The sequence below is a fragment of the Hordeum vulgare genome, chromosome 1H (assembly GCF_904849725.1).
Source record: "Hordeum vulgare subsp. vulgare chromosome 1H, MorexV3_pseudomolecules_assembly, whole genome shotgun sequence".
In the NCBI taxonomy this organism is placed as follows: Eukaryota; Viridiplantae; Streptophyta; class Magnoliopsida; order Poales; family Poaceae; genus Hordeum; species Hordeum vulgare.
In genome coordinates, this window is record NC_058518.1 from 369857073 (window position 1) to 369929161 (window position 72089).

Below are 72089 nucleotides of genomic sequence, written 5' to 3' on the forward strand. Positions count from 1 at the left end.
ATACTAAGAGGTAGATCAAAGTAGAGGTTAGACTAATGTATTGATCTCTGGAAGACAAGCACTTTAACTTGTCTACATACGAGATCAAAGGAGAACAATCATCGTCGGAACCACAATTGCAAAGTACCAAACCACAGATACCGGATCTAATCATATAATGAATGATTATTGATACGAGAAGCTTCTATGATAGGATCACATCGTCTCCATGCGCATGAACACAAAGTTCAAGGTCGACTCCCACTTCATTAATGCATCACCTTCCATTTACTCCTTGCCTTTGATCAGGGTGTAGTTTTGAAAGAATATCCGGCAAAACACCACAAGAGGAAGACTCGTGAAAACTCTTGGGATCACACATATTTAGGAAGGCATAGGTTCAACCCATCGGGGAATCTTAGGAACATATACCACAAACTTCAAGAGTAATTAACACATGCTTGAAGAGAATGGCTGACAAAAGCATATGATACAACTTATTAGAGGGAGAAGACACAATTTACCAATGGCATCATGTATCAGGGGAAGAATACCACAATAATTTTTGAATGCGAAGGATGTCGTCGGATAATAACCCAACAACGGGTCTGATGGTTCACAAAGGACCTGATGTTAGTATCGGTACTCAATCAGAGGGAGATAGAATGCAACGTAACGGATTACAGAACATCTGAAAAATATCAATACTTAAATACCAAAGGAATTTATGATCTCCAGGATGGTGTATCATTTTCAGATGCTCCGATCAAATACAAGTAAGCTGAATGGACTTAGTTGGACAATCAGTCAAGGTTGATTTGTCGAGAACCAGCGCATGTTCGGAAATTCGTCTGATCTGAAAGATAATTTTATGAGAATCAACTGAAGATTGTGTGTATCCACACAAAGGTAGAATCAATAATATCACAGGAAAATCACAAAGGATTTTAATGAATGCGGCTAGACATACGGATTTAACCATAATGCAAGCAGGTGAGAAAGGTCAAGAGCAATAGGTTACCGGGGATTCCGAAAGATCGAATAGTAATTCGAAGAACTTTCGAAACCCATGACAACTGATGATGGATGAATCCCCAATAAGATAATTCGTTGCATCTCTTACGACAAGAGAAATTGGAAAAGAAAGTATGAACGACATTTGTATGCAGTCATCCATAAGGGTTGATGGAGGAAGTGAAATCACAGAAGCGATGAGCACCAGCTCTTGAGAGAACATCGGAGAGTATCTTCGGAGCCTTCTGAGGAATCAAACCATCGTCTCGAATTGCGGGGCTCTTCGGGAGGAAGTATTTACGGGAAGCTACAGTTAGAGTTAGCAAAATATTTAACCCGAAAGAGAAGAGAGATTAGATCCTAGAGTATAGGAAAGGAGTAAAATATACTAATACCACCCAACTGAGATGTGGCCCCGTAAGCCACAACATCAAAGTTACTAAGTTTTTCAACCGATAGACTCAACTACGGCCAAGGAGTTGGAAAGGGGGATACCTACAGGAAGTCGGCTATGATACCAACTTGTGACACCCTCAATTTGATCGTACACTAATCATACATGCAAATGCGTACGACCAAGCTCAAGGACTCGCATGAAGATATATAAGCTTCATATTACAAGCCAGGGGCCTCGAGGGCTAGAATACAGAAGCTCGAAAAACACACGAGTCAACGGAAGCAACAAATATCTGAGTACAGACATTAAACATGGGGTTCCTTAGAGAAGGCTAGCACAAAAGATACAACGATCGAACGAGGCGAGGCCTCCTACCTGGGAGCCTCCTAACTACTCCTGGTCTTCAGCGGCCTCCATGTAGTAGTAGGCACCGTCGGGGTAGCAGTCGTCGTTGTCGACGGGATACTCCATCTCCTGGGCTCCATCATCTGGTCACAGCAATGGATCAATGGGACAAAGGGGGGAGCAAAGCAATGGTGAGTACTCATCCAAAGTACTCGCAAGACTGACATCAGAACTACGCTAAGTATGGATCAGTATCAAAGGAAGGTGTTTAAAAGTGGACTGACTGCAGCAATGCGAGACAGAGAGGGAAGGCCTAGTCCTGTCGAAGACTAGCTTATTCAGGGGTCTTGCAGCAATAGACGAGAGTAGAACATGTAACAGAAATAATAGTCATATTATTGCAACAATAATTAAATGAGGTCACGCCGAGAGATTTTCCCTCGACTCCGTGCGAGGAAGCAATCACGGAGCAAACATTCCAGTTAAGTAACAGTTGTAGTTGTATATCGGGGCACAACTCCAAGTCGTCCTGTAACCATGGACACGGCTATCCGAATAGTTAATATTCATCCCTGCAGGGGTGCACCAAGTTTCCCGTCACGCTCAATAAACTCTGGCCGGACACACTTTCCTGGTTATGCCCGGCCTCGAAAGATCTACACGTTGCAGCCCCACCTAGACTCAATAGAGAGGCCAGCCCGCCGGTCTAAATCCTAAGCACGTAGGGGTCATGGGCCCATCACCCTTTGCACTCCTGCACGATGCGAGGGCGGCCGATGTTAGTCCTAGCACCCCTTATTACAATCGCGATGCATATCGGGACCACTCAGGCGCGCGCAGTTCCATTGCTAACGTCTGAAGATCTTCGGTTGATACCATGACACCGAGTACCCATAACTTCTCCCGCGTAGCCGGTTAGTGCGAAAAGGTCTCCGACCAACCCAGATCAAATGCCCAAATCCATTAACATTTTAATTACCTCATCGACACATCTACGCGGGAATCCACCCGCCTAACATTTATTCATCAATGTTCCCAGTAACATGGTCAAGTAACTGTGTGGTTGTAACATCAGGAGGATCCGAGGCATCACCCTCGTTGGATCCCGAATGATGTAACCGTCAAGGTGGACTTAGAGGAATCACTCTCGAGGGTCTCACACTTGAGGGGTTGCACGACAGAGTCATCATCGGGAGTGGTGAAGGAGGAATCACCCTCGATAACCACGACCGACTAGCTGTACTACAGAGGTATCATCCTGAGTACTTCGCAAGGTGTTACCCTCGGTACCCGATAGTAGCTCTGCAGCGTCGTACAACTAGGGGGGGGGGGTAAGTGCTTTGTCGGGTCTTGGGTCGTCAATCAGGGATCGAGACTCGACAATAAAGCAGGGCAACTGGACTAAGGGGTCAGAGGGGATGACTACTCCACCTATACTAAGAAGTTTAAAGGTGCGGTATTGAAAGTAGCAGTTCATCAAAAACAGGCTATGCATCAGATATAGTAGCTAACTACAACAGTAACAAAATTCTAATGCAAGCATGAGGGAGAAACAAATGGGCGATATCGGAATGATCAAGGGGGTTTGCTTGCCTTGTTGCTCTGCGGCAAAGGGCTCGTCGTCAGGAGGATAGTCGTACCCGGCAGCAGCGTCAATCTCAGGGTCTACCGACAAGAAGAGGGGGGAAGAAACAATAAATATAACACCGATGCAAACACTAAGCATGACATGTCAAAGCAGGGTTAGCCCTGACTTAACGCAGTGCTATCCGTCATAGAAGGATCAAGAAAAATATCATCTGATATTTTCTGGGTCTGTGGCTACTACCGGTGAGACGGAAAACGATGGAAAAGTTTCATGCTTGCTATGCCAGGGAAGCGTGGGATAGTGTATCCGGTTCGTTTCGTTTTGGTGATCAACTTTCATGTTTAAAATATTTTCATCTAACTGACGGTTCATTATATATTAATTTTAAAAGTTTTATTAATATTTAGGAATTAACATATTTAATTACATTAGGAAATAAAATATGACATCGCGGTGATGTCAGCATGACATCATCAGTCAACACAGGTTGACTGGTCAATATGACCAGTGGGTCCCATGTGTCATAGGCACAATTAGTATTAGGGTCAAATAATTATTTAATCAAGTTAATTAGTGGGGTGGGACCGAGCTGTCATACACTGCCCAGGATATTTTATTTACCTTAGTAAATAGATTTAGCAAATAGTTTAAGTAATTAATCTACCTAATCTTACACATTAGAATTAGCTAAATACTTATTTATCTATTATTATTTTTATTAGTAAATCCTAATTATCCAAAATTGTAATTACTGCATAACTAATTAATTAACGCAATTAATTAATTTACTAATATTAAATATTTATAAGACTATTTTTACTTTTTATTTTTACATGTTTTACGAGGGACCCCACATGTCATTTGGTGGGAGTTGTGGGGCCCATACGTCATTGGAACAGCGAGACCTACATACTCTATGCTACACGTACACACAAACCTTACACACACAGTTTTTCTCATACACACCTTTTTTTACATACATGTCTATATACATTTATACATTGCATACATCTACACAACATACTCATATACACATATTCACATGCATTTACACATACATATATATCGATACATGCATCTGAACCGGTTTTTATTTTGCCAACAAAACCCTGGGTATTCACTTAGCACGGAGGGGATACAAAAGTAGTCGGAGGGGCCAACGCGGCAATGGTCGGGGTGGCCAGAGTGCAACGGAGAGGGGGAGGGGAAGAGCCCCGAGGGCTCACTTGCGTTGTAGAGGTGCAGACGCTTAGGGAAGGTCGGGGACGACGGATCCAGTGCGGTGGAGCTGTTGGAGAGGAGGAGGCCGGCCGGTGGTGCTCGTGGAGGTGGCCGGCCGGTGAGGTTGGAGGTCAGCCGGGGGAGGATCTGGTGAAGCTAGTGAGGAGGGGGGGGGGCGAGGTGGTGGTGGCCGGCGGGGTCGGTGTGGATCCGGCGCCGGCCTGGCCGCGGGCTCGAGCGGAGGGGTCGGCCGGTGTTGCACAAGGGTCGGCCGGTGCAGGTGGCGCTGGGGCTGGGTCGAGGGAGGCGCTGAGGTGAGCGAGCCGGCGAGGGAGCACTGTGAGGACAGGCTCGAGGTGAGCGAGGCGGGGCGAGCTCGTGTTGGCGCTGGCCAGCGCGAGCGGCGAGGGAAACAGGCGAGGTGGAGCGGTGAGGTTGAGGGGAACCAGCGAGGGGCTGGTGAGGCTCGCGCGAGGGAGAGAAAGACTGGTGAGGGAACGAGGGGAGGGAGCCACCGAGGGGCTCGTTCCCCTCGTGGCTGGCGGGAGGGTGGGGAGTGGGAGTGGATGGGGTTGGGGTGTGAGGCTAGGGTTAGATGGGTTATATACCCCAAGGGATATAGGTGGGCTGGGTGGCCGGCTCGGGTGGGCTGGCCGGTTGGGGCCGCCCCAGTGCGGTGGGGAGGTTTTTTTGTTCCTTTTCTTTTTCTTTTCTTTTTTCTTTTCTTTTATTATTAAACAACTCGTGACTTAATTATTTATAGGCTCTAAATTACTTCCAAAAATGCCCGCTCTAATTTTATAAAATTTTAGGGAATATTTCCAACCCATCCAACATTTTTATTTTCAGTTTCGCAAAACTTTTAAATAATACTTTTTAGACAAATCAAATTTGCAACAGAATTGAGCGGGGTTTGAACCGATGCGAGTTTAATAAAAGTAACCATGGTGACATGTCATCATTAGCATAGGATTGCTGTAGCTTAATTACAGAGATCACTATAGCAAAAGCTGAGCATGTCACATCCGCCCGGCGCGATTTCAACGCGGCCCACAGCCTCACGCTGGCTGCCATCGGGTCTAGCCGACTGGGGGAAGTGCGGCGCAACGGTTGCGCCGTGAGCTTGGAGCTAGCTGGCGGCCACCCCATCTATGACACCTACGTCAAGAACATCATAGCCGCACGGGCCACCCTCACCGAGCTAGGAGAGCTCGAGGGTCCGGCCCGCGAGGTGCAGCAGGAACGCATCCGTGTCCTAGTGGAGGCTGGCAACGCGTAGCACAAGTAGCCAACCTAGTCGTTTCGCGACCCTGCTGGCTCTCACTCAAGGACCAACAACGACGTCAACGACCCTCGTCGGCCCATGACTGGCCAGTGAGACACGCACCAGGCATCTTCGCATGCCGACGTGAATCATCACCGCGGCAGCCGACACACGGGAAATTGCAGTCGGTGAGACAGCTACCCGTTGGTTGTGAACATCCGCACGAACGAGTCAGATGGCCAGGGTAATTTCCAGCCGGCATGAAGCAACCCTCACGAAGAGCGAGACAACAATCGGTGGCCGAGAAGCCGACGACTCATCTCTCGGTGGCCGAACCCGTCAGCCTGCGTGAGATGGAGGACCAGGACGCCCACTTCCGCTTGGAGTGGCTCATGGAGTCCGAGCTTGTTCAGGAGGAAAGCACTGCTGGCATGCCCTGTTTCGTGCCACACATCCTAAATGATCCATTCCCCAAGGGCTTCACCTTGGTACGCGACACCCCCAAGTACAACGGCTCAACCAAGCACGGGGTTTGGTTGATCGACTACACTACCGTCGTCGGCATCACCGGCGGCAACAAACGTGTGGCAGGACGCTATGCGCCACTTATGTTGCTCAGCTCGACCCGGACCTGGTTTAACAGCCTTCCGACCGGCAGCATCAACGGTTGGCTGGACTTCGAGGAGTCGTTTGTGTGCAACTTCACCGACACGTACAAGCGTCCTGGCCAGCCCCGCAAGCTCGCCCTATGCGTCCAGGGCCCGACCGAACTCCTGTGCAACTACCTCACGCGGTGGACTGGGCTCCGGAACTCCTGTAAGAGCGTGCATGAGGTACACATGATCCACTACTTCATCAACGGCTACCAAGACGACACCCTCCTCAAGCACAAGCTCATGCGCTGGGAACCGATGACCCTGGACAGCTGATGGCCGTCGTTGACGAGTACACCATGGTTGAATCTTCCACGAAGCTCATGGTGCTCATTGACGCAGCCGGCAAGCCAACCTTGGCCAAGCCGGCTGTGACCCTGGTAGCCGGACGATCCCAGCTGGATGAGGGCAAGCGCAAGACCAACCAGCCGGATGCCCGCTATGGCAGCTGTCAGGTCACCGCCCTTCGAGGACAGCAAGATGGTGAAGGTTCGAGCTCCATCCGGCGTCAGCGCACCAACGACGGCAAGCAGCCCTAGCACCCCAAGTACACCTTTGAGGTGATGCTCGATGGGCCCTGCAAGTTCCACAACGGGGCCAATCCGGTTACGCACATGGCTCGCCAGTGCAGCTGGTTCACCAAGATCGTGAGGGGCAACGCCCTGCCGCCCGCGTCGCCTCCGCTGCCACAACCACTGCCTGCTCTGGGGCCGACGGCACTCGGGATGACTATCCTCGGCACGACACGACCTACATCGTCTTCACCACTGACTATGATGACAAGCACAACCAGCGCAAGCGTGCGTTGGAGGTCAACACCATCATCCCTCCGGTCCCCTAGTAGATGCACTGGTTAGACAAACCCATCACTTGGGGATGCAAAGACCGCCCGGCCATGCACACCGGGCGGCTATGCACTGGTCCTCGACCCCACAATCGTCTCCAAGCAGAGCACCTCCCGCTTCACGTGGGTGCTTGTCGACAGCGGTAGCGGCATCAACATCCTCTGTACCGACACCATGGACAAGCTCGGCATTCTAGAGTTCAAGCTCTAGCCGACCCGGATGGTGTTCCATGGCATCGTTCCCGGTCACTCCTGCTCCCCAATCGGCAAGGTACGTCTAGACGTGTTGTTCGACTCGGCAAAGAATTTCCGCCGCAAGCCCATCTGGTTCGAGGTCGTGGACCTCTCCAGTCCCTAATAGGCCCTCCTGGGCCGGCCTGACTTGGCCAAGTTCATGGCGGTCCCCCACTATGCCTACCTAAAGATGAAGCTGTCGGGCCCGCACGACATCATCACCATCACCGGCGTATACAAGAAGTCGACCGAGTGCGGTGTGACCGTCTCTAAGCTGTCCGAAGCACTCGCCATCGTCGAGGAGTAGTGAAAGATCGACCGGCCAAGCCTGAAGCCAAACTTAAGCAGCCGGCCGAGAAGTCCCAATTCCAACCGGCCACCAGAAAGGACAACAAGAGGATCCCTCTGGACCCGGCCGACCTCACTGTAAGTATGCCATGGTGGGGGCAGCCTCAACGACAAATAGGAAAGCAATCTTGCCGACTTCCTCCTCGAGAATCGGGATATCTTCACCTGGACACCAAAGGACATGTACGGAGTCTCGAGGAAGTACGTCGAACACTTATTACACGTACGCCCGGATGCAGAGACGGTCAAGCAACCGCTACGCCGTTTCTCCGAGGAGAAGCAGAAAACCATTGGTGAAGAAATCACGCGGCTACTGGCAGCCGGCTTCATCATGGAAGCCCTACACCGGACTGGTTGGCGAACTGGTCCTGGTGTTGAAGAAAAACAAAACTTGGCGCACGTGTATTGACTACACGAGCATTAACAAGGCATGCCCCAATGACCCATTCGCTCTGCCCCGTATCGATCAAATGATCAACTCTACGGTCGGCTGCGAACTGTTGTCCTTCATGGAAGCCTACTCATGCTACCACCAGATTAAGCATAATCTGGCCGACCAAATCAAAACAGCTTACAACACCCCCTTCAGGGCGTTCTGTTACATCACCATGGTGTTCGGGATGAAAAACACCAGCGCTGCATGCAGCGATGCCTTGACAGGTGATACGTCTCCATTGTATCTACTTTGCCTAACACTTTTGTTCTTGTTTTGGACTCTAATTTGCATGCTTTGAATGAAACTAACCCGGACTGCGTTGTTTTCAGCAGAGTTAGCATGGTGTTGTTTTTGTGCAGAAATAAAAGTTCTCAAAATGGAACAAAACTTTTTTGAGATTCTTTTGGAATATATAAAAAATATTGGAACCAAGATCCACCGGAGGGGATGCCACAACAGCCCACTAGATATCACGACGCCCTAGGCCCCTGGTACGGCCTGGTGTCTAGTGAGGCCCACCTGGCTCCGCTGACCCTAATTCTAGCGCTATGAATTCCTATTTTTGGAGAAAAATCAGAGAGGAAGTTTCATTACATTTCACGATACGAATCCACCGACACCCCTTGTTCTTCACCAGGAGGCCTAGTCTAGAGTCCGTTTGGGGCTCCGGAGAGGGGAATCTTCAGTCTTCGTCATTACCAACCCTCCTCCATCACCAATTCCATGATGCTCTCCACCGGGAGTGAGTAATCCCTTCGTAGGCTTGCTGGTTGGTGAAGACCTGGATGAAATTCATCATGTAATCGAGTTGGTTTTGTTAGGGCTCGATTCGTAGTATCCACTATGTTCGAAGATAGATATTGCTATGACTTTCTATGCTTAATTCTTGTCACTAGGTCCCGAGTGCCATGATTTCACATCTAAACCGTTTATGTTTTCACCATTATATCTATGTTCCTGATACGACCTTGCAAGTTATATGCACCTACTACGTGTTAGGATCTGCATGCCCCAAAGTGAAAATAATTGGGATTCTTTCCGGTGATTACCATAGTTTGAGGAGTTCATGTACTCACTATGTGTTAATGCTTTGTTTCGGTTCTGTATTAAAAACAGGCCATAATATCCCTTAGTTTTCTTATGGACCCGCTGCCACGGGAGGGTAGGACAAAAGATGTCATGCAAGTTCTTTTCCATAAGCATGTATGACTATTTACGGAATACATGCCTACATTATATTGATGGACGGGAGCTAGTTCTGTGCCGCCCTATGTTGTGACTATTATATGATGAATATTATCCAGCAATATCGCCTATCCAGTGCCTACGAGTTTTCCACATATTGTGCTTGCTATGTTACTATTGTTTATATTGTTGTTACAACTGCTACAAAAGTGCTATCACTGTTATTACTGCTGCTACTGTTATCGTTAGTGTCACTACTGTTACCTCTGCTATCAAAACTATCATATTACTATGCTATTGATCACCGTGCTCCATATACTAAATCTCCAAGTGTGGTTGAATTGACAACTCAACTGCTACTTTGGGTTGAATACTCCACCCTCGAAAACTATCGCGATCCTATATACTTGTGGGTTATCAAGAACGTTTTCTGGCGCCATTGCCGAGGAGCATAGCTATATTTGCTGAGTCACCTCTGATATCTATTCATTATTACTATGAAGACTCTGAAAGATCCAAGAACCAACATTGTTCCCTCTAAGACGAGGGGAGGTAAGGAACTGCCATCTAGCTCTGCACTTGATTTAACATCTGTTTTGAGTAGACTTGCAACACCACCACCACATGTTATTAATCTTGATATGTTGCAAGTAATTTATGATGCTACCTCTGCTATGAATGATGCTTATGACGATACTAGTACCTTGCTTGATTATACTCTGCCACTAGGTGAATTTCTTGATGAACAACTTGCTAGAGCTAAAGAAGTTGAGCATGCTGAAATTGATGGCACTATTGAAACTGATGAAGTCTTTGCTACTGAAAATATTGAAATACCTTTCCGACACGACTATCCTAGAACTAAAATGCCTGAATACCTGAAGTTTATGTTATGGATAAAGAAATTGCTAGAGACTTTCTTGCTTGTAAGGATAGAGATGATCTTAAGAAACTACTATGCAAGTTGAAAGAAAAATCCTTGAATGCTAGGATGAAGTATGATCCTAAGTTTGCTACTTCACCTATCTTTGTTACCGATAAGGAATATGAATTCTCTGTCGACCGAGAGAAAATCACTCTGGTTAAATCTGATCCTTTTCATGGCTATGAAAATGAAACTGTTGTGGCACATCTCACTAAGCTAGATGATATAGCCACCCTATTTACTAATGATGAGAAAATATGCTACTAGTGTATCTTCAAATTATTTTTGTTCTCATTAAAGGGTGATGCTAATATTTGCTATAATACTCTTTCTCCTGGTTGTGTGCGTTGTCCCCGGGATATGATCTACTACTTGTTTGAAAAATATTGTCCTGCTCATAAGAAACAAGTTGCCTTACAAGAAATATTTAACTTTGTGCAAATTGAAGAAGAGAGTCTCCCACAAGCTTGGGGGAGGCTTCTCCAATTACTTAATGCTTTGCCTGATCATCCTCTTAAGAAAAATGAAATACTTGATATATTTTATAATGGACTAACCGATGCTTCTAGGGACCACCTAGATTGTTTTGTTGGTTGTGTTTTCACGGAACGAACTGTCAAAAAAGTTGAGGAATTATTGACTAATATACTGAAGAATTATGATGAACAGACACTTCCCGAACCACCACCTAAGCCTACTCCAAAGAAGAGACCTATCTTATTCCTTAGTCCTGAAACTATGCAAGAGGCAAAGAAATGTATGAAGGAAAAGGGCATTAAAGATGAAGATGTTAATAATTTACCACCTATAGAAGAAGTACATGGTCTCCAAACAGCACCACAGGTGGTGGAGGTAAATTCTCTCTTAAAGTTTGATGAAGGTGATATCCCTTACAATAAACATCCTAGTCAATGCTTATATGAGTTTGATAATTATGTTATGAAGCAAGATCATTTGAATTACTATGTCATGAAACAATTGAAAAAAAACTCTGATATGATTGCTCGCTTAAGTGACTCATTATTTAGAATCACCAATTATGTAAGAGGAGTAGGAAAAAATGCTTCTATGGTTCAAAACCAACTAGAACAAGTTGCTAAATCCCAAAGTGAGTTACTTCATGAAATGACTAATAATATGAATGATCATGTTGTTAGAGTAATGACTAGAGGAGGAAAAATGACTCAGGATCCACTATACCCAGAAGGTCATCCTCAAAGAACTAAAAAAGATTCAGAAAGAATTAATATTGATGCACCTAGTCCTTCTAGGAAGAAAAATAAAAATAAAAATGATAGGACCTTGCATACTTCTAGTGAACCTGAAATAGAAAAAGATTCTCCTAATGCTAACTGAAACTTAATATGGCAGTGAGCATTCATCTAGTGATAATGAAAATGATAATGATGATGCTCAACTTGACTATGATAAAGAACCAGATAATGATCTTGAGATAGAAGTTGCTATTGATCTTCATAACCCATAACCATGTTCCATAGAAAATAACTATGTGAAAACTACTTTACGTGATCTAGGAGCTGGTGTTAGTTTTATGCCTTTCTCTTTATACAAAAGACTAGACTTGAATAAACTCACTCCTACTGAAATCTCAATGAAAATGGCTGACAAATCAACAACCATACCTATCAGTATTTGTGAGGATGTACCCATTGTTGTTGGTAATGTTACTATCTTGACACACTTTGTTATACTTGATATGCCGGAGGAACACAATATGCCAATTCTCCTCGGTAGACCTTTCTTGAATACTGCAGGGGCTGTTATTGAATGCAACAAAAGCAAGGTCACTGTTCATGTCAATGGTAAAGAACATACAATGTATTTTTCGAGGAAACAATTTTAAGCGAATGGTGTTAATGTTGTTGAAAATTCTCCAACTATCATCAATGAAAGTTTTCAACTACCTCTACCTATAGCCAAAAATAAATATGAGATACTTATTATTGGGGATATGCACATCCCCATGGAGGTAACTTAGTTTTTTACAAAAATTCTTCACGATCATACTAATTGGAAGTGGTTTTTAATAAGACTTATTAATGCATCATTTTCAAGAAGCATAAGGTCGATGAATTCCGTAGACACAACTCTATGTATCCACTTTTCTTTCCCTATTATTTTTAGTTAATTAAAATAAAAGTCATGATTATCCTCTTTTGTAATTTTTCCGTGCAATAAAAAGGTGCCCAAAAATAAAAGTTCCCCAAATGATCTCGAACTTTTACATGAATTTTTTCTGAATACTTGAGAATTTCTCGCACTAAAAACACTACAGGGGGTGTCTCAGGTGGACGCTGGACACCATGGCACGCAAGCCCCCCTGGCGCGGCCAGGTGTCTAGTAGGCCCCTCGGGGGTCCCCTCACTTATTCCTTCATCCCACTTTATCACTCACCTGGAGAAAAATTACATGTAGCTCTCTTTCTCGTGTTCTTGCTCTCAAACCCATGAATTTTGATCTCATTGCTCGAAACTCCATTTGTGAAACTGTTTTGGGGGATTGCTCCTTGGTAAGTAACTCCCCCACTCCTCCAATTAGTTTTTGCTCAAGTGGTTTATCTTAGGAGTAATTATGTACTCTAGATGATGTTATAGATGAGCTTGCATGTTGAATTCTTGAATTTCCAAGTAGTTTGTATGCTTGTTTTAGGCTCTAGCCATCCCTATGAGTAGTTGCTACCATTGTTGTGAAGTTTTGCTAACTTTGATTTGTGACCCAAAAATATTCATAAATTATATGTAGGAATAATGATCTGGTTCAGAAAGTGTTCTTCGAGGAGGAAGTCTTTGGGGGCATCATCTAGCGAGACTCCGATACGACAGTCTTATGCTGAGCCAAGTGAAAGCTCGATGCGAGAAGCCCAAGCCCAATCGTGCCTTTGGCCAAGTTATGACTTCATGTTGGGTGCACGCACTAAGGAAGAATTTGAGCGACACATTCACAATATTGAGCTCGCACCCTTCATCGTAGATAAGTGCACACAACATTATCATCTTACTAAAACTTTCACGAAGGGATTTAAATTTTATCCTCGAGAATTTGGAGTCTCCTTTAATCTCTACGAAAATGCCTTCACTATGTCTCTAGATGATTTATCTCATGCATGTAAAATTCCAAGTGGGGCTTCATTAGATGAACCACCAAAATCTGAATATGAGACATTTTTAACCACTCTTTGCTTTGGCGAGGATAGGGGAGTAACTCAAGGTAGAATTAATAATATACATTTTCCTTATATTCTTACTTAGCACTCTTTAATGGAAAATCCATAGTGGGCAAGCAAGATTGTAGTACTTTATGTGCCCCAAACTTGAGTCTACTGGATACTGTGTTAACCGAAATTAATTTCTGTAATCTGGGAGCAATCGTAGCACGCATATTGCAACATAACTCTAACATTGGTTATTTTTATGGTGGGGTTTATGCCTCTCGTCTAGCTAAGAAGTGTGGCGTGTCACCGTGGTCTAGTGACCCTATTCTTCCTACTAAGTATTTAGACTTTGAGGCCATAAAGCGCCATAAATCATAAAGGCCACTGCTACTGAGTATAACTACAACCTAATCTTTAATAAGAAATCTATTGTGCCTCTTATTTTGCCTGCACCTCCCCTCTTTGATTATCAAGAAAAAGGAAGATATCATGTCTATGAGAGGGACGCGCACGAGTACAACGTGTCAGTGGAGGCTGCCCATCAGGCCGCAGAGGCTGCACCAATGGCTTCCATGAGTTACCACACCGACTATTACCCAGGCTGCCAAGGGTGGTGATTACCAAGCCAGGCCAAAATCCTAAGCTTGGGGGAGTATGTGTTTCCATCGAATTTACATTGATGCTTACACATTCTAGTTGTCGGTGTGCATACTCTCGCATTGTTCTATCCTTGTTAGATTTATTTTCTTGCTTTCTTCTTGTGTGTTTGAAAAACTTACAGAAAATCTAAAAATATTTCTCACTTCTTTTCGATTTTTCTTTCTAACATAATTTAGTTGTAGTATTAAAAGTAAACCCAAAAAGATTTCTCTTCTCTTCTTTTACTTGTTTGGAGCTTTCACATGTAAATAGTTTTTCTCATTTTAGTTTTTCCTTATTTAATTTGTTTCCCTCTTAAAAAAACTAAAAACTCCAAAAATATTTTAGTGTGTTTCTTTGAATTTCTTTTCCCTTCTTTGAGTTTTACCCAAGGGAAGACCATGATGAAAATATTGAGTGGCTCTCATATACATTGTTATTGATCTAATAAATAGTCCATATTACTTTGTTTTCTCCTCTTGAATAAAATGTTGCAGATTCCATCTTACTCCATGTCACTCTTCCATTAATATTATTTTCATATCGTTCGGTCGTGCAAGTAAAAGGCAATAATGACGATATTTGATGAAGTGATTGTGGCAAAGAGAAGCGGGTATGAACTCATCTTGTTTTTGTTTTTGTTAATATGCTTAGACTAGTATCCATGATTTTGCGTATTATGACCAAACATGTTTGCAATTATAATTAGAGATTATAGTTGTTCATGCCATGCTTAAGTAGGTAGGAGTGAATAATGATTTATCTTGGATGTCAACATGCATTACAATGGTTGTGATGTAGTATGATGATATGGTAACCTCCTCCGAATGTTCGAGTGGCTTGACTTTGCAAAAGTTCATGCATGTAGTTGAATAAAAAATCAACATAGCCTCCACGATATTTTTGTTCGTGGTGTTTATATCCTACTCATGCTAGTATGCAACGATGATTATTCATAAAGCATGTTCATGACCGTCTTCGCTCTTTAGCTGGTCGTTTCCCAACCTATTTGCTAGCCTTCTCCTATACTAAGCGGGAATACTGCTTGTGCATCAAAATTCTTGAAACAAAGTTATTCCAAATGAGTCCACTATGCCTACCTATATGCGGTATTTGTTGGGGAACGTTGCATGGGAAACAAAAAATTTCCTATGCACACGAAGACCTATCATGGTGATGTCCATCTATGAGAGGAGATTAGATCTACGTACCCTTGTAGATCGCTTAGCGGGAAGCGTTAAGAAACGCGGTTGATGTAGTGGAACGTCTTCATGATCTGTCCCTCGAACCATCCCACGATCCGTCCCACGAACCGTCTCGCGATCCGTCCCACGAACCGTTCCGATCTAGTGCCAAAGGGACAGCACCTCCGCGTTCAGCACACGTATAACTCAACGATGATCTCAGCCTTCTTGATCTAGCAAGCAAGACGGAGAAGTAGATGAGTTCTCCGGCAGCGTGATGGTGCTCCGGTGGTGTTGATGATCTACTCCTGCAGGGCTCCGCACGAGTTCCGTAGAAATCCGATCTAGAGGTAAAACTATGTGGAATAGGCTAGAGTTGCACGTGGCAAAGTTGTGTCTCAAAAAGCCCTAATCCACCACTATATATAGGAGTAGGGGAGGGGCTAGCCTTGAGGCACAAGGGCCTAAAGGTGCGCCGGCCGCCAGGAGGAGGAGGACACCTCCTCCAATTCGGTTTGGGAAGGAGGAGTCCTCCTCTTCCTTCCCACCTCCCTCTTTCCTTTTTTTCTTCTTTTCTTTTGGTATTTTCTTATGTGGCGTCATGGCCCTCTTGGGCTGACTCCACCAGCCAATAAGGACTTGGTGCGCCACCCTAGGGCCTTGGGATCACTCCCGGGTGGTTGGGCCCCTCCTGGTAAACACCCGGAACCCATTCGTCACTCCAGGTACACTGCCGGAATTTCCCGAAACTTTCCGGTGACCAAATGAAACCATCCTATATATCAATCTTCATTTACGGACCATTCCGGAAACGCTCGTGACATCCGTGATCTCATACGGGACTCCGAACAACATTAGGTAACCACACATATAACTCAACTATACTAAAACATCATCGCACCTTAAGTGTGCAGACCCCGCGGGTTCGAGAACTATGTAGACATGACCCGAGGCACTCCTCGGTCAATATCCAATAGCGGGACCTGGATGCCCATATTGGATCCTACATATTCTCCGAAGATCTTATCGGTTGAACCTTAGTGCCAAGGATTCATATAATCCCGTATGTCATTCCCTTTCACCTTCGGTATGTTACTTGCCCGAGATTCGATCGTCGGTATCTGCATACCTATTTCAATCTCGTTACCGACAAGTCTCTTTTCTCGTTCCATAATACAAGATCCCGTGATTTACACTTAGTCACATTGCTTGCAAGGCTTGTGTGTGATGTTGTATTACCGAGTGGGCCCCGAGATACCTCTCCATCACATGGAGTGACAAATCCCAGTCTTGATCCATACTAACTCAACGGACACCTTCGGAGATACCTGTAGAGCATCTTTATAGTCACCCAGTTATGTTGCAACGTTTGATACACAAGGTATTCCTCTGGTGCTAGTGAGTTATATGATCTCATGGTCATAGGAATAAATACTTGACACGCAGAAAAAAATTGCAACAAAATGACACGATCAATATGCTACGTTCATAGTTTGGGTCTAGTCCATCACATGATTCTCCTAATGACGTGATCCAGTTATCAAGTGAAAACACTTGCACATAGTCAGAAAACCTTGACTATCCTTGATCAACTGGTTAGCCAACTAGAGGCTTGGTACGGACATTGTTTTGTCTATGTATCCACATATGTATGTATGTTTTCATTCATTACAATTGTAGCATGGATAATAAACGATTATCTTGTAACAGGAAATATAATAATAACTATTTATCATTGCCTCTAGGGCATATTTCCAACAGTATCCCACTTGCACTAGAGTCAACAATCTAGTCCTCACATCGCCATGCCATTTACATTGTAATAAATCTAACACCCAAATAGTTCTGGTGTTGATCATGTTTTGCCCGTGGAAGAGGTTTAGTCAGCGGGTCTGCTACATTCAAATCCGTGTGCACTTCGCAAATATTCACGTCCTCTCCTTCGACGTAGTCGTGGATGAAGTTGAAGCGTCGTTTGATGTGCCTGGTCTTCTTGTGAAACCTTGGTTCCTTTGCTAAAGCAATGGCACCAGTGTTGTCATAGAACAGAGTTATTGGATTTAGTGCGCTCGGCACAACTCGAAGATCCGTCATGAACTGCTTCATCCAGACACCCTCCTTTGCTTCCTCCGAGGCAACCATGTACTCCGCTTCACAGGTAGAATCTGCTACGACGCTTTGCTTGGAACTGCACCAGCTTACCGCACCCCCATTGAGAATAAAAACGTATCCGGTTTGTGAGTTAGAGTCATCCAGATCGGTGTCAAAGCTAGAGTCGACGTAACCCTTTATGAAGAGCTCCTCATCACCTCCATAAACGAGAAACATTTCCTTAGTCCTTTTCAAGTACTTCAGAATATTCTTGACTGTCGTCCAGTGCCACTCCTGGATTACTCTGAAACCTGCCTGCCATACTTATGGCCAAGCTGACGTCTGGTCTAGTTTACAACATTGCATACATGATAGAACCTATGGGTGAAGCATAGGGGACGGAACTCATTTGTTCTCTATCTTCCGCAGTTGCTGGGCACTGAGTCTTACACAATTTTATACCTTGTAACACTGGCAAGAACCCTTTCTCGGACTGTTCCTTTTTGAACTTCTTCAAAACTTTATCAAGGTATGTGCTTTGTGAAAGTCCTATCAGGCGTCTCGATCTATACCTATAGATCTTAATGCCTAGAATGTGAGCAACTTCTCCTAGGTCCTTTATAGAGAAACTTTTATTCAAGCAATCCTTTACGCTCTCCAAAAACTCCACGTTGTTTCCAATCAGCAATATGTCATCCACATATAATTTTAGAAACGCCACAGAGCTCCCACTCACTTTCTTTTAAATACAAGATTCTCCAACCACTTGTATAAACCCAAATGCTTTGATCACCTCATCAAAGCGCTTATTCCAACTCTGAGATGCTTGCACCAGTCCATAAATGGATTGCTGGAGCTTGCATACTTTGTTAGCATTCTTTGGATCGAAAAAACCTTCGGGTTGCATCATATACAACTCTTCCTTAAGAAAACCGTTAAGGAACACTGTTTTGACATCCATCTGCCAGATTTCATAATTGAAAAATGCAGCTATAGCTAACATGATTCGGACGGACTTAAGCATCGCTACCGGTGAGAATGTCTCATCGTAGTCAACTCCTTGAACTTTTGAAAAACCCTTTGCCACAAGTCGAGCTTTATAAACGATCACATTACCGTATGCGTCCGTCTTCTTCTTAAAGATCCATTTGTTCTGAATAGCCTTGCGGCCTTCAGGTAATACTTCCAAAGCCCACGCTTTGTTTTCATACATAGATCCTATCCCGGACTTCATGGCCTCCAGCCATTTGTTGGAATCCGGGCCCACCATTGCTTCTTCATAATTCGCAGGTTCATTGTTGTCTAACAACATGATTGATAAGACAGGATTACCGTACCACTCAGGAGTAGTACGTGATCTTGTCGACCTGCATGGTCCTATAGGAGCTTGATCTGAAGTTTCATGATCATCATCATTAACTTCCTCCTCAACCGGCATCGCAATGACAGGGGTTTCCCCTTGCCGTGCGCCACCATCTAGAGGGGTTAGAGGTTCGACAACCTCATCAAGTTCTATCTTCCTCCCACTCAATTCTTTCGAGAGAAACTCCTTCTCAAGAAAAGCTCCATTTTTAGCAACAAACACTTTGCCCTCGGATTTGAGATAGAAGGTCTACCCAACTGTCTCTTTTGGGTAACATATGAAGACACACTTTTCCGCTTTGGGTTCCAGCTTTTCAAGTTGAAGCTTTTTCACATAAGAATCACATCCCCAAACTTTAAGAAACGACAACTTTGGTCTTTTGCCATACCACAGTTCGTATGATGTCGTCTCAATGAATTTTTATGGTGCCCTATTTAAAGCGAATGCAGTTGTCTCTAATGCATAACCCCAAAACGATAATGGCAAATCGGTAAGAGACATCATAGATCGCACCATTTCTAACAAAGTACGATTACGACGTTCGGACTCACCATTACGGTGTGGTGTTCCAAGCGGTGTCAACTATGAAACAATTCCACATTGTCTTAAGTGAGCACCAAACTCGAAACTCAGATATTCACCCCCAAGATCAGACTGTAAGAATTTGATCTTGTTGTTACGATGATTTGTGACTTCACACTGAAATTGCTTGAACTTCTCAAATGCTTCAGACTTGTGCTTCATTAAGTAGATATATCCATACCTACTCAAATTGTCAGTGAAGGTGAGAAAATAACGATATCCACCGCGCGCCTCCACACTCATCGGACCACACACATAGGTATTTATGATCTCCAACAAGTCACTTGCACGCTCCATTGTTCCAGAGAACGGAGTCTTAGTCATCTTGCCCATGAGGCATGGTTCGCACGTGTCAAGTGATTCAAAGTCAAGTGAATCCAAAAGTCCATCGGAATGGAGTTTCTTCATGCGCTTTACACCAATATGACCTAAGCGGCAGTGCCACAAAAACGTGGCGATATCATTGTTAACTCTACATCTCTTGGTCTCAATGTTATGTATATGTGTATCATCGCTATCAAGATTCAATATGAACAATCCTCTCACATTGGGTGCATGACCATAGAAGATATTACTCATAGAAATCAAACAACCATTATTCTGTGACTTAAACGAGTAGCTGTCTCGCAATAAACAAGATCCAGATATAATGTTCATGCTTAACGCAGGCACTAAATAACAATTATTTAAGTTCATAACTAATCCTGATGGTAACTGAAGTGAAACTGTGCCGACCGCGATTGCATCAACCTTGGAACCATTTCCCACGCGCATCGTCACTTCATCCTTTGCCAGCCTTCGTTTAATCCGCAGTTCCTGTTTCGAGTTGCAAATATGAGCAACGGAACCGGTATCGAATACCCAGGCACTACTACGAGAACTGGTTAAGTACACATCAATAACATGTATATCGAATATACCTAATTTTTTCCTTGGTCGCCTTCTTATTGGCCAAATACTTGGGGCAGTTGTGCTTCCAGTGACCCAGTCCCTTGCAATAATAACACTCTGTTTCAGGCTTAGGCCCAGCCTTGGGTTTCTTCGTCGGATTGTCAATAAGCTTGCCGCTCTTCTTGAAGTTACCCTTCTTGCCTTTGTCATTTCTTTTGAAACTAGTGGTCTTATTGACCATCAACACTTCATGCTCTTTCCGGAGTTCTGAGTCTGCGACTTTCAGCATCGCGAATAACTCGTTAGGTGAATTGTTCATCCCTTGCATGTTATAGTTCAACACAAAGCTCTTATAGCTAGGTGGCAGTGATTGACGAATTCTGTCAGTGATAGCTTCTTGCGGGAGTTCAATACCCAACTCAGCTAGACTGTTTGAGTACCCACACATTTTGAGAACATGTTCACTGACAGACGAATTCTCCTCCATCTTGCAAGCATAGTATTTATCGGAGGTCCCATACCTCTCGATCCGAGCGTTCTTCTGAAAGATAAACTTCACTCCTGGAACATCTCATATGCTCCATGACGTTCAAAGCAACGTTGGAGTCCCGGCTCTAAGCCATACAAGACTGCACATTGAACTACTGAGTAGTCCTCCTTATGTGTTAACTAGGTGTTCTTAACATCTTGGTCAACCGTAGCGGGTGGTTCATCTCCTAGCGCACCATTAAGGACATAATCCTTCTTCCTAGCTTGCAGGAGCAACTTAAGATTACGAGCCCAGTCTACAAAGTTGCTTCCATCATCTTTCAACTTAGCTTTTTGTAGGAACGTATTAAAATTCAGGGTGACTGTTGCGTGAGCCATTGATCTACAACACAAATTTTGCAAAGTGGACTTAGACTATGTTTAAGATAATTAGAGTTTAACTAATCAAATTATTGATAAACTCCCGCTCAAAAAGTACATCTCTCTAGTCATTTGAGTGGTACATGATCCAAATTCACTAACTCAAGTCCGATCATCATGTGAGTTGAGAATAGTTTCAGTGGTAAGCATCTCTATGCTAATCATATCAACTATACGATTCACGCTCGACCTTTCGGTCTCATGTGTTCCGAGGCCAGGTCTGCACATGCTAGGCTCGTCAAGTTTAACCCAAGTGTTCCGCGCGTGCAACTGTTTTGCACCCATTGTATGTGAACGTTGAGTCTATCACACCCGATCATCACGTGGTGTCTCGAAACGACGAACTGTCGCAACGGTGCACAGTCGAGGAGAACACAATTTCGTCTTGAAATTTTAGTGAGAGATCACCTTATAATGCTACCCTCGTTCTAAGAAAAATAAGGTGCATAAAAGGATTAACATCACATGCAATTCATATGTGACATGATATGGCCATCACCTTGTGCTTCTTGACCTCCATCACCAAAGCACCGGCATGTTCTTCTTGTCACCGACGCCATACCATGATCTCCATGAACGTGTCGTCATCGAGGTTGTCGTGCTATCTATGCTAATACGACCTAGCAATATAGTAAACGCATCTGCAAACACAAGCGTTAGTTTAAAGACAACCCTATGGCTCCTGCCGGTTGCCGTAGCATCGATGTGTAAGTCGATATTTAACTATTACAAAATGATCATCTCATACATCCAATATATCACATCACGTCATTGAACATATCATATCACAAGCATACCCTGCAAAAACAAGTTAGATGTCCTCTAATTTGTTGTTGCATGTTTTACGTGGCTGCTATTGGTATCTAGTATGATTGCATCTTACTTACGCAAAAACCACAACGGAGATCTGCAAATTGCTATTTAATCTCTCCAAGGACCGCCTCGGTCAAAACCAATTCAACTAAAGTTGAAGAAACAGGCACCTGCCAGTCATCTTTATGCAATGAGGTTGCATGTGAATCGATGAAACCAGTCTCTCGTAAGCATACGAGTTATGTCGGTCCGAGCCGCTTCAATCCAACAATACCGCCGAATCGAGAAAAGACTAAGGAGGGCAGCAAATAGAACATCACCGTACACAAAAACTTTTGTGTTCTACTCGAGATAACATCTACGCATGAACCTAGCTCATGATGCCACTGTTGGGGAACGTTGCATGGGAAACAAAATTTTTCCTACGCACACGAAGACCTATCATGGTGATGTCCATCTACGAGAGGAGATTAGATCTACGTACCCTTCTAGGTCAGTCAGCAGGAACCGTTAAAAACACGATTGATGTAGTGGAACGTCTTCACGATCCATCCCTCGAACCGTCCCACGATCCGTCCCATGATCCGTTCCGATCTAGTGCTGAATGGATGACACCTCCGCGTTCAACACACGTACAACTCGACGATGATCTCGGCCTTCTTGATCCAGCAAGCAAGACAGAGAAGTAGATGAGCTCTCTGGCAGTGTGATGGCGCTCCTGTGGTGGTCATGATCTACTCCTGCAGGACTCCGCCCGAGCTCCGCAGAAATCCGATCTAGAGGTAAAACTATGTGGAATAGGCTAGTGTTGCACGTGGCAAAGTTGTGTCTCAAAAATCCCTAAATCACCACTATAGATAGGAGGAGGGGAGGGGTTAGCCTTGAGGCACAAGGGACTCAAGATGCGCCGCCCGCCAGGAGGAGGAGGACTCCTCCAATTCGGTTTGGGAAGGAGGAGTCCTCCTCTTCCTTCCCACCTCCCTCTTTCCTTTTTTTCTTCTTTTCTTTTGGCATTTTCTTATGTGGCGCCATGGCCCTCTTGGGATGACTCCACCTGCCCAATAAGGACTTGGTGCGCCACCCTAGGGCATTGGGCTCACTCTCGGGTGGGTGGGCCCCTCCCGGTAAACACCCGGAACCCATTCGTCACTCCCGGTACACTGCCGGAATTGCCCGAAACTTTCCTTTGACCAAATGAAACCATCCTATATATCAATCTTCATTTCAGGACCATTCCGAAAACCCTCGTGACGTCCGTGATATCATCTGGGACTCCGAACAACATTCGGTAACCACACATATAACTCAACTATACTAAAACATGATCGAACCTTAAGTGTGCAAACCCTGCTGGTTCGAGAACTATGTAGACATGACCCGAGGCATTCGTTGGTCAATACCAATAGCGGTACCTCGATGCCCATATTGGATCCTACATATTCTCCGAAGATCTTATCGGTTGAACCTCAGTGCCAAGGATTCATATAATCCCATATGTCATTCCCTTTGTCCTTCGGTATGTTACTTGCTCGAGATTCGATCGTCGGTATCCGCATACCTATTTCAATCTCATTACCAAAAAGTCTATTTTCTCGTTCTGTAATACAAGATCCCGTGACTTACACTTAATCACATTGCTTGCAAAGCTTGTGTGTGATGTTGTATTACCGAGTGGGCCCCGAGATACCTCTCCGTCACACGGAGTGACAAATCCCAGTCTTGATCCATACTAACTCAACGTACACCATCGGAGATACCTGTAGAGCATATTTATAGTCACCCAGTTACGTTGCGACGTTTGATACACACAAGATATTCCTCCGGTGCCAGTGAGTTATATGATCTCATGGTCATAGGAATAAATACTTGACACGCAGAAAACAATAGCAATAAAATGGCACGATCAATATGCTACGTTCATAGTTTGGGTCTAGTCCATCACATGATTCTCCTAATGATGTGATCCAGTTATCAAGTGATAACACTTGCGCATATTCAGAAAACCTTGACTATCCTTAATCAACTGGCTAGCCAACTAGAGTCTTGCTAGGGACATTGTTTCCTCTATGTATCCACACATGCATCTATGTTTTCATTCAATATAATTATAGCATGGATAATAAATGATTATCTTGTAACAGGAAATATAATGATAACTATTTATCATTGCATCTAGGGCATATTTCCAACAGTATTACCCTGCCGTTCCAAGTAAATTTGCATGTGCTCTCTCTAATATTTCAAATGAACTTCTCTTTCGTTTCCCTGGACCGCTCATGGAGCGATAGAGGGCGTTCAGTATCTTCCATGCTAAGCGGGTTATTCTCATGATGAGTGTGTATTCACTCGTCCTTACACGAGAGGGACTGGTAATAGGGACTCCCAATCCTGAGTCATAAATTGCAAATAATTAAACAAAATTCATGTGGATTCGGCTAGCCGTGGAGTGTGTTTTATTGGTGGAGGGGGAGTAAACCTTTACTTTTACCTCTTGGGAAGCATTGCTAATTTCTTTAGCATTGAAGGTATCTATAACTCTTGGTTGTAACGTTGACACGAAGGGTGCACCTCCCAAAAATAATGTATCTCTTACTTTTACTTTGAGCTCTGGCACCTCTGTAAATCCCTGCTTCCCTATGTGAAGGGACTTCCTATTTACTTTCATGTTATTTTATTTTTTTACTTTGGGTCATTACCTTCTCAAATAAGCACCACACCCGAGAGCACTACTGTCATCCTCATGCTTTATGTCTAGTTAATCGTTATTTGTAGCATGCGTGGATCTCTTTTACCATGAATTACAATGTCTAGTCGCTGCTTGAACTTTGGAGGTGCTCTACATTTATGTTTTGCGGTTTCAGAAAGGGCTAGCGAGATACCATAGTTGTCATATTATATCATGATTGTTTTGACAAAGTGTTGATGTTTCAGCTGTCTTATTATTGCTCGCTAGTTGAATATGACATCGACATGAGCTAATATAATTTCTAAGGGTTATTATTGATATGATTAGTCATCTTTTATGCTAAAAACCATGGTGCTCTCTAAGCATGTATATGTGAACAAGAACAAAAGAGTTCCTAAAAGTTTTTCTTTATCAGTTTCAGTTTGTCAACTGAATTGCTTGAGGACAAGCAATGGGTTAAACTTGGGGGAGTTTATACGTCTTCATCATATCTACTTTTCCTAACGCTTTTGCTCTTGTTTTGGACTCTAATTTGAGTGATTTGAATGAAACTAACCCAGACTGACGTTGTTTTCACGAGAAGTACCATGTTGTTATTTTTGTGCTGAAATAAGAGTTCTCAGAATGGAACGAAACTTTTTGGAGATTTTTTCTAGAATATATAGAAAATATTGGAACCAAGATCCACCGGAGGGGATGCCACAATAGTCCACTAGACATTAGGGCGCGCTAACCCCCCTGGCGCGACCTGGTGTCTAGTGGGGCCCACGTGGCTCTGTTGACCCTAATTCAAGCGCTATAAATTCCTATTTTCGGAGGGAAAATAATAGAGGAAGTTTCATCGTGTTTCACGATATGGAGTCGCTGCCACCTCCTGTTCTTCATCCGGAGGCCTAATCTGGAGTCTGTTTGGGCTCGGGAGAGGGGAATCTTCGGTCTTCGTCATCACCAACCCTCCTCCATCGCCAATTCCATGATGCTCTCCACAGAGAGTGAGTAATCCCTTTGTACGCTTGCTGGCCGGTGAAGAGCTGGATGAGATTCATCATGTAATCAAGTTAGTTTTGTTAGGGCTTGATCCTTAGTATCCTCTATGTTTGGAGATATATGTTGCTATGACTTTGCTATGGTTAATGCTTGTCACTAGGGCCCGAGTGCCATGATTTCAGATCTGAACCATTTATGTTTTCACCATTATATCTATGTTCCTGATCCGATCTTGCAAGTTATATGCACCTACTACGTGTTAGGATCCGCAAAACCCAAAGTGAGAATAATTGGGATTCTTTCCGGTGATTTCTGTAGTTTGAGGAGCTCATGTATTCACTATGTGTTAAAAGGAGGCCATAATATCCTTTAGTTTCCTTATGGATCCATTTTAATATTTAATATAATTTAATATCCTTTAAAATATTCTAGCGAGAGCACCATCTTCCTCCCCACGAACAGCTCGAGTAGCACCCTGTATTGTGACCACCTATAGTCACTCCGACAGGACTAGGGATTTTATCTCCATCGGAGGGCCCTGAACCTCGGTAGATTGGTGTCATGTGTCTCGCACCTTCACCCATTACTAAACACCGTCGGCGCCGGTCGGGCCCAAACCACGAACTAAGCCACCCCCTGGCATCTGTCGTGGAAATACCACGACAGAAATACAATGACTTGACACCCCAACACAGAGAGTGGAGGTAAATTCTCTCCATACCTTTAATGAAAGTGATATACTTTATACTAAGACTCCTAGTCAATGCATGGATGAGTTTGATAATTGCATAGATAAACAACAGAATTTCAACAATTATGTCAAAAATCTATTAAGACGGAATGCTATGATGATAGATCACTTGAATGACTTGATGTTTAGAATTGCTAATTATGTTAAGGGTCTAGGTAAACATTATTCTATGGTTCATACCCAACTAGACCAAGTTGATAAGTCAAAAAATGATTTACTTGTTGAAATTAATGGGAATATGAATGATCATGTCATTGGAGTAATGACTAGAGGAGGAAGAATGACAGGGGAACCATTCTATCCTGAAGGTAATCCTAAAAGAATTGAACTAGATTCTCAGGGAGCTAATGATAATGCGCGTAGTCCATCTATTAAGAAAAATAAAAATAAAATTGGTAGGACTCTACATGCTTCTAGTGAACCTATTATAGAAAATCTACTGGAAAACATAATGATGTTTCTATTTCTGATGCCGAGACACAATCTCGTAGTGAACATGCACCTAGTGATAATGAGAACGCTAGTAACAATAATGACAAGATTCACATAGAGCCTCAACCGGATAATAATAAAGAACATGATAACAATGTGAAATAGATTCTGCTGAAGATCTGGCTAACCCAAATCCGAAAAATAAGAGGTATGAGAAGAAAGACTTTGTTTCTAGAAAACATGGTAAGGAAAGAGAGCCACGGGTTCAAAAAACCATGTCATTCCCTCATAAGCCTTCTAAGAGTAAGGATGAGGAGGAGTTTGAATGCTTTGCTGAAATGATTGGACATGCCTTTTTGCGCACTCGCTTGATTGATATTTTGAAAATGCCTATGCATGCTAAGTATATGAAGGATATTATTACAAATAAAATAAAAAACCTAAAACTAAAATTGCTACTATGCTAGCTAATTATTCTTTTGATGGTGGAGTGCCTAAGAAGTTGGGAGACCTGGGTATACCCACAATACCTTGTTCCATTAAACGAAATTATGTTAAAACTACTTTATGAGATCTAGGAGCTGGTGTTAGTGTTATGTCGTTCTCTCTATATAAAAGACTTGATTTGAATAAGCTTACATCCACTAAGATATCTTTGCAATGGGTGATAAATCCACTGTTTATCTATTGGAGTTTGCGAGGATGTTCCTATCGTGGTTGCAAATGTGACTGTCTTAACGGACTTTGTTATTCTTGATATGCCCCAGGATGGCAACATGTCGGCCTTCCTTGGCAGACCCTTTTCAAACACTACACGGGCTGTTATTGATTGCAACAAAAGCAAGGTAATTTTTTTTCGAGAGGCAAACAATATACCGTGCATTTTTCGAAGAAGTAAACTATGGTTAATGATATTAATGCCATTGAGCCTAGTGCCACAACCATTATTGGATATTTTAAAATTCCTCTTCCTACAACGAAGAAGAAATATGATATTCTTATTGTTGGGGATATGCAAATCCACATTGAGGTTACTTAGTGTCATACGGCAATTCCTCGCTTTCATGTTAATCGGAAATGGTTATTAATAAGACTTGATCAACCTTTTTGATGGATCCTTTCTGAAATACATGTAGTTGATGAATTTAGTAAGCACAACTTCTATATTATTAGCTTACCCATTCTTATTTTTAGTTAAATAAAGTAAAATACCGTGATTATCCTGTTTTCTGAGTTTTTTCTGCATTAAAAATGACCCAAAAATAAGAAGTCTCAGATTGCCACAAAATTTTAACATGGTTTTTTTGGAATATTTATGAATTTGTGGTGCTGAAAACACATCAGGGAGGACCGGAGGAGCACCGGTGGGTCACAAGCCAACAAGGAGCGCCCTTTCCCCCCAGGCATGCCCTGATAGCTAGTGGGGCCCATAGGCCCCCTGGCTTATCCCTTCACCTGATGTCATCCCTTACCTCGAGCAAAAATTCATACACACACTCTCTCATGTTCTTGCTCCCAAAACTAAAATTTTCGATCTATTTTCTCGAAACTCCGTTTCCGAAATTGTTTTGGGGAATTGCTCCTCATTATGCGACTCCTCCATTCCTCCAATTACTTCTTGTTTTAGTGGTTTTGTATTTTGCATATTAATCTGCACTTGGTACTACCGAAACTAAGCTTGCATGTTGAATTCTTTGAGTTCCAAGTAGTATGGATGCTTGATATGGCCTCTAGGTACCAATATGAGTAGTTGCTAATAATCTTGCAAAGTTTTATTAACCTAATTTATGTCCCAAAAAATTTAGAAATTTTTTCGTAGGAAAATGAGTTTCTTTAGGAGAAGTTCTTCAAGGAGACGTACTTCCAGTGAGTCGTCACCCGAAAGCTCTATACGACAGGCTTATGCTAAGCCGGGGCAAGCTTGACCATCATGGCTGACGCCAAATCATGTTGTTGGCCGAGTGACGAGTTTATGAGAGGAGTTGTATTAACGAGGAATTTGATCGATACATTTATAATACCAACCTCATTGAATTCCTCGCACATAAGTGCAACCAACACTATGAGCTTACACATTCATTCACACAACACTAGTGCCTTCAGTATGAATTTATAAGAATTTTGTGATGCATTTAAACTTTGACCACGCCTTTGTGTGGGATGATATAGAGGGGTGACGCAGGATAGAATAAAGAGTATCCAACTTCCCTCTATCCGCTACTTTGCATTGTCTAACGGGGAATTTATTATGCGCAAGCAAGATTGTAGTGCAGTGTACGCTCTTGACTTGAGCATCATTTACACTGCGATAACGGGCATTAAACAATATAATCTATTGGCAATTGTTCCCTCGAGACTGCATCTTAACACGGGTAATGGTGACTTGTATGGAGTAATTTATGCTTCCCGTGTAGGTGCAAAACTAGGGGTCTCCCATAGATTTAATGATCCTTTGCTCCTTGAAAGATATTTAGATTTTGAAGCAACCTGCCGTCCTGATTTTATTGAGGATAGTGCCTAGGGTTATGAGTATAACTTAATATTTGATGAATATAACCATATCTATGTTACTTTGACCACGCCTACTCTCTTTGATTTTCTAAACAAACAGAGATATTATATTTATGAGAGCGAAGCGCGAGAGCACAATGCAGCTGTCGAGGCTGCTCGCTTGGCTCAGGAGGCAACACAGAGCACTTCCACGAGCTATCACTTTGATTATTATCCAAACCAAGAGTGGTGATCACTTAGCTAGGCAAATGCCTAAGCTTGGGGGAGTATGTATTTCTCACCGGCATTACATTTATGTTCACACACTTCATATAAATTGTCGGTGTCCATCCTCTTTCATTGTATATCCATGTTAAGTTTTTGTTTTTCATGTTCTTGTTGTGTGTTTAAGAAAACATTGAAACCTCCAAAATGTTTCTCGTTTCTTCTCGGTTTTCTTCCTTGTTTAACTAGTTGTCGTATTTAAAGGAAACCCAAAAAGATTCCCTTTTCATGTTGGGAGCTTTCCCGTGTAAATAAGTTTTCTTGTTTTTGTTTTTCCCTTGTTTATTTGCTTTCTTCAAAAAATCAAAAATTCCAAAATATTTTAATGTGTTTCTCTATATTTCTTTTCGTTTTGTTGAGTCATTGAAAGAAAAAGACCACGATGAAAATGTTCAGTGGCTCTCATATGCATGAATATTGATCTAACAAAAGAGCCCGTATTACCTCGTCTTCTCCTTTATCTAAATTTTTTCGTAGATTTCTGCTTAGTACAAGGCAAACCTACATATATTTATTATCATAACATCCGGTTGTGCAAGTTAAAGGCAATAATGATGATATTTGATGATGTGCTTGTGGTATAGGAAGCTGGTATGAACTCTTCTTGTTTTCCTTTTTAAAATATATTTAGCTTGTTTGATCTCGATTCAGTATTTCTTGAGTGAACATGTTTCTGATGACAATTAAAGATTATAATTTCTCATGCCATGCTTAAATAACTAGGAGTGTATAATGATTTATCTCATGCGTCAACATGCATTAAAATGGTTATGATGCGGTATCATAATATGGTATTTCCCTCTGAGTTATTGGAGTGGCTTGACTTGGCCCATGTGCAAACATGTAGTTGATTCAAAACGAATGCATCCTTTATGGTGTTTAAATTTAGAGTGTTTTATATCCTACTCATGCTAGTGAGAAATGTTAATTAATCCCAATACGTGATTATGACTGGTTTCCCTCTCTAGCCGGTCGCTTCTCAATCTATTGCTAGCCTTCACCTGTACTAAGTGGGAATATTGCTTGTGCATCCAAACTCCTGAACCAAAGTTATGCCAAATGAGTCCATGATACCTACCTATATGCGGTATTACCCTGCAGTTCCAATTAAGATTGCATGTGACACACCTAAATATTCCAATAAACATATGTTTTGCGTGCCCGTACTGCTCGTGGAGTGATGGGCGGTCTCTATTGTCCATGCTAAACAGGGTTATTCTCAAGATGAGCATTTACACGTGTGTCATTGCACGAGAGAGGCTGGTAAAAAGGATGTCGAGTCCTGCATAATCAAAAATTAATTAAACTAAACTCCTGGGACAGTTGATATGTTGACACGCACCCATGGATTCGGTCATCCATGGCTTATGTATGGATGGTGGAAAGGAGTAAACTTTACAATTCCGTCTTGGACCGCCAATAATGTGTTTAGATGGAAGATATCAAACACTCTATCTCAACGTTGACAGGAATAGCACACCACCCAAAAATTACAATTCATCTCTGTTTTAAACCTTGAGCTCTCGCACCTCTGCAAATAAATGACTCCCTCTCCGAAGGGCCTTTCTATTTACTTTCATGTTATTTTGTTTTTACTCCTGAGTCATCATCTTCTTATTAAAAGCACTAGATCTGAGAGCACTTTTGTTATTATTATGCACTAAGTCTAGTTAATGTTGGAGGTGAGAATGATTGGATCTTTCATGCCCTGAATATAATGTTTAGTCACTACCTGAATCTCAGAGGTGCTATGCATTTATGATTTGCGGTCTCAGAAAGGGCTAACGAAATACCATGCCATCATACTATATCATGATTGTTTTTACAAAATGTTGGCATGTGAGATATCTTATTACTGCTTGTTAGTTGGTTATGTATTGACATGCATGAATATGAACTTTAATTGTTATCACGAATATGTTTATTTATGATCTATGCCGAAAACCTGAACACTAGCTAAGCATATGTATAACAACTAGAACAAAAGAGTTTGTACAAGTTTTCTTTATCACTTTCAGTTTATCAACTGAATTGCTTGAGGACAAGCAATGAGTTAAGATTGGGGGAGTTGCTACGTCTCAAATGTATCTACTTTTCCAAACACCATTGCTCTCGTTTTGGACTCTAATTTGCATGATTTCAATGAAACTATCACATGATTGGCGTTGTTTTCAACAGAACTACCATGATGTTATTTTTGTGCAGAAATAAAAATTCTCGTAATTAGATAAAAAATTGTGTGAATTATTTCTGGAATATATGAAAAATTATGGAGCGAATAAACACCATAGGGGGATGCCTCTAGGCCACAAGCCAACGGGGGGCGCCCACCCCCCGGGCACGCCCCGTTAGCTTGTGTGTTCCATGTTGCTCCCCTGACCCGAATTCTAGTCCTATAAATTCACATATTGGGAGAAAAAATTCAGAGAGAATATTTCATCGCGTTTTATGGGATGGAGCTGTTGCCACCTCCTATTCTTCCTCGGGAGGGCTGGTCTAGAGTCCGATTGGGGCCTGGAGAGGGGGATTCATCGCCGTCATTATCACCAACCATTCTCCATCAACAATCCCATGACGCTCACCATCGTGAGTGATAAATTACTTTGTAGGCTTGTTGGACGATGATGGGTTTTGGATGAAATTGATCATGTAATCTAGTTATTTTGATAAGGATTGATCCCTAGTATCCACTATGTTGTGAGATTGATGTTGCTATGACTTTGCTATGCTTAATGCTTGTCACTAGGGCCCGAGTGCCATGGTTTCATATCTGATCTATTATGTTTTCTGTGAATATAAAAGTGTTTAGATCCTATCTTGCAAGTTGTATGCACCTATTACGTGTTATGATTGGCATACCCCAAGGTGACAATAATTGGGATTCTTTCCGGTGATTGTCGTAGTTTGAGGAGTTAATGTATTCACCATGTGTTAATGCTTTTCTCCGGTTCTCTATTAAAACGAGGCCTTAATATCCCTTAGTTTCCTTATGGACCCCGCTGCTATGGGAGGGTAGGACAAAAGATGCCATACAAGTTTTTATTGCAAGCATGTATGACTATATACAGAATACATGTCTACATTATATTGATGAATTGCAGCTAGTTGTGTGTCACTCGAATGTATAACTATTACGTGATGAATGTCATCCATATCTATCCATCGCCGATCCACGTGCCTACGCTTTACATTTACTGAATCTTGCTAAAGTTACTACTGTTGCTACTACTGTCACACCTGCTATCATTGTTACTCTTATTACTATCGCTTGTTGTGCTACTAAATCTTTGTTGCACGGAGATATCCCAGTTGTGGTTGAATTGACAACTCAACTGATAAGGATGATAGATATTCTTTCGATCCCTTGTGTCTAATCAATAAATCAGGGTGAAACACTACCAGGAAAGAATGTTGCGATCCCCTATACTTGTGGGTTATCAATCAACTAGTAGGAATTAATTCCATCTTCTATCACAATCACACAAGGCTTTGAAACTTCCTCCAATTCTAGAATATTTTTATTCATCTCCTATGGGGTAGGTGAATCTTCCCCCCACTCAGATTGAGGAGGACCGAGAGGAAATAACAGAATAAATCCATAGATATTGAATTGATAGGAATTAGGAGCGTAATCATTGTTAAACAAGATAGATAGAATAGGACTCATGTTAATCGCTAGTTTGAATTCTTCTCCTCAACTCGTGATGTACTCGGACTTATCCTTGCGATAGTCCACAACTTGTAAGCCACGACAAACCTCCTATATATTCATATGCGGCCCGAACGAGGGGTTTATCTCTTGTAACCAAATTCTACATGGTAATCAGAGCATCTTCCTCTTATATCAAAGGATATCACATCTAGCTATCGAGAGTTCATGTCTTCCGCCGCACCCATGCTAGACACCGCTCCCAACACGCTCGCCATGGCTTCCTCATCGACCTTTGTGCCCTCCAGCAGCACCTCCACCATGACTTTCGGTTCCCCACCATCAGAGAAGCTCACGAGGAGAAACTTCCTTCTATGAAAGGCCATCGTGCTGCCCCAGATAAAGGGTGCACAGATGGAACACTACCTCGACGCGAAGAGTCCGGTTTCGCCGACCATGCTCACCGTCACCAAGGACGGGAAGCAGGAGCGGATCGTCAACTATGCTCGCTCCCTCTGGTTCGCACACCAGCAGCAATTCCAGGGGGTACCTGATGGGATTCCTCTCCCGCAAGATACTCGCATAGGTCCTGATTCTTCAGACATCGGCCGAGGTATGGAGTGCAATTCATGGTGTCTTTGCTGCCCAAACCGCTGCTCAATCCATCAACATGAGGATTGCGCTCCACAATCTGTAGAAAGGTAATCTAACCATGGTAGAATATCTTGCAAAGATTAAAGCTCACACAGATGAGATCGCATGTGATGGTCTTCCGCTCAACGATGCGGAGATCACCTGCCACATACTCGTGGGCCTCATCATCGACTACAACCCCGTGGTGTCGGTGCTTGTTGAACGGACCGAGTCGGTCATGGTTCAGGAGCTGTATAGTAAGCTTCTAAGCTTCGATGCTCGCCTCAATCTGCTCCAAGGTATGAATATCCACCAATTCTCTACCAATGCTGCATCTCGTGGATGCGGTCGTGGGCATGGACAAAGTCGCAACAACAACAAAAGTGGACAAGGACGCGGCAACTATCAGGGACAAGGTGGGCGCTCTGGTAGTGGCGGTGACGGCGGCGGGCACTACAACAACAACAACACTTGTGGTGACTCCAACGGATGCCGATCCAGGTGCCAACTCCGCAATAAGTAGGGTCATGAGGTACTCGACTATTGGCATCGGTTTGGTGAGGATTATGTTCTCGACGCAAGACCTATTGTTGCAGCCATACGAGAACAAGGAGGTGGCGATGGTGACACAGTCTAGTATGCGGATTCTGGTGCCAAGACCAGGTTACAAACGAGCTAGAAAAGCTTGCCCTTCGGGAGAAGTACATCGGCAACGATCAGATTCACACAGCAACTGGTGGAGGTATGGAAATTTGTCAAATTGGTCAAGCTTCTATTAATTCCCCTAATCTTAAACGTGATCTAGTCCTGAAAGATGTACTTCATGTTCCAGAAGCCAATAAAAACTTAGCTTCCATGTCTCATCTAACCTATGACAATAATTTTTTCTTTGAGAGTCACCCCACCTATTTTTTTGATAAAGGATCGATCAACGAGGGAGCTATTTCACTACGGTAGATGCATTGGTGGACTTTACCCCATCACATCAAGAGTCTTTAGCCACAAGCGTCGTCATCAAGTTCACTTCGTCATCAAGCCTTCATTGCAAGATGGCATCAAAGACTAGGACATCCATCCTCAACTATAGTTAAGCAAGTGGTTAATAGAGACAATGTGTCATTATCATATAGTCCACATAATGAGTCTATTTGTAAAGCTTGTCAATGTGCCCAAAGTCACCAACTTCCTTATCCTATGTTGAATAGTGTTTCTCATGCTCCTTTAGAGCTTTCTTCAGGGATGTATGGGGACATGCAAGAGATTCTTTTGGAAGAAAGAAATATTATGTTAGCTTCATCAACGATTATAGAAAATTTACTTGGCTATATTTGCTTAAATTCAAATCTGAAGTCTTGTCTCTTTTCAAGAGTTTCAAAAACTTGTTGAGACACAATTTGACAGAAATATCCTTGCAGTTTAGAGTGACTAGGGAGGAGAGTATGAGAAGCTCAACTCTTTATTCTGCAACATTGGTATTGCCCATCATGTCTCTTGTCCTCATGCCCACTAACAAAACGGTTCTGCGGAACGAAAAAACCGTCATATTGTCGAAGTTGGTCTCTCTCTATGAGCCCATGCATCCATGCCTCTCAAATATTGGGATGAAGCATTCATCAAGGCTACTTTCCTCATCAATCGTCTCCCTAGTAACGTCATTGGCAACACCACTCCTTTGGAACGTTTGTTTCATCAAAAACCCGATTACAACTATCTCAACATTTTTGGATGTGCTTGCTACCCCAATTTCGTCCCTATAATCGCCACAAACTTGAGTTTTGTTCCACACAATGTGTATTCCTTGGCTATAGTAACCTTCACAAAGGATACAAGTGTCTCGAGGTTTCCACAGGTCGTATCTCTATTTATAGAGATTTTATTTTTGATGAAACACTTTCCTTTTGCCAAACCAAAGCAGGAGCACTTTTATGTGTCGAAATTTGCCTTCTTTTTTATCACGGGGATGAACTAAATAGAGCTGATCATGTGTCAAATTACATTAATCATTATGATTCTAATGACAACTGTGCACCAAACAAGTGTGATTTTAAGTATACAGATGCTGCTAGCACTGAATCCTAGAAGGACCCTAGTGGCAGCGCTGCCACCGAGCCCACACGATCCGAGGCTGATCTCAATGGCACGCTAACTGGTGCGGTCCACGCGTGATCCTAGAATGTGTCTGGCGCTACGTGTGTGGAGCACGAGCCGCTGGCCGATAGCCCAGCCGATGCAGAGCCCTCCAACCTAGGTGTCGGCGGCAATGGTTCGCGTGGCGCTACAAGTCCGGCTGGTGGGTCTGGTAGGGCCAGTGGTGAGACCTTCTCCCCTGTTCACGCGCTAGCAGGCGTCCCGAGGAGTGATTCCTCCAGAACTGTTGATTCTGTGGTGCACTTGGATCTAGAGCCATCAACTCCTTCGCCTAGTCCTACTCTTGGTGATACTATGGCATGGATGCAAGTGGCACAAACAACATCATCTTTTATTACTCCTCATCACACAAGATCTCAGTTAGGTATTGTAAAGTCCAAGCAATACACTGATGGTACAATAAGAAATGATAAAGCTAAACGTGCCTTTCTTACAAGCACTGGTGAACCAACACATTTGCATGATGCTCTTGTTCACGAAGATTGGAAGAAGGCTATGTATGTTGAATATGATGCACTCATTAAGAATAAAACTTGTCATTACTAACAACAAAGAGGGGTAACAATGTGATTGATGTGGGTATAGAACATCTAGAGAAAAGCTGATGGAAGCATAGATACGTACAAGGCTAGACTTGTTGCAAAGGGCTTTAAGCAAATGTTTGGTATTGATTATGTGGATACGTTTAGTACTCTCATTAAAGCAACTATTATTCATCTTGTATTGTCTGTTTCTATTTCCAGAGGTTGGAGTTTACGACAGCTAGATGTTCAGAACACGTTTCTTCATGGTGTTCTTGAGGAAGAGGTGTTCATGCGACAGCCACCAGGGTATGAAAACAAAGTACACCTCATAATGTATGTAAACTGGATAAAGCCTTATATGGGTTGAAGCAGGCCCCAAAAGCGTCGTACTCAAGGTTGAGTACATAGTTACAACATCTTGGGTTTACACCATCAAAGGTAGATACCTCACTATTCTTTTATAGTAAGAACAACATTATCATATTTGTTCTTGTCTATGTTGATGATATAATTGTTGCTAGTTCAAGTCTAGATGCCACTCTTGTCTTCTTAAGGATTTACAACTAGAATTTTCTCTCAAAGATTTGGGAGATATTCACTACTTTCTTGGGATAGAAGTTAAGAAAGTGAAGGATGACATACTTCTCACACGGGAAAAATATACCTCTAATATTCTTTGAAGAGTAGGTATGTAAAACTATAAGTCTATCAGCACCCCTATCTCTACTTCAGAAAACCTTACAATTGAAAGTGGAGAAGCTCTGGGTTCAGAGGATGCAACAAATTATAGAAGCATTGTTGGTGCATTAGAGTATGTGACTCCTACACGTCCTGATATCTCCTACTCTGTAAACAAAGTATGTCAATATTTACATGCTCCCACTACAGCTCATTGGACAGCAGTTAAGAGGATTTTGAGGTATCTCAACTTTACAGAGGGACTTGAATTCCAGATTGTCAAGTCCCCATCTCTACTTGTGACTGTTTATTATGATGCAGATTGGGGAGGATGTGCTGATGACAGATGATTTTGGGAACAAATCATGTGTCATGGAGTGCAAGAAAACAGGCTACTGAAGCTGAGTATAAGGTGTTAGCAAATGCTACAGCTGAAGTTATGTGGATTCAGACATTGCTTCATGAACTTGGGATTAAAGTTCCACAAGCTGCGAGATTGTGGTGTGACAACATTGGTGCAACTTATCTCTCAGCTAACCCTGTGTTTCATGCACGTACCAAGCACATTGAAGTTGATTTTCAGTTTGTCAGAGAAATAGTAGAACGCAAGTGATGACCCACAAGTGTAGGGGATCTATCATAGTCCTTTCTATAAGTAAGAGTTTCGAACCCAACGAGGAGCAAAAGGAACTGACAAGTGGTTTCCAGCAAGGTATTCTCTGCAGGCAATGAAATTATCGGTAACACATAGTTGTGTGATAAGATAATTCGTAGCGAGTAGCAAGTAACAATAGTAACAAAGGTGCAGCAAGATGGCCCAATCCCTTTTGTAGCAAGGGACAAGCCTGGACGAACTCTTATATGAGGTAAAGCGCTCCCGAGGACACATAGGAATTTCTGTCAAGCTAGTTTTCATCATGTTCATATGATTCGCGTTCGCTACTTTGATATTTTGATATGTGGGTGGACCGGTGCTTGGGTGCTGCCCTTACTTGGACAAACATCCCACTTATGATTAACCCCTCTCGAGAGCATCCTTAACTACGAAAGAAGAATTAAGACAAAGTCTAACCATAGCATTAAACTAGTGGATCCAAATCAGCCCCTTACGAAGCAACACATAAACTAGGGTTTAAGCTTCTATCACTCTAGCAACCCATCATCTACTTACTTCCCAATGCCTTCCTCTAGGCCCAAATAATGGTGAAGTGTCATGTAGTCGATGTTCACATAACACCACTAGAGGAAAGACAACATACATCGCATCAAAATATCGAACGAATACCAAATTCACATGACTACTTATAGCAAGACTTATCCCATGTCCTTAGGAACAAAAGTGACTACTCACAAAGCATAATTATGTACATGACCAGAGAGGTATTGAATAGCATTAAGGATCTGAACATATGATCTTCCACCAAGTAATCCAACTAGAATCAACTACAAAGAGTAATTAACACTACTAGCAACCTTACAAGTACCAATCGGAGTTGCGAGACGGAGATTGGTTACAAGAGATGAAATAGGGTTTGGAGATGAGATGGTGCTGATGAAGATGTTGATGGTGATGAGTCCCCTTCGATGAGAGGAGCATTCGTGATGACGACGGCGACGATTTCCCCCTCCGGGAGGGAAGTTTCCCCGGCACGACGGCCCTGCCAGAGCTCTAGATTGGTTCTGCTCAAGTTCCGCCTCGTGGCGGCAGCGATTCCTCCCGAAAGCCTCCTCTTGATTTTTTCTGGGACGAAACCCTCCTTATAGCAGAAGATGGGAGCCGGAGGGGCAACAGGGGGCCCACAAGCCACCCAGGCGCGGCCAGGGGGGTAGGCCACGGCTGGCAGGCTTGTGGCCTCCTGGTGGCTCCCTTCCTGTACTTCTTCCGTTCAGTATTTTTTATAAAATCCAAAATAATTCCTCGTTGATTTTCATGGCTTTTGGAGTTGCGCACAATAGGTATCTCAAACTTGCTCCTTTTCATACCAGAATTCCAGTTGCCCACATTCCCCCTCTTCATGTAAACCTTATAAAATAAGAGAGAAAAGGCATAAGTATTGTACCGTAAAGTGTAATAACGGCCCATAAAGCGATAAATATCAACATAAAAGCATGGTGCAAAATGGACGTATCACCAAGCTTCTTGATATACGGTTTACATGAATAGGTGATCAACTTGCTGATGGCTTTACAAAACCTCTCACAATGAGACACTTACATGATTTCAAGTATAATATTAACCTTGAAAAACTACGATAGAGTTTACATTGAGGGGGAGTGTTAAACAATATAGATAGAATAAGACTCCCATTAATCTCTAGTTTGAGTTCTTATCCTCAACTCATGATGTAGTTGGAAGAAATTTCAAACAGAAAGATCGGAACTCGCTGGTAGGAAAGGAAGTAATCCTTGCGATAGTCCACAACTTGTAAGCCAGGGAAAACCTCCTATATATTCAAATGCGGCCCGGACGAGGGGTTTAGCGCTTCCAACCAAATTCTACATCCATCTGAAGTTGTGATATCATATCCCTCCTTTACTTGTTCTTCCTCCTCGATTTCCACTACCTCAATATTCTCCTCCATCTCCTTCTTCTCCAAACGCGGTTCATCCTTGATACAAAACTTGCTCGGGTATTCCCAACCCAAGGGCACCACATCATCCAAGTTGGGGAAGGCGGTGATGCGAGCACATCTGGCGGTATTGCGGCGATCTACAATTATAAGCTTTTTAAAGGAGATGGGAAGCAAAGAAGATGAGAGATTAGATAGTTTTAGGTTTATGGACATCCCTTTTCTCTTTTATAAAGTCTAAGTCTATAGGTATGTTGGGGAACGTTGCATGGGAAACAAAATTTTTCCTACGCACACGAAGACCTATCATGACGATGTTCATCTACGAGAGGAAGATCGGATCCACATACCCTTGTAGATCGCCAAGCGGGAAGCGTTAAGAAATGCGATTGATGTACTGGAATAGCTTCATGATTCAAATCAGCGTCGTCCCACGATCCGTCCCGATCTAGCAACGAATGGACGGCACCTCCGCGTTCAGCACACGTACAGCTCGATGACGATCTCCACCTTCTTTATCCAGCAAGAGAGACGGGGAAGTAGATGAGTTCTCCGGCAGTGTGACGGTGCACCGGTGATGGTGATGATCTATTCCTGAATGGCCCCGCCCGAGCTCCATAGAAAACCGATCTAGAGGAAGAACTACAAAGTAGAGGTTTAGGGTTGCATGTGGCAAAAGTCGTGTCTCAAAAACCCTAAAACTTTTAGCATATATAGGAGGAGGGGAGGGTCTAGCCTTGAGGCTCAAGGGAGCCCCAAGGGCGTCGGCCGAAGGGAGGAGGAGGGACTCCTACTCCAATTCGGTTTGGAAGCAGGAGTCCCATCCTTCCTTCCCACCTCCTCTTTTTTTTCTTTCTCCTTTGATTTTCTTTCCTTGGCCGAAATAGTCCTCTTGGGCTGGCCTTACTAGGAAACAAAGGGCTGGTGCGCCACCCATGGGCCTATTAGGTTCTCTCCCGGGTGGGTGGCCCCACCCGGTAAAACCCGAAACCCATTCATCACTCCCGGTACAATGCCGGCAATGCCCGAAATCTTTCCGGAAGCCAAATGAAACAATCCTATATATCAATCTTTGTTTCCGGACCATTCCAGAAACCCTAGTGACGTCTGTGATCTCATCCGGGACTCCAAACAAAACTTTGGTCACCTGCACCTATAACTCAACTATACCGAAACGTCACCGAACCTGAAGTGTGTAGACCCTGCGGATTCGAGAACTATGCAGACGTGACTTGAGACATTCCCCGGTCAATATCCAATAGCGGGACTTGGATGTCCATATTGGATCCTACATATGTTGGGGAACGTCGCATGGGAAACAAAAATTTTCCTACGCGCACGAAGACCTATCATGGTGATGTCCATCTACGAGAGGGGATGAGTGATCTACGTACCCTTGTAGATCGTACAGCAGAAGCGTTAGAGAACGCGGTTGATGTAGTGGAACGTCCTCACGTCCCTCGATCCGCCCCGCGAACAATCCCGCGATCAGTCCCAAGATCTAGTGGTAAGCATCCCTATGCTAATCATATCAACTATATGATTCATGATCGACCTTTCGGTCTCATGTGTTCCGAGGCCATGTCTGCACATGCTAGGCTCGTCAAGCTTAACCCGAGTGTTCCGCGTGCGCAACTGTTTTGCACCCGTTGTATGTGAACGTTGAGTCTATCACACCCGATCATCACGTGGTGTCTCGAAACGATGAACTGTAGCAACGGTGCACAGTCGGGGAGAACACAATTTTGTCTTGAAATTTTAGTGAGAGATCACCTCATAATGCTACCGTCGTTCTAAGCAAAATAAGGTGCATAAAAGGATTAACATCACATGCAATTCATAAGTGACATGATATGGCCATCATCACGTGCTTCTTGATCTCCATCACCAAAGCACCGGCACGATCTTCTTGTCACCGGCGCCACACCATGATCTCCATCATCATGATCTCCATCAACGTGTCGCCATCGGGGTTGTCGTGCTACTTATGCTATCACTACTAAAGCTACATCCTAGCAAAATAGTAAACGCATCTGCAAGCACATATGTTAGTATAAAGACAACCCTATGGCTCCTGCCGGTTGCCGTACCATCGACGTGCAAGTCGATATTTCTATTACAACATGATCATCTCATACATCCAATATATCACATCACATCATTGACCATATCACATCACAATCATACCCTGCAAAAACAAGTTAGACGTCCTCTAATTTTGTTGTTGCATGTTTTACGTGGTGACCAAGGGTATCTAGTAGGATCGCATCTTACTTACGCAAACACCACAACGGAGATATGTGAGTTGCTATTTAACCTCATCCAAGGACCTCCTCGGTCAAATCCGATTCAACTAAAGTTGGAGAAACCGTCACTTGCCAGTCATCTTTGAGCAAAGGGGTTACTCGTAATGATGAAACCAGTCTCTCGTAAGCGTACGAGTAATGTCGGTCCAAGCCGCTTCAATCCAACAATACCGCGGAATCAAGAAAATACTAAGGAGGGCAGCAAAACGCACATCACCGCCCACAAAACCTTTTGTGTTCTACTCGAGAAGACATCTACGCATGAACCTAGCTCATGATGCCACTGTTGGGGAACGTCGCATGGGAAACAAAAATTTTCCTACGCGCACGAAGACCTATCATGGTGATGTCCATCTACGAGAGGGGATGAGTGATCTACGTACCCTTCTAGATCGTACAGCAGAAGCGTTAGAGAACGCGGTTGATGTAGTGGAACGTCCTCACGTCCCTCGATCCGCCCCGCGAACAATCCCGCGATCAGTCCCACGATCTAGTACCGAACGGACGGCACCTCCGCGTTCGGCACACGTACAGCTCGACGATGATCTCGGCCCTCTTGATCCAGCAAGAGAGACGGAGAGGTTGAAGAGTTCTCCGGAAGCGTGACGGCGCTCCGGAGGTTGGTGATGATCTTGTCTCAGCAGGGCTCCGCCCGAGCTCTGCAGAAACACGATCTAGAGGAAAAACTATGGAGGTATGTGGTCGGGCAGCCGTGAGAAAGTCGTCTCAAATCTGCCCTAAAAGCCCCATATATATAGGAGGAGGGAGGGGGACCTTGCCTTGGGGTCCAAGGGATCCCCAAGGGGTCGGCCGAGCCAGGGGGGAGGACTCTCCCCCCCCAAACCGAGTCCTACTTGGTTTGGTGGGAGGGAGTCCTTCCCCCTTCCCACTTCTTCCTTTTTTTTTTCTTCTTTCCTTTGATTTTTTCTCTCTTGGCGCATAGGGGATTGGTGGGCTGTCCCACCAGCCCACTAAGGGCTGGTGTGACCCCCCCAAATGCCTATGGGCTTCCCCGGAGTGGGTTGCCCCCCTCCGGTGAACTCCCGGAACCCATTCGTCATTCCCGGTACATTCCCGGTAACTCCGAAATCCTTCCGGTAATCAAATGAGGTCATCCTATATATCAATTTTCGTTTCCGGACTATTCCGGAAACCCTCGTGACGTCCGGATCTCATCCGGGACTCCGAACAACATTCGGTAACCAACCATATAACTCAAATACGCATAAAAACAACGTCGAACCTTAAGTGTGCAGACCCTGCGGGTTCGAGAACTATGTAGACATGACCCGAGAGACTCCTCGGTCAATATCCAATAGCGGGACCTGGATGCCCATATTGGATCCTACATATTCTGCGAAGATCTTATCGTTTGAACCTCAGTGCCAAGGATTCGTATAATCCGTATGTCATTCCCTTTGTCCTTCGGTATGTTACTTGCCCGAGATTCGATCGTCAGTATCCGTATACCTATTTCAACCTCGTTTACTGGCAAGTCTCTTTACTCGTTCCGTAATACAAGATCCCGCAACTTACACTAAGTTACATTTGCTTGCAAGGCTTGTGTGTGATGTTGTATTACCGAGTGGGCCCTGAGATACCTCTCCGTCACACGGAGTGACAAATCCCAGTCTTGATCCATACTAACTCAACTAACACCTTCGGAGATACCTGTAGAGCATCTTTATAGTCACCCAGTTACGTTGCGACGTTTGATACACACAAAGCATTCCTCCGGTGTCAGTGAGTTATATGATCTCATGGTCATAGGAATAAATACTTGACACGCAGAAAACAGTAGCAACAAAATGACACGATCAACATGCTACGTCTATTAGTTTGGGTCTAGTCCATCACGTGATTCTCCCAATGACGTGATCAAGCAACAACACCTTGTTCATAATCAGAAGACACTGACTATCATCGATCAACTGGCTAGCCAACTAGAGGCATGCTAGGGACAATGTTTTGTCTATGTATCCACACATGTAAATGAGTCTTCATTCAATACAATTATAGCATGGATAATAAACTATTATCTTGATACAGGAATTATAATAATAACTATACATTTATTATTGCCTCTAGGGCATAATTCCAACAGTCTCCCACTTGCACTAGAGTCAATAATCTAGCCCTCACATCACCATGTGAATTACATTGTAATAAATCTAACACCCATACAGTTCTGGTGTCGATCATGTTTTGGCCGTGGAAGAGGTTTAGTCAGCGGGTCTGCTACATTCAGATCCGTGTGCACTTTGCATATATTTACGTCCTCCTCCTCGACGTAGTCGCGGATGAGGTTGAAGCGTCGTTTGATGTGTCTGGTCTTCTTGTGAAACCTTGGTTCCTTTGCTAAGGCAATGGCACCAGTGTTGTCACAGAACAAGGTTATTGGATCCAGTGCACTTGGCACCACTCCAAGATCTGTCATGAACTGCTTCATCCAGACACCCTCCTTAGCCGCCTCCGAGGCAGCCATGTACTCTGATTCACATGTAGAATCTGCTACGACGCTTTGCTTGGAACTGCACCAGCTTACTGCACCCCCATTAAGAATAAATACGTATCCGGTTTGCGACTTAGAGTCGTCCGGATCTGTGTCAAAGCTTGCATCGACGTAACCTTTTACGGCGAGCTCTTCGTCACCTCCATACACGAGAAACATCTCCTTAGTCCTTTTCAGGTACTTCAGGATATTCTTGACCGCCGTCCAGTGATCCACTCCTGGATTACTCTGGAACCTACCTGCCATACTTATGGCCAGGCTTACATCCGGTCTAGTGCACAGCATTGCATACATGATAGAGCCTATGGCTGAAGCATAGGGGACGGAGCGCATATGCTCTCTATCTTCATCAGTTGCTGGGCACTGAGTCTTACTCAATCTCGTACCTTGTAACACTGGCAAGAACCCTTTCTTGGACTGTTCCATTTTGAACCTCTTCAAAACTTTATCAAGGTATGTGCTTTGTGAAAGTCCTATCAGGCGTTTTGATCTATCCCTATAGATCTTAATGCCTAGAATGTAAGCAGCTTCTCCTAGGTCCTTCATAGAGAAACTTTTATTCAAGTAACCTTTTATGCTCTCCAAAATCTCTACGTTGTTTCCAATCAGTAATATGTCATCCACATATAATATTAGAAACGCCACAGAGCTCCCACTCACTTTCTTGTAAATACAAGATTCTCCAACCACTTGTATAAACCCAAATGCTTTGATCACCTCATCAAAGCGTTTGTTCCAACTCCGAGATGCTTGCACCAGTCCATAAATGGATCGCTGGAGCTTGCACACTTTGTCAGCATTTTTAGGATCGACAAAACCTTCGGGTTGCATCATATACAACTCTTCCTTAAGGAAACCGTTAAGGAACGCCGTTTTGACATCCATCTGCCAGATTTCATAATTGAAAAATGCAGCTATCGCTAACATGATTCTGACGGACTTAAGCATTGCTACGGGAGAGAAAGTCTCATCGTAGTCAATTCCTGGAACTTGTGAAAAACCCTTTGCCACAAGTCGAGCTTTATAAACGGTCACATTACCGTCAGCGTCCGTCTTCTTCTTAAAGATCCATTTGTTCTGAATAGCCTTGCGGCCCTCAGGCAGCATCTCCAAAGTCCACACTTTGTTCTCATACATGGATCCTATCTCGGATTTCATGGCTTCTAGCCATTTGTTGGAATCTAGGCCCACCATTGCTTCTTCATAATTTGCAGGTTCATTGTTGTCTAACAACATGATTGATAAGACGGGATTACCGTACCACTCTGGAGCAGCGCGTGATCTCGTCGACCTGCGTGGTTCAACAGAAACTTGAACTGGAGTTTCATGATCATCATCATTAACTTCCTCCTCAACCGGCGTCGCAATGACAGAGGTTTCCCCTTGCCCTGCGCCACCATCCAGAGGGATGAGAGGTTCGACAACCTCGTCAAGTTCTATCTTCCTCCCACTCAATTCTCTCGAGAGAAACTCCTTCTCGAGAAAAGTTCCGTTCTTAGCAACAAACACTTTGCCCTCGGATTTGAGATAGAAGGTGTACCCAACTGTCTCTTTTGGGTAACCTATGAAGATGCACTTTTCCGCTTTGGGTTCCAGCTTTTCAGGCTGAAGCTTTTTGACATAAGCATCACATCCCCAAACTTTAAGAAACGACAACTTTGGCCTTTTGCCATACCACAGTTCGTATGGTGTCGTCTCAACGGATTTCGATGGTGCCCTATTTAAAGTGAATGCAGCTGTTTCTAATGCATAACCCCAAAACGATAACGGCAAATCAGTAAGAGACATCATAGATCGCACCATTTCTAACAAAGTACGATTACGACGTTCGAACACACCATTACGCTGTGGTGTTCCAGGCGGTGTTAACTGTGAAACAATTCCGCATTGTCTTAAGTGAGTACCAAACTCGAAACTCAGATATTCACCCCCACGATCAGACCGTAGGAACTTGATCTTCTTGTTACGATGATTTTCCACTTCACTCTGAAATTGCATGAACTTTTCAAATGTTTCAGACTTGTGCTTCATCAAGTAGACATAACCATATCTACTTAAATCGTCAGTGACGGTGAGAAAATAACGATATCCGCCACGTGCCTCCACGCTCATTGGACCACACACATCGGTATGTATGATTTCCAACAAGTCACTTGCACGCTCCATTGTTCCGGAGAACGGAGTCTTAGTCATCTTGCCCATGAGGCATGGTTCGCACGTTTCAAGTGAATCAAAGTCAAGTGACTCCAAAAGTCCATCAGCATGGAGTTTCTTCATGCGCTTTACACCAATATGACCCAAGCGGCAGTGCCACAAAAATATGGCGCTATCATTGTTTACTCTAACTCTTTTGGTCTCAATGTTATGTATATGCGTATCTCTATCAAGATTCAATATGAACAATCCTCTCACATTCGGTGCATGACCATAAAAGATGTTACTCATAGAAATAGAACAACCATTATTCTCAGACTTAAAAGAGTAACCGTCTCGCAATAAACAAGATCCAGATATAATGTTCATGCTCAACGCAGGCACTAAATAACAATGATTTAAGTTCATCACTAATCCCGATGGTAGTTGAAGTGACACTGTGCCGACGGCGATTGCATCAACCTTGGAACCGTTTCCTACGCGCATCGTCACTTTGTCTTTCGCCAGCCTTCGTCTATTCCGCAGTTCCTGCTTCGAGTTGCAAATGTGAGCAACAAAACCGGTATCGAATACCCAGGCACTACTACGAGAGACGGTTAAGTACACATCAATAACATGTATATCAAATATACCTGATTTTTCTTTGCCCGCCTTCTTATCTGCCAGATACTTGGGGCAATTGCGCTTCCAGTGACCCATACCCTTGCAATAGAAGCACTCTGTTTCAGGCTTAGGTCCAGCCTTGGGTTTCTTCTGCGGATTGGCAACAGGCTTGCCGCTCTTCTTCGAATTGCCCTTCTTGCCTTTGCCGTTTCTCTTGAAACTAGTGGTCTTGCTCACCATCAACACTTGATGCTCTTTACGGAGTTCAGACTCTGCGACTTTCAGCATCGCAAACAACTCGCCGGGAGACTTGTTCATCCCTTGCATGTTGTAGTTCAACACAAAGCCTTTGTAGCTTGGCGGCAGTGATTGAAGGATTCTGTCAGTGATAGCTTCTTGCGGGAGTTCAATCCCCAGTTCAGCTAGACGGTTTGAGTACCCAGACATTTTGAGCACATGTTCACTGACAGACGAGTTTTCCTCCATCTTGCAAGCATAGAATTTATCGGAGGTCTCATACCTCTCGATCCGGGCGTTCTTCTGAAAGATAAACTTCAACTCCTGGAACATCTCAAATGCTCCATGACGCTCAAAGCGACGTTGAAGTCCCGGTTCTAAGCCATACAAGACTGCACATTGAACTATTGAGTAGTCCTCCTTACGCGCTAACCAAGCGTTCTTAACATCCTAATCAGCCGTAGCGGGTGGTTCATCTCCTAGCGCAGCATTAAGGACATAATCCTTCTTTCCAGCTTGTAAGATTAGCTTAAGATTACGAGCCCAGTCTACAAAGTTGCTTCCATCATCTTTCAACTTAGCTTTCTCTAGGAACGTATTAAAATTCAGGATGACACTTGCGTGAGCCATGATCTACAACACAAATATATACAAAGTGGACTTAGACTATGTTCAAGATAATTAGAGTTCAACTTAATCAAATTATATGCTAAACTCCCACTCAAAAAGTACATCTCTCTAGTCATTTGAGTGGTTCATGATCCACTTACACTATCCCAAGTCCGATCATCACGTGAGTTGAGAATAGTTTCAGTGGTAAGCATCCCTATGCTAATCATATCAACTATATGATTCATGATCGACCTTTCGGTCTCATGTGTTCCGAGGCCATGTCTACACATGCTAGGCTCGTCAAGCTTAACCCGAGTGTTCCGCGTGCGCAACTGTTTTGCACCCGTTGTATGTGAACGTTGAGTCTATCACACCCGATCATCACGTGGTGTCTCGAAACGATGAACTGTAGCAACGGTGCACAGTCGGGGAGAACACAATTTTGTCTTGAAATTTTAGTGAGAGATCACCTCATAATGCTACCGTCGTTCTAAGCAAAATAAGGTGCATAAAAGGATTAACATCACATGCAATTCATAAGTGACATGATATGGCCATCATCACGTGCTTCTTGATCTCCATCACCAAAGCACCGGCACGATCTTCTTGTCACCGGCGCCACACCATGATCTCCATCATCATGATCTCCATCAACGTGTCGCCATCGGGGTTGTCGTGCTACTTATGCTATCACTACTAAAGCTACATCCTAGCAAAATAGTAAACGCATCTGCAAGCACATATGTTAGTATAAAGACAACCCTATGGCTCCTGCCGGTTGCCGTACCATCGACGTGCAAGTCGATATTTCTATTACAACATGATCATCTCATACATCCAATATATCACATCACATCATTGGCCATATCACATCACAATCATACCCTGCAAAAACAAGTTAGACGTCCTCTAATTTTGTTGTTGCATGTTTTACGTGGTGACCAAGGGTATCTAGTAGGATCGCATCTTACTTACGCAAACACCACAACGGAGATATGTGAGTTGCTATTTAACCTCATCCAAGGACCTCCTCGGTCAAATCCGATTCAACTAAAGTTGGAGAAACCGTCACTTGCCAGTCATCTTTGAGCAAAGGGGTTACTCGTAATGATGAAACCAGTCTCTCGTAAGCGTACGAGTAATGTCGGTCCAAGCCGCTTCAATCCAACAATACCGCGGAATCAAGAAAATACTAAGGAGGGCAGCAAAACGCACATCACCGCCCACAAAACCTTTTGTGTTCTACTCGAGAAGACATCTACGCATGAACCTAGCTCATGATGCCACTGTTGGGGAACATCGCATGGGAAACAAAAATTTTCCTACGCGCACGAAGACCTATCATGGTGATGTCCATCTACGAGAGGGGATGAGTGATCTACGTACCCTTCTAGATCGTACAGCAGAAGCGTTAGAGAACGCGGTTGATGTAGTGGAACGTCCTCACATCCCTCGATCCGCCCCGCGAACAATCCCGCGATCAGTCCCACGATCTAGTACCGAACGGACGGCACCTCCGCGTTCGGCACACGTACAGCTCGACGATGATCTCGGCCCTCTTGATCCAGCAAGAGAGACGGAGAGGTTGAAGAGTTCTCCGGAAGCGTGACGGCGCTCCGGAGGTTGGTGATGATCTTGTCTCAGCAGGGCTCCGCCCGAGCTCTGCAGAAACACGATCTAGAGGAAAAACTATGGAGGTATGTGGTCGGGCAGCCGTGAGAAAGTCGTCTCAAATCTGCCCTAAAAGCCCCATATATATAGGAGGAGGGAGGGGGACCTTGCCTTGGGGTCCAAGGGATCCCCAAGGGGTCGGCCGAGCCAGGGGGGAGGACTCTCCCCCCCCAAACCGAGTCCTACTTGGTTTGGTGGGAGGGAGTCCTTCCCCCTTCCCACTTCTTCCTTTTTTTTTTCTTCTTTCCTTTGATTTTTTCTCTCTTGGCGCATAGGGGATTGGTGGGCTGTCCCACCAGCCCACTAAGGGCTGGTGTGACCCCCCCAAATGCCTATGGGCTTCCCCGGAGTGGGTTGCCCCCCTCCGGTGAACTCCCGGAACCCATTCGTCATTCCCGGTACATTCCCGGTAACTCCGAAATCCTTCCGGTAATCAAATGAGGTCATCCTATATATCAATTTTCGTTTCCGGACTATTCCGGAAACCCTCGTGACGTCCGGATCTCATCCGGGACTCCGAACAACATTCGGTAACCAACCATATAACTCAAATACGCATAAAAACAACGTCGAACCTTAAGTGTGCAGACCCTGCGGGTTCGAGAACTATGTAGACATGACCCGAGAGACTCCTCGGTCAATATCCAATAGCGGGACCTGGATGCCCATATTGGATCCTACATATTCTGCGAAGATCTTATCGTTTGAACCTCAGTGCCAAGGATTCGTATAATCCGTATGTCATTCCCTTTGTCCTTCGGTATGTTACTTGCCCGAGATTCGATCGTCAGTATCCGTATACCTATTTCAACCTCGTTTACTGGCAAGTCTCTTTACTCGTTCCGTAATACAAGATCCCGCAACTTACACTAAGTTACATTTGCTTGCAAGGCTTGTGTGTGATGTTGTATTACCGAGTGGGCCCTGAGATACCTCTCCGTCACACGGAGTGACAAATCCCAGTCTTGATCCATACTAACTCAACTAACACCTTCGGAGATACCTGTAGAGCATCTTTATAGTCACCCAGTTACGTTGCGACGTTTGATACACACAAAGCATTCCTCCGGTGTCAGTGAGTTATATGATCTCATGGTCATAGGAATAAATACTTGACACGCAGAAAACAGTAGCAACAAAATGACACGATCAACATGCTACGTCTATTAGTTTGGGTCTAGTCCATCACGTGATTCTCCCAATGACGTGATCAAGCAACAACACCTTGTTCATAATCAGAAGACACTGACTATCATCGATCAACTGGCTAGCCAACTAGAGGCATGCTAGGGACAATGTTTTGTCTATGTATCCACACATGTAAATGAGTCTTCATTCAATACAATTATAGCATGGATAATAAACTATTATCTTGATACAGGAATTATAATAATAACTATACATTTATTATTGCCTCTAGGGCATAATTCCAACAGTCTCCCACTTGCACTAGAGTCAATAATCTAGCCCTCACATCACCATGTGAATTACATTGTAATAAATCTAACACCCATACAGTTCTGGTGTCGATCATGTTTTGGCCGTGGAAGAGGTTTAGTCAGCGGGTCTGCTACATTCAGATCCGTGTGCACTTTGCATATATTTACGTCCTCCTCCTCGACGTAGTCGCGGATGAGGTTGAAGCGTCGTTTGATGTGTCTGGTCTTCTTGTGAAACCTTGGTTCCTTTGCTAAGGCAATGGCACCAGTGTTGTCACAGAACAAGGTTATTGGATCCAGTGCACTTGGCACCACTCCAAGATCTGTCATGAACTGCTTCATCCAGACACCCTCCTTAGCCGCCTCCGAGGCAGCCATGTACTCTGATTCACATGTAGAATCTGCTACGACGCTTTGCTTGGAACTGCACCAGCTTACTGCACCCCCATTAAGAATAAATACGTATCCGGTTTGCGACTTAGAGTCGTCCGGATCTGTGTCAAAGCTTGCATCGACGTAACCTTTTACGGCGAGCTCTTCGTCACCTCCATACACGAGAAACATCTCCTTAGTCCTTTTCAGGTACTTCAGGATATTCTTGACCGCCGTCCAGTGATCCACTCCTGGATTACTCTGGAACCTACCTGCCATACTTATGGCCAGGCTTACATCCGGTCTAGTGCACAGCATTGCATACATGATAGAGCCTATGGCTGAAGCATAGGGGACGGAGCGCATATGCTCTCTATCTTCATCAGTTGCTGGGCACTGAGTCTTACTCAATCTCGTACCTTGTAACACTGGCAAGAACCCTTTCTTGGACTGTTCCATTTTGAACCTCTTCAAAACTTTATCAAGGTATGTGCTTTGTGAAAGTCCTATCAGGCGTTTTGATCTATCCCTATAGATCTTAATGCCTAGAATGTAAGCAGCTTCTCCTAGGTCCTTCATAGAGAAACTTTTATTCAAGTAACCTTTTATGCTCTCCAAAATCTCTACGTTGTTTCCAATCAGTAATATGTCATCCACATATAATATTAGAAACGCCACAGAGCTCCCACTCACTTTCTTGTAAATACAAGATTCTCCAACCACTTGTATAAACCCAAATGCTTTGATCACCTCATCAAAGCGTTTGTTCCAACTCCGAGATGCTTGCACCAGTCCATAAATGGATCGCTGGAGCTTGCACACTTTGTCAGCATTTTTAGGATCGACAAAACCTTCGGGTTGCATCATATACAACTCTTCCTTAAGGAAACCGTTAAGGAACGCCGTTTTGACATCCATCTGCCAGATTTCATAATTGAAAAATGCAGCTATCGCTAACATGATTCTGACGGACTTAAGCATTGCTACGGGAGAGAAAGTCTCATCGTAGTCAATTCCTGGAACTTGTGAAAAACCCTTTGCCACAAGTCGAGCTTTATAAACGGTCACATTACCGTCAGCGTCCGTCTTCTTCTTAAAGATCCATTTGTTCTGAATAGCCTTGCGGCCCTCAGGCAGCATCTCCAAAGTCCACACTTTGTTCTCATACATGGATCCTATCTCGGATTTCATGGCTTCTAGCCATTTGTTGGAATCTAGGCCCACCATTGCTTCTTCATAATTTGCAGGTTCATTGTTGTCTAACAACATGATTGATAAGACGGGATTACCGTACCACTCTGGAGCAGCGCGTGATCTCGTCGACCTGCGTGGTTCAACAGAAACTTGAACTGGAGTTTCATGATCATCATCATTAACTTCCTCCTCAACCGGCGTCGCAATGACAGAGGTTTCCCCTTGCCCTGCGCCACCATCCAGAGGGATGAGAGGTTCGACAACCTCGTCAAGTTCTATCTTCCTCCCACTCAATTCTCTCGAGAGAAACTCCTTCTCGAGAAAAGTTCCGTTCTTAGCAACAAACACTTTGCCCTCGGATTTGAGATAGAAGGTGTACCCAACTGTCTCTTTTGGGTAACCTATGAAGATGCACTTTTCCGCTTTGGGTTCCAGCTTTTCAGGCTGAAGCTTTTTGACATAAGCATCACATCCCCAAACTTTAAGAAACGACAACTTTGGCCTTTTGCCATACCACAGTTCGTATGGTGTCGTCTCAACGGATTTCGATGGTGCCCTATTTAAAGTGAATGCAGCTGTTTCTAATGCATAACCCCAAAACGATAACGGCAAATCAGTAAGAGACATCATAGATCGCACCATTTCTAACAAAGTACGATTACGACGTTCGAACACACCATTACGCTGTGGTGTTCCAGGCGGTGTTAACTGTGAAACAATTCCGCATTGTCTTAAGTGAGTACCAAACTCGAAACTCAGATATTCACCCCCACGATCAGACCGTAGGAACTTGATCTTCTTGTTACGATGATTTTCCACTTCACTCTGAAATTGCATGAACTTTTCAAATGTTTCAGACTTGTGCTTCATCAAGTAGACATAACCATATCTACTTAAATCGTCAGTGACGGTGAGAAAATAACGATATCCGCCACGTGCCTCCACGCTCATTGGACCACACACATCGGTATGTATGATTTCCAACAAGTCACTTGCACGCTCCATTGTTCCGGAGAACGGAGTCTTAGTCATCTTGCCCATGAGGCATGGTTCGCACGTTTCAAGTGAATCAAAGTCAAGTGACTCCAAAAGTCCATCAGCATGGAGTTTCTTCATGCGCTTTACACCAATATGACCCAAGCGGCAGTGCCACAAAAATATGGCGCTATCATTGTTTACTCTAACTCTTTTGGTCTCAATGTTATGTATATGCGTATCTCTATCAAGATTCAATATGAACAATCCTCTCACATTCGGTGCATGACCATAAAAGATGTTACTCATAGAAATAGAACAACCATTATTCTCAGACTTAAAAGAGTAACCGTCTCGCAATAAACAAGATCCAGATATAATGTTCATGCTCAACGCAGGCACTAAATAACAATGATTTAAGTTCATCACTAATCCCGATGGTAGTTGAAGTGACACTGTGCCGACGGCGATTGCATCAACCTTGGAACCGTTTCCTACGCGCATCGTCACTTTGTCTTTCGCCAGCCTTCGTCTATTCCGCAGTTCCTGCTTCGAGTTGCAAATGTGAGCAACAGAACCGGTATCGAATACCCAGGCACTACTACGAGAGACGGTTAAGTACACATCAATAACATGTATATCAAATATACCTGATTTTTCTTTGCCCGCCTTCTTATCTGCCAGATACTTGGGGCAATTGCGCTTCCAGTGACCCATACCCTTGCAATAGAAGCACTCTGTTTCAGGCTTAGGTCCAGCCTTGGGTTTCTTCGGCGGATTGGCAACAGGCTTGCCGCTCTTCTTCGAATTGCCCTTCTTGCCTTTGCCGTTTCTCTTGAAACTAGTGGTCTTGCTCACCATCAACACTTGATGCTCTTTACGGAGTTCAGACTCTGCGACTTTCAGCATCGCAAACAACTCGCCGGGAGACTTGTTCATCCCTTGCATGTTGTAGTTCAACACAAAGCCTTTGTAGCTTGGCGGCAGTGATTGAAGGATTCTGTCAGTGATAGCTTCTTGCGGGAGTTCAATCCCCAGTTCAGCTAGACGGTTTGAGTACCCAGACATTTTGAGCACATGTTCACTGACAGACGAGTTTTCCTCCATCTTGCAAGCATAGAATTTATCGGAGGTCTCATACCTCTCGATCCGGGCGTTCTTCTGAAAGATAAAATTCAACTCCTGGAACATCTCAAATGCTCCATGACGCTCAAAGCGACGTTGAAGTCCCGGTTCTAAGCCATACAAGACTGCACATTGAACTATTGAGTAGTCCTCCTTACGCGCTAACCAAGCGTTCTTAACATCCTGATCAGCCGTAGCGGGTGGTTCATCTCCTAGCGCAGCATTAAGGACATAATCCTTCTTTCCAGCTTGTAAGATTAGCTTAAGATTACGAGCCCAGTCTACAAAGTTGCTTCCATCATCTTTCAACTTAGCTTTCTCTAGGAACGTATTAAAATTCAGGATGACACTTGCGTGAGCCATGATCTACAACACAAATATATACAAAGTGGACTTAGACTATGTTCAAGATAATTAGAGTTCAACTTAATCAAATTATATGCTAAACTCCCACTCAAAAAGTACATCTCTCTAGTCATTTGAGTGGTTCATGATCCACTTACACTATCCCAAGTCCGATCATCACGTGAGTTGAGAATAGTTTCAGTGGTAAGCATCCCTATGCTAATCATATCAACTATATGATTCATGATCGACCTTTCGGTCTCATGTGTTCCGAGGCCATGTCTACACATGCTAGGCTCGTCAAGCTTAACCCAAGTGTTCCGCGTGCGCAACTGTTTTGCACCCGTTGTATGTGAACGTTGAGTCTATCACACCCGATCATCACGTGGTGTCTCGAAACGATGAACTGTAGCAACGGTGCACAGTCGGGGAGAACACAATTTTGTCTTGAAATTTTAGTGAGAGATCACCTCATAATGCTACCGTCGTTCTAAGCAAAATAAGGTGCATAAAAGGATTAACATCACATGCAATTCATAAGTGACATGATATGGCCATCATCACGTGCTTCTTGATCTCCATCACCAAAGCACCGGCACGATCTTCTTGTCACCGGCGCCACACCATGATCTCCATCATCATGATCTCCATCAACGTGTCGCCATCGGGGTTGTCGTGCTACTTATGCTATCACTACTAAAGCTACATCCTAGCAAAATAGTAAACGCATCTGCAAGCACATATGTTAGTATAAAGACAACCCTATGGCTCCTGCCGGTTGCCGTACCATCGACGTGCAAGTCGATATTTCTATTACAACATGATCATCTCATACATCCAATATATCACATCACATCATTGGCCATATCACATCACAATCATACCCTGCAAAAACAAGTTAGACGTCCTCTAATTTTGTTGTTGCATGTTTTACGTGGTGACCAAGGGTATCTAGTAGGATCGCATCTTACTTACGCAAACACCACAACGGAGATATGTGAGTTGCTATTTAACCTCATCCAAGGACCTCCTCGGTCAAATCCGATTCAACTAAAGTTGGAGAAACCGTCACTTGCCAGTCATCTTTGAGCAAAGGGGTTACTCGTAATGATGAAACCAGTCTCTCGTAAGCGTACGAGTAATGTCGGTCCAAGCCGCTTCAATCCAACAATACCGCGGAATCAAGAAAATACTAAGGAGGGCAGCAAAACGCACATCACCGCCCACAAAACCTTTTGTGTTCTACTCGAGAAGACATCTACGCATGAACCTAGCTCATGATGCCACTGTTGGGGAACATCGCATGGGAAACAAAAAATTTCCTACGCGCACGAAGACCTATCATGGTGATGTCCATCTACGAGAGGGGATGAGTGATCTACGTACCCTTCTAGATCGTACAGCAGAAGCGTTAGAGAACGCGGTTGATGTAGTGGAACGTCCTCACGTCCCTCGATCCGCCCCGCGAACAATCCCGCGATCAGTCCCACGATCTAGTACCGAACGGACGGCACCTCCGCGTTCGGCACACGTACAGCTCGACGATGATCTCGGCCCTCTTGATCCAGCAAGAGAGACGGAGAGGTAGAAGAGTTCTCCAGCAGCGTGACGGCGCTCCGGAGGTTGGTGATGATCTTGTCTCAGCAGGGCTCCGCCCGAGCTCTGCAGAAACACGATCTAGAGGAAAAACTATGGAGGTATGTGGTCGGGCAGCCGTGAGAAAGTCGTCTCAAATCTGCCCTAAAAGCCCCATATATATAGGAGGAGGGAGGGGGACCTTGCCTTGGGGTCCAAGGGATCCCCAAGGGGTCGGCCGAGCCAGGGGGGAGGACTCTCCCCCCCCAAACCGAGTCCTACTTGGTTTGGTGGGAGGGAGTCCTTCCCCCTTCCCACTTCTTCCTTTTTTTTTTCTTCTTTCCTTTGATTTTTTCTCTCTTGGCGCATAGGGGATTGGTGGGCTGTCCCACCAGCCCACTAAGGGCTGGTGTGACCCCCCCAAATGCCTATGGGCTTCCCCGGAGTGGGTTGCCCCCCTCCGGTGAACTCCCGGAACCCATTCGTCATTCCCGGTACATTCCCGGTAACTCCGAAATCCTTCCGGTAATCAAATGAGGTCATCCTATATATCAATTTTCGTTTCCGGACTATTCCGGAAACCCTCGTGACGTCCGTGATCTCATCCGGGACTCCGAACAACATTCGGTAACCAACCATATAACTCAAATACGCATAAAAACAATGTCGAACCTTAAGTGTGCAGACCCTGCGGGTTCGAGAACTATGTAGACATGACCCGAGAGACTCCTCGGTCAATATCCAATAGCGGGACCTGGATGCCCATATTGGATCCTACATATTCTGCGAAGATCTTATCGTTTGAACCTCAGTGCCAAGGATTCGTATAATCCGTATGTCATTCCCTTTGTCCTTCGGTATGTTACTTGCCCGAGATTCGATCGTCAGTATCCGTATACCTATTTCAACCTCGTTTACTGGCAAGTCTCTTTACTCGTTCCGTAATACAAGATCCCGCAACTTACACTAAGTTACATTTGCTTGCAAGGCTTGTGTGTGATGTTGTATTACCGAGTGGGCCCTGAGATACCTCTCCGTCACACGGAGTGACAAATCCCAGTCTTGATCCATACTAACTCAACTAACACCTTCGGAGATACCTGTAGAGCATCTTTATAGTCACCCAGTTACGTTGCGACGTTTGATACACACAAAGCATTCCTCCGGTGTCAGTGAGTTATATGATCTCATGGTCATAGGAATAAATACTTGACACACAGAAAACAGTAGCAACAAAATGACACGATCAACATGCTATGTCTATTAGTTTGGGTCTAGTCCATCACGTGATTCTCCCAATGACGTGATCCAGTTATCAAGCAACAACACCTTGTTCATAATCAGAAGACACTGACTATCATCGATCAACTGGCTAGCCAACTAGAGGCATGCTAGGGACAGTGTTTTGTCTATGTATCCACACATGTAAATGAGTCTTCATTCAATACAGTTATAGCATGGATAATAAACTATTATCTTGATACAGGAATTATAATAATAACTATACATTTATTATTGCCTCTAGGGCATAATTCCAACAACATATTCTACGAAGATCTTATTGGTTGAACCTCTGTACCAATCCCATTGCCCGAGATTTGATCATCGGTATCCCTATACCTATTTCAATCTCGTTACCGGCAAGTCTCTTTACTCGTTCTGTAATACAAGATCCCGGGACTAACACTTTAGTCACATTGCTTGCAAGGCTTATATGTGATGTTGTATTACCAAGTGGGCCTTGAGATACCTCTCCGTCACACGGAGTGACAAATCCCAGTCTTGATCCATGCTAACTCAACGGACACCTTCAGATATACCTGTAGAGCACCTTTATAGTGACCCAGCAACGTTGTGACGTTTGATACACACAAGGTATTCCTCCGGTGTCAGTGAGTTACATGATCTCATGGTCATAGGAATGAATACTTGGCACCAAGAAACAAGAGCAACAAAATGACACGATCACATGCTACGTTTATAGTTTGGGTCTTGTCCATCACATCATTCTCCCAATGATGTGATCGAGTCATCAAGTGGCTAGTCAACTAGAGGCTTACTAGGGACATAGTTTTGTCTATATATCCACACATGCATTTATGTTTTCATTCAATACAATTATAACATGGATAATAAACGATTATCTTGAAACAGGAAATATAATAATAACTATTTTATCATTGCCTCTAGGGCATATTTCCAACAGTCTCTCACTTGCACTAGAGTCAATAATGTAGTCTCACATTGCTATGTGATTTACATTGTACTGAATCTAACACCCATACAGTTCTGGTGTTGATCACGCTTCGCTCGTGGAAGAGGTTTAGTCAGCGGATCTGCAACATTCAGATCCGTGTGTACTTTGCAAATATTTACGTTCTCTCCTTTGACATAGTCGTGGATGAGGTTGAAGCGTCGTTTGACGTGTCTGGTATTCTTGTGAAACCTTGGTTTCTTGGCTAGAGCAATGGCACCAGCGTTGTCAGAGAACAAAGATATAGGATTTAGTGTGCTCGGCACAACTCCAAGATCCATCATGAACTGCTTCATCCAGACACCCTCGTTAGCCGCCTCCGAGGCAGCCATGTACTCTGCTTCACATGTAGAATATGCTATGACGCTTTGGTTGGAACTGCACCAGCTTACCGCACCCCATTGAGAATAAATACGTATCTGGTTTGAGACTTAGAGTCATCTAGATCAGTGTCAAAGCTTGCATCGACGTAACCCTTTACGACGAGCTCTTCGTCACGTCCATAAACGAGAAAAATTTCATTGGTCCTTTTCAGGTACTTAAGAATATTCTTGACCGCCGCCCAGTGTTCCACTCCTGGATCACTTTGAAACCTTCCTGTCATACTTATGGCCAGGCTGACGTACGGTCTTGTGCACAACATTACATACATGATAGACCCTACGGCAGAAGCATAGGGGATTGTACTAATCTTTTCTCTATCTTCTGCAGTTACTGGACACTGAGTCCTACTCAACTTTATACTTGTAACACTGGCAAGAACCTCTTCTAGGATTGCTCCATTTTGAACTTCTTCAAAACTTTATCAAGGTATGTGCTTTGTGAAAGTCCTATTAGGCGCCTTGATCTATCTCTATAGATCTTAATGCCTAATATGTAAGCAGCTTCTCATAGGTCTTTCATTGAAAACCTTTTGTTCAAGTAATCCTTCGTGCTTTTCAAAAACTCCACATTGTTTCCAATCAGCAATATGCCATCAACATATAATATCAGAAACGCTACGTAGCTCCCACTCACTTTCTTGTATATACAATATTCTCCAACAACTTGTATAAACCCAAACGCCTTGAGCAACTCATCAAAGCGCTTATTCCAACTCCGAGATGCTTGCACCAGTCCATAAATGGATCGCTGGAGCTTGCATACTTTGTCAGCATTCTTTGGATCAACAAAACCTTCGGGTTGCATCATATACAACTCTTCCTTAAGAAAACCATTAAGGAACGCCGTTTTGACATCCATCTGCAAGATTTTATAATTGAAAAATGCAACTATTTCTAACATGATTCGGATAGATTTAAGCATCGCTACAGGTGAGAATGTCTCATCGTAGTCAACTCCTTGAACTTGTGAAAAACCATTTGCCACAAGTCGAGCTTTATAAATGGTCACATTAACGTCCGCGTCCGTCTTCTTCTTAAAGATCCATTTGTTCCGAATAGCCTTGCGACCTTCGGGTAATACTTCCAAAGTCCACACTTTGTCTTCATACATATATAGATCCTATCTCTGATTTCATGGCCTCTAACCATTTGTTGGAATCTGGGCCCACCATTGCTTCTTCATAATTCGCAGGCTCATTGTTGTCTAACAACATGATAGATAAGATATGATTCCCGTACCACTCAGGAGCAGTACGTGATCTTGTCGACCTGCGAGGTCCGATAGTAACTTGATCCGAAGCTTCATGATCATCATCATTAGCTTTGTCCTCTAATGGTGTTGCCTCGACAGAGACTGCCCTCTGCCATGTGCCACCATCCTGTTGGTGCGGAGGTTCCACAACCTCATCAAGTTCTGTCTTCCTCCCACTTAATTCTTTCGAGAGAAACTCTTTCTCAAAAAAGCTCTATTCTTAGCAACAAAAACATTGCCCTCGAATCTGAGATAGAAGGTGTACTCAACTGTCTCTTTTGGGTAACCTATGAAGACGCACTTTTCCGCTTTGGGTTCCAGCTTTTCAGGCTGAAGCTTTTTGAGATAAGCATCGCATCCCCAAACTTTAAGAAACGACAACTTTGGCTTCTTTCAATGCCATAGCTCATATGGTCTCGTCTCAACGGATTTTGATGGTGCCCTATTTAAAGTGAATGCAGCTGTCTCTAATGCATAGCCCAAAAACAATAATGGCAAATTGGTAAGAGACAACATAGATCGCACCATATCTAACAAAGTACGATTATGACGTTCGAACAGACCATTACACTGTGGTGTTCCACGCGGTGTCAACTGTGAAACGATTCCACATTGTCTTAAGTGAGCACCAAACTCAAAACTCATATATTCGCCCCCTCGATCAAATCATAGGAACTTGATCTTCTTGCTACGATGATTTTCAACTTCACTCTGAATTTTTTTGAACTTATCAAATGTTTCAGACTTGTGCTTCATCAAGTAGATATATACATACCTACTCAAATCATTAGTGAAGGTGAGAAAATAACGATATCCGCCGTGCGCCTCCACACTTATTGGCCCACACACATCAGTATGTATGATTTCCAACAAGTCACTTGCACGCTCCATTGTTCCAGAGAACGGAGTCTTAGTCATATTGCCCATGAGGCATGGTTCGCATGTGTCAAGTGATTCAAAATCAAGTGACTCCAAAAGCCCATTAACATGAAGTTTCTTCATGTGATTTACACCAATATGACCTAAGCGGCAGTGCCACAAAAAGGTGGCGCTATCATTGTTAACTATACATCTTTTGGTCTCAATATTATGGATATGTGTGTCATCACAATCAAGATTGAATATGAACAAACCCCTGACATTGGGTGCATGACCATAAAAGATATTACTTATATAAATAGAACAACCATTATTCTCTGAACTTAAATGAGTAACCGTCTTGCAATAAAAAAGATCCAGATATAACGTTCATGCTTAACGCAGGCACTTAATAACAATTATTTAAGTTCATAACTAATCCCAATGGTAACTGAAGTGGGACTATGCCGACGGCGATTGCATCAACCTTGGAAGCATTTCCCACGCGCATAGTCACTTCATCCTTCACCAACCTTCGTTTATTCCGCAGTTCCTGCTTGGAGGTGCAAATGTGAGCAACAAAACCGGTATCAAATACCCAGGCACTACTACGAGAGTTGGTTAAGTACACATCAATAACATGTATATCACATATACCTTGTTTGGCATTGGCCGCCTTCTTATCAGCCAAATACTTGGGGCAGTTGCGCTTCCAGTGACCCATCCCCTTGCAAGAATAACACTCAGTTTCCGGCTTAGGTCCAGCCTTGGGTTTCTTTGTCGGAGGGGCAATAGTTTTGCCGCTCTTCTTGGAGTTACCCTTCTTGCCTTTGCCGCTTTTCTTGAAACCAGTGGTCTTATTAACCATCAAAACTTGATGTTCTTTCTGGGGTTCTAACTCTGCGACTTTCAGCATCGCAAATAACTCGCCAGGTGACTTGTTCATCCCTTGCATGTTATAGTTCAACACAAAGCTCTTGTAGCTAGGTGGCAGTGATTGAAGAATTCTGTCAATGATAGCCTCTTGCGGGAGTTCAATCCCCATCTCAGCTAGACAGTTTGAGTACCCAGACATTTTGAGCACATGTTCACTAACAGGCGAATTCTCCTCCATTTTGCAAGCATAGAATTTATCAGAGGTCTCATAGCTCTCGATCCGGGCATTCTTTTGAAAGATAAACTTCAACTCCTGTAACATCTCATATGCTCCATGACATTCAAAGTATCGTTGAAGTCCCCGTTCTAAGCCGTACAAGACTGCACATTCAACTACTGAGTAGTCCTCCTTATGTGCTTGCCAAGCGTTCAAAACATCGTGGTCAGACGTAGCGGGTGGTTCATCTCCTAGCGCTGCATCAAGGACATAATTACGAACCCAGTCTACAAAGTTGCTATCATCATCTTTCATCTTAGCTTTCTCTAGGAACGTATTGAAATTCAGGGTTGCTACTGCATGAGCCATTGATCTACAACACAAAATATTGGAAAGTTTACTTAGACTATGTTCAAGACAATTAGAGTTCAGCTAATCATATTACTAATAAACTCCCACTCAAATAGACATCCCTCTAGTTATTTGAGTGTGGCATGATCCAAATTCACTATCTCAAGTCCGATCATCACGTGAGTTGAGTGTAGTTTCACTGGAACACATATCTATGTTAATCATATCAACCATACGAATCATGCTCGACCTTTCGGTCTCTTGTGTTTCGAGGCCATGTCTGTAAATGCTAGGCTCGTCAAGTTTAACCCGAGTGTTCCGCGCGTGCAACTATTTTGCACCCGTTGTATGTGAACGTTCAGTATATCTCACCCGATCATCACGTGGTGTCTTGAAACGACAAACTGTCGCAACGGTGTACAGTCGGGGAGAACACAATTTTATCTTGAAATTTAAGTGAGGGATCACCTTATAATGCTACGATCGTTCTAAGCAAGATAAGGTGCATAAAAGGATTAACATCACATGCAATTCATAAGTGACATGATATGGCCATGATCTTATGCTTCTTGATCTCCATCACCAAAGCACCAGCATGATCTTCATCGTCACCGGCGCCACACCATGATCTCCATCATCGTGCCGCCATCGAGGTTGTCGTGCTATCTATGCTATTACTACCAAAGCTACAACCTAGCTATATAGTAAACACATCTGCAAGCACAAACGTTGGTTTAAAGACAACCCTATGGCTCCTGCCGGTTGACGTAGCATCGACGTGCAAGTCAATATTTAACTATTACAACATGATCATCTCATACATCCAATATATCACATCATGTCTTTAGCCATATCACATCACATGCATACCCTACAAAAACAAGTTAGACGTCCTCTAATTTGTTGTTGCATGTTTTACATGGCTGCTATGGGTATCAAGTATGACCGCATCTTACGTAAAACCACAACGGTGATGTGCAAATTGCTATTTAACTTCTCTCCAAGGACCGCCTTGGTCAAATCCGATTCAACTATAGTTGAAGAAACAGACACCCGCCATTCATCTTTATGCAACAAGTTGCATGTTAGTCGATGAAACCGGTCTTTCGTAAGCGTACAAGTAAGGTTGGTCCGGGCCGCTTCAATCCAACAATACCGTAAAATCGAGAAAAGACTAAGGAGGGCAGCAAATTGAACATCAATGCCCACAAAAACTTTTGTGTTCTACTCGAGATTACATCTACGCATGAACCTAGTTCTGATACCACTGTTGGAGAATGTTGCATGGGAAACAAAAAATTTCCTACGCACACGAAGACCTATCATGGTGATGTTCATCTACGAGAGGGAGATCGGATCCACATACCATTGTAGATCGCTAAGCGGGAAGCGTTGAGAAACGCGGTTTATGTAGTGGAACAGCTTCGTGATTCAAATCACCGTCGTCCCACGATCCGTCCCGATCTAGCACCGAACGGACGACACCTCCGCGTTCAGCACACGTACAGCTCGATGACGATCTCCACCTTCTTGATCCAGCAAGAGAGACGGGGAAGTAGATGAGTTCGCCGGCAGCGTGACGGTGCGCCGGTGATGGTGATGATCTATTCCTGCAGGGCTCCGCCCGAGCTCCGCAGAAAACCGATCTAGAGGAAGAACTACGAAGTAGAGGTTTAGGGTTGCACGTGGCAAAAGTCGTGTCTCAAAAACCCTAAAACCTTTAGTTTATATAGGAGGAGGGGAGGGGCTTGCCTTGCGGCTCAAGGGATACCCAAGGGCGTCGGCCGAAGGGAGGAGGAGGGACTCCTACTCCAATTCGGTTTGGAAGGAGGAGTCCCTTCCTTCCTTCCCACCTCCTCTCTTTTTATCTTTCTCCTTTGATTTTCTTTCCTTGGCCGAAATAGTCCTCTCGGGCTAGCCTCACCAGCCCACCAAGGGCTGGTGCGCTACCCATGGGCCTATTAGGTTCTCTCCCGGGTGGGTGGCCCTTCCCGGTAAAACCCAGAACCCATTCATCACTCCCGGTACACTGCCGGCAATGCCCGAAATCTTTCCGGAAGCCAAATGAAACAATCCTATATATCAATCTTTGTTTCCAGACCATTCTGGAAACCCTCGTGACGTCCGGTTGGAAATATGCCCTAGAGGCAATAATAAATTGGTTATTATTATATTTCTTTGTTCGTGATAATCGTTTATTATCCATGCTATAATTGTATTGATTGTAAACTCAAATACATGTGTGGATACATAGACAAAACACTGTCCCTAGTAAGCCTCTAGTTGACTAGCTCGTTGATGAAAGATGGTAAAGGTTTCCTAACCATAGCTAAGTGTTTTCACTTGATAACGGAATCATATCATTAGGAGAATCATGTGATGGACAAGACCCAAACTATGAACGTAGCATATTGACCGTGTCGTTTTATTAATATTGTTTTCTGCGTGTCAAGTATTTGTTCCTATGACCATGAGATCATATAACTCACTCGCACCGGAGGAATACCTTGTGTGTATCAAACGTCACAACGTAACTGGGTGACTAGAAAGGTACTCTACAGGTATCTCCAAAGGTGTTCGTTGAGTTAGTATGGATCAAGACTGGGATTTGTCACTCCGTGTGAGGAAGAGGTATCTCGGGGCCCACTCGGTAATACAACATCACACACAAGCCTTGCAAGCAATGTGACTAAATGTAAGTCACGGGATCTTGTATTACAGAACGGGAAAAGAGACTTGCCAGTAACGAGATTGAAATAGGTATGCGGATACCGATGATCGAATCTCGGGCAAGTAACATACCGAAGGACAAAGGGAATGACATATGGGATTATATGAATCCTAGACACTAAGGTTCAACTAATAAGATCTTCGGAGAATATGTAGGATCCAATATGGGCATCTATGTCCCACTATTGGATATTGACCGAGGAGTGCCTCGGGGCATGTCTGCATAGTTCTTGAACCCGCAGGGTCTGCACACTTAAGGTTCAATGATGTTTTAGTATAGTTGAGTTATATCTGTGGTTACCAAATGTTGTTCGGAGTCCCGGTTGATATCACGGACGTCACGAGGGTTTTTGGAATGGTCCAGAAACGAAGATTGATATATAGGATGGTTTCATTTGGTTACCGGAAGGTTTTCGGGCATTACCGACATTTTACCAGGAGGGACGAATGGGTTCCGGAAGTTCACCAGGAGGGGGGCAACCGACCCGGGGAAGCCCAATGGCCTTAGGGGAGGCGCACCAGCCCTCAGTGGCTGATGGGTCAACCCAAGAGGGCCTTGGTGCCAAGGAAAGAAAAACAAAGAAAAAAAGCGAGGTTGGAAGGAAGAGAAGGACTCCACTTTCCAATCCTAATTGGAGTAGGAATCCTCCTCTCCTCCTTGGCCGGCGCACCCTTGAGGGATTGTCCCTCAAGACAAGCCTCCTCCGCCTCCCTCCTATATATAGTGGTGATTTAGGGCTGATTTGAGACAACTTTTGCCACGTACAACTCAGATCTAGACACCATAGTTCTTCCTCTAGATCGTATTTCTGCGGAGCTCGGGCGGAGCCCTATAGGAGTAGATCATCACCACCACCGGAGCGCCATCACGCTGCCGGAGAACTCATCTAGTTCTCCGTCTTGCTTGCTGGATCAAGAAGGCCGAGATCATCGTCGAGCTGTTCGTGTGCTGAACGCGGAGGTGTCATCCATTCGGCACTAGATCGGAACGGATCATGGGACGGTTCGTCGAACGGTTCGTGGGGCTGATCGAGGGACGTGAAGACATTCCAGTACATCAACCGCGTTTCTTAACTCTTCCTGTTGTGCGATCTACAAGGGTACGTAGATCCAAATCTCCTCTCGTAGATGGACATCACCATGATAAGTCTTCGTGTGCGTAGGAAAAAATTTGTTTCCCATGCAACGTTCCCCAACACGTCTGTGATCTCATCCAGGACTCCGAACAAATTCGGTCACGTGCACCTATAACTCAACTATACCGAAACGTCACCGAACCTGAAGTGTGCAGACCATGCGGGTTCAAGAACTATGCAGACATGACCTGAGACACTCCCCGGTCAATATCCATATTGGATCCTACATATTCTACGAAGATCTTATCGGTTGAACCTCTGTGTCAAGGATTCATATAATCCTGTATACCATTCTCTTTGTTCTTGGGTATGTTACTTGCCCGAGATTTGATCGTCGGTATCCCTATACCTATTTCAATCTTGTTATCGACAAGTCTCTTTACTCGTTCCGTAATACAAGATCCCGTGAGTAACACTTTAGTCACATTGCTTGCAAGGCTTATATGTGATGTTCTATTACCGAGTGGGCTGTGAGATACCTCTCCGTCACACGGAGTGACAAATCCCAGTCTTGGTCCATGCTAACTCAACGGACACCTTCGGAGATACCTGTAGAGCACCTTTATAGTCACCCAGTAATGTTGCGACGTTTGATACACACAAGGTATTCCTCCGGTGTCAGTGAGTTACATGATCTCATGGTCATAGGAATGAATACTTGACACGCAGAAACAATAGCAACAAAATGACACGATCACATGCTATGTTTATAGTTTGGGTCTTGTCCATCACATCATTCTCCCAATGATGTGGTCCAGTCATCAAGTGACAACACTTGCATATGGTCAGAAAACCTTAACCATCCTTTATCAACTGGCTAGTCAACTAGAAGCTTACTAGGGACATAGTTTTGTCTATATATCCACACGTGCATTTATGTTTTCATTCAATAAAATTATAGCATAGATAATAAACGATTATCTTGAAACAAGAAATATAATAATAACTATTTTAACATTGCCTATAGGGCATATTTCCAACAAGGTAATCACAAGATAAGGGATAAAAAGTTAGTTAGAAAAAAGTCAGAATGAAATCGGGAAAGAATCGTGTAGATAGGCTCAAAGGCGGACTTCCATTCGAGCGCGAGCTCTTGTATGGCCGGTCGTTGACTGACCACTCATATCCTTCTTTTTTAAAATACATGCCGTAGAAAATGGACTAAAAGACCGCTCATACGGGTGGACCTGGCTATTTGAACTGTCGTTGTTGTCTCTGTTGTCTCAATCTCTACCAAGGGTAACTCAAACGACCACTTAATGGGCGCTCGCGTTCGCGTGGAATGTCATATTTAACTCTGTTATTTGCATTTCTTCCATTTATTTTTCATACGACTACCCAGATGGTCGCTTGCGATCGTTTGGAACACCGTCTTCGGCTCTCTGTGCTATTGTGCCAGTTTCCTCTATAGAAATGTTTTCATCCCTGAAATATTGGTGACAAAGCTCCCAGTCACACGCAAAAATTCCAACTTGCAAGACATAATATTAACAAGTCTAGCGAAACAATAAAATTTCTATCTATATATTCACATCTACTTTACCGAAGTGTTGATTTTACCTTGTATTCCATATAGAGGGCTTTGGTTTCCTCGATCGTGAGGAAACTTACCTCCTCTATGTCCCGTTCTTCCTTTTGTTTGTCCCGCGACATATATTTTCAAGTTTTATCCATTCACGATCCATGGACCATTTTTCTCTCCTTTAAGACCAACAACTCTAGAATTGTAAACCTCTTCACTCTCATAAGGCCCTTCCCACTGAGACCTAAGCTTTCCTTGAAAAACTTGATGAGAGTTAAATAGGAGGACCTTTTCCCCCATGGTGAAGATTCATTTCAGTATCTTACGATCATGCCACAACTTAACTTTCTCGCGGAACAACCTCGCACTCTCGTAAGCACCATTGCGAAGTTCACCTGGAGCATGTATATCTAGTAACCTATTTTCTCTAGCTTGTTTGAGATTAAGATTAATATTCTTTATTGCCCAAAAGTCTTATGCTCAAGTTCTAAAGGTAAATGATAATCCTTACCATATACCATTTTAAATGCTCACATCCCCAAGGGATTCTCATAAGCGGTGTAGTAGGCCCATAGTGTTTCCTTTAGCTTTGTTGCCCAGTCTTTCTAGAATTCCGCATCGTCTTTTGCAATATTGTCTTTATCTCCTTATTACAAAGTTCCACCTAGCCATTACTTTGTGGATGATATGGTGAGCTAATAGGTAAGTTACCCCGTACTTACAAAGTACTCTACCGAAAATTCCAAGTATAAAGTGAGATCCATCATGAGAGATAAAAAAACTAGGAACTCCAAACCTAGTTAATATGATGTCCTTTATCACATTCAATGAGGTAGCCGCATATGCAAGCTTGGTTGATAAAGCTTCAACCCACTTTGTAGAATAATCTAGGACCACAAGAATATGAGTGTGCTGCTGCGGCAACAAAAGTCCTTCCCTGGCGCGTAGGAATTCCTCTTGTTACTTCTCTGATTTGCGTTGGTTTTTCCCTTGAAGAGGAAAGGGTGATGCAGCACAAGAGCAGTAAGTATTTCCCTCAGTTTGAGAACCAAGGTATCAATCTGGAAGGAGGGCCTTGTCAAGTCCAAAGTACCTGCGCAAAAACAAACAAGCTTGCACCCAACGCTTCAAAGGGGTTGTCAATCCCTTCAAGATTGTTTGCAAAGTGAGATGTGAAGGCGGAAAGTGCAATGAAGTAAAAAGTGTAAGGCTGAAAATATGGTGTGGAGTAGACCCTGGGGCCATAGTGTTCTCTAGAGGCTTCTCTCATAATAGCAAATATCACGGTGGGTGAACAAATTACTATCGAGCAATTGATAGAACCGCGCAAAGTCATGACAATATCTAAGGCAATGATCTAGCATATAGGCATCACGTCCGAGACAAGTAGACCGATACTTTCTACATCTACTACTATTACTCCACACATCGACCACTATCCAGCATGCATCTAGTGTATTGAGTTCATGACGAACAGAGTAACTCTTTAAGCAAGATGACATGATGTAGAGGGATAATCTCAAACCAATGATGAAAACCCCATCTTTTTACCCTTGATGGTAACAACACGATACGTGCCTCGCTACCCCTTCTGTCACTGGGTGAGGTCACCGCATGATATGAATCCAAAACCAAGCACTTCTCCCATGGAAAGAATCATAGATCTAGTTGGCCAAACAAAACCCACAACTCGAAGAGAATTACAAGGATATGAAATCATGCATAAGAGAGATCAGAAGAAACTCAAATAAGATTCAGAGATAATCTGATCATAAATCCACAATTCATCGGATCTCGACAAACAAACCGCAAAAGAAGATTACATCGGATAGATCTCCATGAAGATCATGGAGAACTTTGTATTGAAGATCCAAAAGAGAGAAGAGACCATCTAGTTACTAGCTATGGACCCGTAGGTCTATGGTGAACTACTCACGCATCATCGGAGAGGTCATGGTGTTGATGGAGAATCCTTCCGTGTCCGAATCCCCCCTCCGGCAGGGCACCAGACCGCGCCCCAGATGGGATCTTGCGGAGACAGAAGCTTGCGGCGGCGGAAAAGTGATTTCGATGATCCCCTGATTTTTTGTGCAATTTTTGGGGATATATAGGCGCAAACCCTAGGGCAGACGTGGCCCAGGGAGCCCACAAGCCTGGACGGTGCGGGCCCCCCTGGCCGCGCCATGAGGGCTTGTGGGGTCCCTGAGGACCCCTGCCTTGGTTCTCAAGTCTCCTGATCTTCTTCCGTTCCAGAAAAATCTTTTCGGAGTTTTATTCCGTTTGGACTCCGTTCAAAATCCTCCTCTGAAATTGGGAAAAACATGGAAAAACAGGAACTGGCACTTGGCACTGGATTAATAAGTTAGTCCCAGAAAATAAATAAAAGGCATGCAAAACATCCAAAGTTTGACAAGATAATAGCATGAAACCATCAAAAATTATAGATACGTTGGAGACATATCATGTACCCATATCGAACAGGAAAAGGTCCCATATAGTCCAGTCCCCAAAAATCAAAAAGGTTCACAGACTAGACTATAGTTCATGGGCACTTCTTGCCTCCGTCCGATTTTACCTGTGCATTGTCACACGTCACAATTTGTAACAAACTTGTGAGCATCTTTGAAGAGAGTAGGCCAATAAAACCTTGACTGGAGCACCTTAGCAGCGGTTCTGTCCCCATCATGATGGCTTACATAAGGGCTGCTATGACACCTTTCAAGTATGACATTCATCTCATGCTCTGGAACACAACGCCTTATCATGTCAACTGGTCCATGTCGATAGAGAAATGGGTCATCTCAGAAATAATAATTTAGTTCATAGAAGATTTTTTTTTCATTTGACAATAACTCATGTCACGCGACATGTACTTTCCTACAAGAAAGTTAGCATAATCTGCAAACCAAGGTTCTATCTTTTTAATCACGACCAAACTCTCATCTAGAAAGGATCCATTTATAGGTACCGGATCATAATCTATTCTTTCCATGTGTGTTAATTTGTCTGCTACAAGTTTATCTTCTCATTTGCGGTCTACTATATGCAAATCAAACTCTAGAAGCAGTAATGTCCACCGCATCAACCCAGGCTTAGTAGCCTTCTTTGCAAGAAGGTAGTTGATATGCCGCCAACGTATCAATAATTTATGAAGTATTCATGCCATATTTTCCTATGTTTACAATACCTTTGTATGGTTTCGATGCATTTTATGTGATTTAATTAGAACTTACTCGGACTTACGTTCTTTTCAGCAGAATTATCGTACTGTTGTTTTTTGTGCAGAAAATTAAAGTTCTCGAAATCATACAGAACCTTTTGAAATTTTTTTTCACAAGCAAATAATAAATACCGGAGCGAAGACCGGGGGGGTCACCAGTTGGTGCCAAGCCAACATGGCGTGCCCACCGCGTGGGCCCGCCTTGATGGCTTGGGACCACCTGGTGGCTCCGTTTAATATGATTCCAATGCTAAAAAATC